This window comes from Haliotis rubra, unplaced genomic scaffold (assembly GCF_003918875.1).
Source record: "Haliotis rubra isolate DU_JTF1 unplaced genomic scaffold, ASM391887v1 Scf517, whole genome shotgun sequence".
Taxonomy (NCBI): domain Eukaryota; kingdom Metazoa; phylum Mollusca; class Gastropoda; order Lepetellida; family Haliotidae; genus Haliotis; species Haliotis rubra.
The window spans coordinates 120,560-192,648 of NW_025767210.1; the positions used below are offsets into that span (position 1 = coordinate 120,560).

The following is a 72,089-nucleotide window of genomic DNA, read 5'->3' on the forward strand; positions in this document are numbered from 1 at the left end:
TTGGTCCAGTTTTCAATATGGTTTAGTGCATATTGAATTTGTTTTTGTGCTTTGTGTATATTTTTTTCATTAACACATATTTCTCCATCGTCGGCAAACTGGGGTTGTTGAATATATCATCAACCATAATATTGAAGAGGGTTGGTGAGATGATACTTGAAGGGAATTATCTCAAATTACTTGTCCCAGTTTGCTATCTCCAACACTATTACAACTGATATTATTACGATTTGCAAATCTGTCTACTCACTATGTACATCAGGAAGCTAAAAAAGCTAGTTCAACATTTAATTCATCTCAATTATTTAAAATGGGTTATTAAAAGCCTAATAACAGCACAATCTTATTCCCTTCTCATCTGTATACTCTGCGGAGCTGAATCTCGCACTGTATACTCCACCCTGTAATCTTTCCTTTTGGGTCTGTTCATTATACCAGGCAGGTAAATGTCGCATGTTGTGTTAACTAATTGTAGGGCTACTCGGCTGTAGGGTTTATGGGATGTAGGGGTTTTGGGAGACAACCGTCGAGTGCGTAGCTCGAGACGCAAATTCATCGACCAATCAACAGCGACCAGGCCGTGGTGTATTTGGACCAAGCTCGAGTGATTGGATGAAGTAACTGCTTTGTACCATGCCAACATTCTGCATTCAAATTCTGCGGGATTTTTAAATTTAAAATCATTCTGTTTGAGACTGCTGCCATGTCTAGTCGCGAGTGGGATAATACTATAGACGACATTACACTCTCACAAATAGTTGACAAAACTGAAGGTGCTAAACTCCGGGATGACATCTTTCACAAGCTGCTGATATAATGGAAACTAAATCTACCGTGTTAGAGGGACTGACCCAGTTATCAGTGTCCAAGTCGGGCGTGGTAACTGTGGTCTGGAGGGTGTTGGTAAGGGTGCGGGTCACAAGGACGTCTAGGAAGGGCAGTTTGTTGTTGGTTTCTGGTTCCATGGTGAATTTGATGAAAGAGCACACAGCATCGGTGAAAAACTCGGACATGAAATCAGCGTTATCAGAACATGTCATCAGAACTCCCTGCCATGACATCAATTGGGATGACACTGACATTTTCTCCTTCAACATCAGCAATTGGCGGAAAATGAAATTGATGGAGGCCATCTGGATCCACCGCACCAAACCTGAAATCAACAGGGATCAGGGTGTTTTTCTACCGAATGCACTGGCTTCTAATGTTATCCATTGTCACTGGTTTCTACATGTAATCCCTTGTCACCACTTTGTTAGAGAACTTCCCTGTTAACGTCTTGTTGTTCTTGTTAACTATTTTACTGTATATATATTTCAACCTGTTTCAGTCTGTCTCATACTTGCTTGACAACGATACAAGAATCTGAATCGAAACGTCGCATCATCCGAATAGAGAATTTGTTCATCCATAAAGTCTTGTCCTTATCTGATTCTCTAACTTCTAAATATGCCACTTAAAGAAGTTAAATCTACCGTGTTAGAGGGATTGACCCAGTTATCAGTGGCGAAGTAGGGCGAATGTGCAACTATTTTTATTATGGAATGCGATAACCTAGTATATCCCTTAGCTGCTTCAGTGTTACTTATGTATAAAAGTGATGGGTGAGTGAACAGTTAAGATTTAACGTCACATCGGCAATATTTCAGCCATAGCTATGAAAAAAAAAAAAGAAATTATTATAACGTATGGTATTACACCACCCATTGTTTCTCTTTATGTACTATGTGTGTATATAGGTATATTTTATCTATGCATTGTTTTATGGATTCTCGTAGGCCTGTAAAGGCCGGGCAGATGTTTTATATGTGATATTTAATTTTTAAATATGATGTAAGACATTTGCGTGACACAATAATAAAATCTCTCTCTCTCTCTCTCTCTCTCATATTCGGCATGTGTTTGTACTGTTGTACCATAATACGTGGTAGAACGAGAACATTGCCGCTTTGAAAGAATATTCACGGGGGCTTCCTGTCATCTGACAGGAAGCGTCCACGATATGGCGGCCCAGAGCACGAAGGGCCTTGTCATGATTATGACAATTATTATTATTATTTGGTTAAGGTATATCTCGAGTATGCCCCTCTATGTAATGCTGTAAGGAAGCGAGGTGGTTCAGTTTGGCCTCAGTTTTACTTGCGTGTAATGTAATCAGATATCCATTCTCTAATTTTGTTTTAAGTGTTTAATGTTCATATATATTTTAGCATAAGTTTTACCCCAAGTGTCTTAATACATGGCACTTTGCATCCAGCCTCAACATTGTTAGCACATTAGTCGGTACAGCAGCGCTCACGTGAAACATGGACTAAGGTGCCAAGGAAAAGACAGAGATGTTATGTAACTCCATTCCATAACAGCGAGATTTGTTTTCCTGTTGGTTTTGAAAGCTGGTCACGTTAAAAAACTAAACTGAACAAATCTAAACATGATTGGAATATGCAAAATATATACCAAATCTTAATCGTCACATACAATTGCAGACAAACTTGACATGAGAGGCGGTGGGGTAGCCAAGTGTGCCTACACTGACAAACCTTTACAAAACCGTTAGAATAGTCCAGGTGGCATGGCTGGGATGGACGTGTATTAGATGTTTCAAGGCCGTTTTACGGTTGTGAGAAACAAATATTTTTTTCAGGGATCCTACGAACTCCGCGTTTCTGTATCCTGTATCAGAGAGTGTGTATTGTACAGAGATATTCTTCGGGAAATCATGAACACATTCCCCGATAAGACACAGCGCCATTCAATGCCGGTGTTCTGAGCAGCCCCGAGCATGTTTCATGTTCTGCTGTTTGGAATGATCTGCGTGTCTCACTGTCTTTGTAAGTACATTTTGTTCTGGCTTATCGTATCAATTATTAGTTTGTATTTATCTTTGTCAATATTATACTTCCTTGTTGCAATGAGATGGTGCAATTTGAAGACTTTGACACGGGGTCAGGTGTGTTATATGTTAGAAACCTGTAGGTTGAAGTCCATACGTCCATTAATACAAATAGAAAGGGTATATAATTTCAGATATATTCGGCAGATTTATTGTGTCATTCAATGCCTCTCGGGACAGGAAATAAAGATATGAATACACAACAGACAGCCTTCTGTCCTCGGGGCTTTACGCGGAGGAGAGTGACGAGTGTTGTACTTAGTACACGCTTTGTGTTATATCCGGCAGATGTACTGCCACCGGTGGATAATGTCGGTACGCTCTCACATATTTTCAATGTGTAATGATAGCAGCAGCATCAGCATCAGCGGTAATGACCTGATCGACGAGCTAGATAGTATAGCTATGTTTTTTGGCTGTATTAAAAACCTCACATTGATTTACCCACGGCAACGTCATGAACCAACGATGGATAACGTCACAAACACGAAACGTAGGCCAACCGGTTAAGTCGACCGGTAACTGGGAAAGCGACTATTTAGTCGCTGAATGTATCACGAGTTGATTCCCAAGTTGAACACTAAGTTAACTGGCAATTAGACCGGGCAGGAATACCGTGTAAAACCAATGAACAAGAGAGAAACATAATATAATTAACACTTGTATTAAACGCGTAACTAAGTTTAAAAACCAGTACAAATAAGTACTAAGTTATTACCATAACAGAACAAATTTTATAAAAAAAATCTGTACAGTAATTATGATGGAAAAGACAGTAGTGATACGATACACCTCAGTGAAACAGTAGTTGATCTTCTAAAATAGTCCTAGACCGAGAATCCAGGATGAAACGTGATCTTCACGCACCTGCTGGTCATCATGTAATGCGAGGGGCCACAAGCGTGTCCCTTGTATAGTGTGTAACTGCTCAGGAGGTTTCCTACATAATCTGGGGTATATGCTGGACCATACCTCTCAGTCAGAATAGATCACTCCATTGTCCCGTACTGACGGCAACTACAGATTCTGCTAAACAATGTAATACATTTGAAACACTTTTACTCAACGAGTAACACGTAACACTGTGTGTACGTACAGTGCTAATGATTGTAATTTTACACCCATTAAAAAAACTTGACTTCCAATTTTTAAATTTTATAAAATATGTAGTTAATAGTAAACCTTCACGCAACACAAGGCAGCCAGCTAAAACATGTAATTGTAATTTGCATGTAAATATTATACCATGTACTGTTTTATCATGTGAAAAGTAAATAATGTAATTTGTATCATGTAAATATTATACCATGTACTGTTTTATCATGTGAATAGTAAATAGCGTAATTTGTATGTAAACATTATACCATGCACTGTTTTATCATGTGAATAGTAAATAAATCCTTTTTGTGTCTAACTGCTCAAAAACATGGAATCATATTTACATAATGTTACTATTATTATTACATATATATCTTATATTATTACTGAATAAGTAATTGGAATATCCGCTTTCAACAAACTTTCATTCACACCAAAGTCTGCCTATATATTTAGGAAGCATTATTTCATCACCGAGGATGCATTATTTCGTGACCTAGGATTATTTGATGGTAGAGGATGCACCAAGTCTTAACAAAGGAGTACTATTTCATGATGGAATACACATTGTTCTGGGTTACGAAGTGTCACTGTAGGAACAGATGTTTTGTATCTGTTTTTGTTCATGGATTATGATGTGATAATACACATTGCTTTGGGTTGCGAAGTATCACTATAGGAACAGAAGCTTTGTATGTGTTTTTGTTCATGGATTATGATGTGATAGAATACACATTGCTCTGGGTTGCGAAGTGTCACTGTAGGAACAGATGTTTTGTATGTGTTTTTGTTCATGGATTATGATGTGATAGAATACACATTGCTCTTGGTTGCGAAGTATCACTAGAGGAACAGATGTTTTGTATGTGTTTTGTTCTTGGATTATGATGTGATAGAATACACATTGCTCTTGGTTGCGAAGTATCACTAGAGGAACAGATGTTTTGTATGTGTTTTTGTTCATGGATTATGATGTGATACAAAACACATTGCTTTGGGTTGCGAAGTATCACTATAGGAACAGACGTTTTGTATGTGTTTTTGTTCATGGATTATGATGTGATAATACACATTGCTCTTGGTTGCGAAGTATCACTATAGGAACAGATGTTTTGTATGTGTTTTTGTTCATGGATTATGATGTGATAGAATACACATTAAAATATGCAGGGAAGCATTGATGCGTGAATCAAATCACAATTATCTGATTGCCGGAGGATTATTTTGTGATCGAAGATGAATTATTCTGTGAACATAAATGCTTGATCGACTACTCACGTACAAGACCTTCTAATGCTGTGATAGCCGAGGCATTACTTCAAGTCATACCATGCGTATTGTTGCAGGTGGACGTATAAAACTTGAACCACGCTATGCATACACTACACAGGGAAACAAGTTCATCTTCAACTGCCATGTACAGACGGGCGTCCACGGTTTGGTTATCTTCAAGGGGGAGAAGTCTCATGGTACTGTCTGCTCAGTGGGAAGTACAGAGAAACAGACCATGAGTAGCACGGACTACGAGTGTTCCCATGTAGACGAGAACACCTATCTCCTGATCATCAGAAATGTCTCTGCGACACATTTCTCATCATGGACTTGTCAGTCTGGTGGACAGAAGAGTAACACCGTCACTTTGAACGTCACATGTGAGTAGATTGTCTAATGTGTGTGCCGTAAAACATACTGAACATGGAGTTTAATTATATAGAACCATTACACATGTATTATTGTGAACAGTATGAAAGAAGTCTTCAATGCGTCTACTTTGTGAGCTGGGTTTCGTATGTGATTAAATATTTCAACTACAAACCTAAATATTTGTTTTAAAGAGTATTTTGCGAGAATATCTATAATTTCTGTGGCGCGTCATGTCAACTGTCTCCAGCATACGCCTCCAGACTATTGATGACGACAACCTAAACCTATTGCTAGTGACAACCGGAACCTATTAATATTGCTCATCTGGGCCTTTTATTATTGACTACCTTGACTCCCTTAAAACTATTACATATAACAGAAAGAACCACTAATCACGAATGTTTGTTTTTTTATATATTTCACAGTCACTTGTCAAAATGTCGAAAGTTTAAACATCAACAACATGTTGACAACAATTATACGTTAATAGTCGTAATAACAATTATATGACATTCTAAGATGCCTAGCGGTTAGTACAATCGAAAAGAAAATACATTATCAGACAATAAAGGTATAGTTTTTTTGATGACGTAACAATTGAATGACGTTATCCCGTCACTGCGCCATTCTAGTGTGCCCCCTCGTAATCGAACCATTTTACATTACGTCACAATGTAAGCGACGTCACGATGCATGTCAGTTGTCATCGCCTCGTACGGCCTCCTACAGTAAACTACACCGTTTCATCCAGTTTCTTGGTTTGCAGTTCCTTCACGCAGCTAACATCACTGTTTTACGACGGTTAAAATGTGTCATTTCGACTCACAAGTTTTCAGCGACACGGTAACGTTCGTAATGTTTACATTCCCACAATGCAATTGTGGAATGTCGCTTGACTACTCAACTTCCTCTGGATGTACTGATCTAAACTTACGCTGGTAGTAGAAATGCAACGTTCATATTGCCCCATATGGTTTACGTTAATGACAGATGTAATTAAAATAATTCAGAGAAGATATTTAATCCGAACGTAAACCGTCATCAAACTGTTATCATTTGTTTTTTTCTGGTAACGTTCGTCTTAACGTAGGGGGGGCAGACACATCAATAGAACAGCGCGCCAGTTAGCCCTGTGCGAGGATTCTTAATTTAGGTCACCGAAACCGTCGTTTGTTTTCTGCCTTAAATTAATCGTAATTATCTTTAGAAAGTATTAAATTTGGCATCTTAGAAAAAGAAATACACTTCGACCTACCACCATGTATAGTGTAATAAAACACACTTTCGCCCTGAACTATTATAACGTTAAAGCACTCGGACGCAAGCGTCCTCGTGCTTTAACTATAATAGTTCAGGGCAAAAGTGTGTTTTATTACACTATACATGGTGGTAGAGCGAAGTGTATTTCTTAAGTATATGGTATCAATAAAACTGATATAAAAGTACATGTTGTAATAACAATTATATAAATGTATATAGTGTTTATAACCATTATATGACAGTATATGGTGTTTGTAACAATTATACCAAATTATATGGTGTTATTAATAACTATTTGACAGTATATACCGTTAGTAACAAATACATATAAGTACATGTTGTAATAACAATCATATGGCTGCACGTGATGTTAATAACAATTATATGACAATATATGGTGTTAATAACAATTATATAATGTATATAGTGTATATAACCATGATATGACAGTATATGGTGTTTATAACAATTATACCAATTTATATTGTGTTATTAATAACTATATGGCAGTATATGCCGTTAGTAACAATTATATATCAGTACATGTTGTAATAACAATCATATGGCAGCATATGGTGTTAATAACAATTATATGACAATATATGGTGTTCATAACAATCATATGACGGCATAGGTGTCAATAGCAATTATATGACAATATATGGTTTTAATAACAATTATATGAGAGTATGTGGTGCTAATAACAATTATGCGACTATATGTGGTGTTAATAGCAATTGTATTAGGCATATTATTTGCACATAATATGAACTTTGTTTCAGATCCACCTACGGTTGCTATAGCTAATGTCGATTCACGGCTGGCATTTGTATATTTGCTTGGTGAGAACTACACATCTTTGAACTGTTCAGTCACAGCAGCAAACCCATTCCCGTTTAACTTTACCTGGTACCATGGAGGGAAGGTTGTTGGCAGAGATCAGATCTACACTATACCCACAGTGAAAAAGTCTAGTTCCGGGCTGTACAGATGTGTCGCTGACAATGGGATATTCTCACCTGGAGAGGACAGTGTTACAGTTGACGTGCACTGTAAGTACAATAGTATGGCAAGGTCTTAGAAGGACAGCTTTCCGTGTGTAACCCATTGTCCCATGTTAAACTGCTGCACTGTATATCGATGGTACTATATCTGAATAACATCCCTGACAGGACATTTCACCAGCCACTTCCTGTATTTCTGAGTTTGTTCGATGTTCATATCATTACTTGTCACATGCCAGTAAAAGAAAAGGTGTGATAATCCGGCGATTGAGGTTAACATTAAGGGCTCGAACAATGTCTGACAACCGATTCATTTTGAGACTGTTCTGCCAAACATATGTTACCGGGAACCAGTCATCACAGACGCTGGAAACATATGGTGTTTAAGAATTAATGCATTATGTAATGTGACTGTTAATACACTTCCAGTTCCGCCATCTGTGAAACTAACACCAGTGCTGCCTTGCTCAGGATATACTGTCATCTTTGGCAAGAGGATTGTATCTCTAAACTGTTCCGTGACAGCCGCAAACCCATTCCCGTCTAACTTTACCTGGTACCATGAAGGGAAGGTTGTTGGCAGAGATCAGATCTACACTTTACCCACAGTGTACAAGTCTAGTTCCGGGCTGTACAGATGTGTAGCTGACAATGGGATATTACCACCTGGAGAGGATAGTGATACAGTTGACGAGCACTGTAAGTATCAAATGTGATATGTTGTATAAACTGCGGACCTGTTTGTTTTATAATTTTATGTCATATACCTATGTTTTACTGTCGATCGTATGTGGTATAAGATGGACTAGAATATCTCAAAGTAATAAGAAAGCACCTTGGAGGAGTGAACGATCAATAGCGTTGACATGATAGACTCTGTAGGATAAACGGATCCTGAAACCCATCTGGGATTCGACCAGCGAATCCAGACACAGATTCACATTGAAATGCCTCAGGCCACAGGGCCACCAGTTGTCCCCAGACCAGTGTTTTAACACTTCAGAGTGATGTGAAGGGCAATATGTAAATTAGCTCAGGTGGTGCAATTGCATGTGGTTTCGATCACTGGCCGAGTCAGACCAAATTACATTATAACCCCTTACTTGTTACTGTGAGTGTCGAGTTAGGAGGCAGCATGATTTGTAGTGTATTGTACTAGTTGGCTAATAAGTGAGACAGTGTTGTAATGATATTGACATAACACTGAATTCCAACCACCCATTCCATAGATCCACCAACCGTCCAAATTGGCCACACCCAGATAATGGTCAACGAATCAGAAGATCTGACCATCAACTGTACAGCAGATGCACACCCGAAAGTGACGTCACTAGTGTGGTCAAAGGAAGGCGTAGGACCAATAATCTCTGAAAATGGGACTCTTCATCTGAAAGACATACGGAAAGGAGACAACGGGGTATATGTCTGCACCGCCACCAATTTTGTCACAACCTGTAGTGGAACACGACAGAGTAAACAATCGTCCAGAACTGTCACAGTACATGTATTATGTAAGTAACATCAATTTATATTAAGGCTTCCTGCGTCCTTTGTTCAGACTCCGTTTTCACTGAGTGTACTTCCTTGTTCCTTGTGTATGTGTTCTATTGTTCTTGACTTCCGTATCTGTTGCTTATACTTCCCGTGTCCATTCCTTCTCCTGCTTGTTCATAACTGTCATGAGACCGCATGGTTCATTGTGGAACAGTCCTATATTAGTATTACATAGTTCTGTGTGCTAGTTACTATATTTAGATTGGTGTAGAGACTGGTCTTGGACGTTCTAGAGGATCTGTAACATTCCAGTATTGTCTGAAACAGTTAGACAACCTTAGAGAAAGAATCGACTTTGTTTATAGCGAGCAAGCGTATAAACCACTGACCGATATAACAAGAGTTTAGATCGCAACCACCTGGTGTCGACTTTGGTATAACGAGCTACGGTTATGTATACTTATGGATAACCAATAAAGAACGTGTCAACGTAAGACACTTACATCTTACCCCCAGACCAACAGCTCTGTGAAGATCTTGAGCACTGTTTCTTAGCCTGGACCTATTTTGTGACCTTCACCACTGTGTCGGCTTGGTTCACAACTCATTCTTATATATGCAGATTTTCGGATGTTTGAACTTATTTCAACTGTATGGACTAGGGACACACAATAGGAACTCGTCCGATATAGCTCACAAAAATATCCCAAATGTTTTGGATGATTATGATGCTAAACAGAGAGAGGTTTGTCAGATAAATTTCCACAGAACAAGTCTCTATCCTCACAACAAACTAGACATCAAGTAAAAGCTTCAGAACTCGTCTATGGTGCTTACAGGCAAACGTTTAGATCCGCTACGGGAAAGGTTGGCTAAACTTTTGCTGAGGTTTCCATCATTTGTGTGATAGTTGGTACACTTGAACGGAGGTTGATCTGTAGACTGAAAATTCCAGCTTGGGTTATCAGCGCTTTAGTAAAGATTTTCACTATGCTTGGTTTACTTAACACTATTCTAGTAAGACTATTAAAACGTCAGATTAAAGCCTACGTGCTGTGGATTTACATTGGTACACCACTACCTGGAGGTAGAAAGCGTTCCCTTTGTAACTAATAGCTTTGTGCAAGTTTAGACGAATATATACGTTTGTTCTTGCACATTTGAAACATAAAAAGTGTTTTAGACCCCAAACAGTACATATATCAAAAGTAACTAATTCATTTTTTTACATCGGGTAAATCGATAATGTGCAGGTACTCGAATGAATGCAAATCTTAACAGTTTCATTAACTAGTTCCAAACTTCCACATGTGAAACCTGTACTTTTCGTGTATGTTGCTGCCTGGTATATCAGTGATACTCTATCTACTGTGAATGCCTCTATGTCACACGTGTTCTAAATGGCAGGATTTATGCATTTGCAATAAGCATGGCCCTGTGTCCCATGATTTGAGTGTTCAGTAAATCTAATGGCTTTATTATCCAGCCACGATCCCTCTTTACCTGGTCGCCACGGCAGGAGCAGCAGCTGGACTTGTAGTCGTAGTCGTTGGTGTCCTCGGACTATTGTATGCAAGGAGACGACATCATAGAGTGAAAGGTAATCTAAATGCCGAGTTCATGACATCTTGTCTACAGTGTGTTTACTGTTGTGTGGAGTACAGTACATCAGGTCTGTCCCGTGTTTACTAAAGGACAGAGTACAGTCCATATATGGTCTATCCCGTTTATCGATGGGCTGAGTAGGCTACATACGGCCTACCGTTTTTACGACTAGTACTATTACTACTAATAATAGTGCATTTATAAAGCTCCTAATATCCACCATAGAGATGCCCAGTGGCGCTGTGACAATATTGGGGACGGAAACAGTTCATATAACTGTAGAGGAAGGCAGCAGTGAACAGATGAGTCTTAAGCAGAGATTTAAAAGTTTCTTTCGATGACGTGTTCCTGATTTCCTTTGGAAGAGAGATCCACAATTCAGGGCTGGCAAATGAGAAGGTTCGATCAGACAGTTGGTTTGTTGTTATGCGTTGGGTTCAGGAGAGAGTCAACGGAGGATTGGAAACTTCGCTGGGGTACATACACGGAGATGAGTTGTTTGAGACTGTCGGGAAAGTTATCGTTGTAGAAGCAGTCATGAGTCAGAATGAGGATTTTGAAGGAAATTCTTGCCGAGATGGGGAGCCAGTGTAGAGACTCTAGTACTGGTGTCATATGGTCATGTCGAGGAGTGTGGGTGATACATCAGGAAGCGGAAGTTTGGATTCTTTGTAGTTTCTGGATTGATTTAGTGGAGAGGTTGGCATATAGTGAATTACAGTAGTCGAGTTAAGAAGTGACAAGTGCATCAGAAGTTTACAGGTGTCAGTATCGAGATAGTGGCAGTCTTTGCTGATAATGTAGATGTTGTAGTAGCAGGCTCTACTGATGGAGGTGATGTGTGCATCCATGGACATGTTAGAATCGAGGATGACACCAAGATTCCTGGCACTCTCTGGTGGTGGGACGTCTGTGTCGCCAATACGAAGTGAAGGTGATGGAGAAGCAGTCTTCAACTTTATAAGCTGATGTTTGGAGCCGATGAGTAGGAACTCTGTCTTCTCCTCATTCAACATCAAATAGTTGGAGATCATCAAAGATTTGATTTTCTGAATGCAGAGCTCAAGTTTATTGATAATGAGTGAAACATCATCTGATTCAAAGGCAATGTGGAGAGCTGCGTATCATCCGCATATATGTGGAAACCAATGAAATGCCTCCTGATAGTGTCACCAATGGGAAGAATGTAGACTGTGAACAGAAGTGGGCCGAGAATTGATCCTTGGGGAACACCACATAACAATGGTGACTTTGATGATTGTACATCTCCAATTTTTACAGATTGTGTGCGACCTTGCAAATATGAGGAAATCCACTTGAGCGCAGTCCCTGTTATCCCATTGCGATGTTTAAGTCGATGCAGGAGAAAGGTATGATCTATGGCATCGAAGGCGCTGGATAGATTAAGGAGCATGAACGCTGTCACCTTCTTCTGGCCCATATTGACAAGGATGTCGTAGTGGATTCTCACCAAGTCTGTCTCCGTACTATGAGCTGTCTTGTAGGCTGACTGGAACGATTCTGCGAGGTGGTTTGTCTCAAGATTCGCCTTCAGTTTGCCAGCTACCACTTTCTCTAAACAATTAGATAAAATGAAAGGTTGGAAAATTGGACGGACATTTTTCACATTGTTTTCATCAGAACCTGGTTTCTTTAGAATTGGCGTGACAATTGCATGTTTGAAAACACTTGGAACAGTACCAGTGGAGAGTGATGAATTCATAATGTCCCAGACTGCAGGCGCTAAATAGTGTAGCACGGACTTGAACAGCCAGGTAGGAATGGGATCCAGTGGTGAAGATTTAAATGGTACATTCTTCATGATATCAAGTGCGAGGTTGACAGAAACGTGTCCGAAGCTTTCGAGCACATTACCAGAGAACTTGCTCTCATCAGGAGTAGAACTAGTTTGACTGTATCCTGTATCAAGATTAGTTCTTATCCGATGTATCTTGTCCTTAAAGAATGTAGCAAATTTCCCAGCCAGAACAGTTGGAGCACTGTGCTCTGGAAGCTTGTGTCCAGAGTTACCCTTTAGAAGTTGGTTCAACAGTTTGAACAATTCTTCTGACTAAAAGACAGAGAACGTTCAGTTCACTGAATGTGGGAGTATAGTACATCCGGTCTGACCTGTGTATGTTTAAATGGTAGGAAGATTCTCCTCACTGCAACTCATTTATTCACGGGTTGGTGTATATAATGGCATTCTGCTGTGTCAGATATCGATGTATTATGTGCGCTAATGGTATCTTTTCAGATGCTGCAGCAACAGCTGTTCAAGACGATGACGACAACGCCCTGAATGACCAACTTTACACAGAACCAGGTCAGGACTACCTAGACCCAATCGCCCAGTCAACACCTGAAGATAAGTATACCACTCTGACGGATCGACCTGGTAGAGATCTGTTCTACACAGAATTGTCCCCTTTACAAGAACCCCCATCTGGCTCCAAGGCGCCTTCTGATGCCCTGCCAGCTATCGGTGACTGCTTCCCGAGCGTTGTAGACAATGGTAGTCATTATGAGACCATGTTACCGCCTATAGTTGGAGCGACTGCAGTGTGAGAGAGTAATCATGATAAGAGGCGGGGATACATGGACTAAAGAGAGTGAGGGATGACAGGTGGTTGGGATGCGTGACAATAGGAAGGAAGGGACGACCAAAGCATTGGATTCATAACCGGACCGAGGGAATCATGACAATAAGGTATTGCTGAGGGGGAGGGGTTGGGGACGCAATTCAGCCTTCTTCTTCTCCCTTCTTCACGTCACAAGTTGTTGCCTCTAACCACTGCACTTGTCCACTTGATGCACTGGGATAGGTATGAGGTCACTCAACGTTAATTATGATTGTTTGTGCTATTAAAAGTGGATTGTACAAATGAGTGACATTCTTGATGACAGTTACCTGATGTCGAACTTCAGAGAGTCTGTTGTTACTTGTGCAGCACAGCTTCCGTGAATATTTCATCGTATGACCTTTGTTCACATATGGGGGCGGTGGGGTAGCCTAGTGGTTAAAGCGTTGACTCGTCACGAGACCCGGGGTTCGATTCCCCACATGGGCACAATGTGTGAAGCCCATTTCTGGTGTCCCCCGCCGTGATATTGCTGGAATATTGCTAAAAGCGGCGTAAAACTAAACTCATTGGGTCAGTCAGTTGTTCACATATGAACGATGACGCCTTTGTTATCATATTATCTTCACTACATATGTTTTCATGTTATCAGCACTATGCATGTTATTATGTATTCAGCACTATATATGTTATCATATTATCAGCACTATCGTTGTTATCACATTATCAGTACTACTTTGCTTTTCTTATATCATTAACACTGCCTTTGTTATCTATCATCAGTGAAGTCTTTCGTCGTACTATTAGCACAGTATATGTTATCACATTATTAGTACTACCTTTGTTATCATATTATCGACACTGCCCATGTTATCATATAACCAGCCACGCCTTTGTTTTCATGTAATGAGTGCGCCCTTTGTTATGATTTCATCAGCACAGTATAATGTTATCACATTATCAGAACTACCTTTATTATCATATTATCAGCACTACGTTTGTTCTCATATAATCAGTGAAGTCTTTCGTATCATATTATCAATACAGTATACGCTATCACATCATCAGCATTACCCTATCAGAGAGGCCTTGGTTATATAATCATAACGGTATTATGTTATGTTAACAACATTTTGTTTCTCAGGATACTATCAGAGAAGCCTTGGTTATATAATCATAGTGGTATTATGTTATGTTAACAACATTGAGTTTCTTAGGATGCTATCAGGGAGGCCTTGGTTATATAATCATAACGGTATAATTATGTTAACAGCATTGAATTTATTAGGATACTATCTGAGAAGCCTTGGTTGTATAATCATAACGGTATATGATGTGTTAACAGCATTGAGTTTCTCAGGATACTATCAGAGAAGCCGTGGTTATATAATCATGATGATATATGTTACGTAACAGCATATAGTTTCTTAGGATACTATCTGAAAAGCCTTGGTGATATAATTATAACGGTATATGTTATAACAATATCAGCACTACCTTTGCATCATCTTTTCATTACGGCTCATGATACCATGATATTATCACGATATATATTATCCAATATTTAACTCGACAAACTTGTATCTTGCTCATGTATCAGGCTAAACTATGATAAACATTGAAACACTAAATTATTTCTACTTAGTAAAGCCAGTTCCATTGTTATGTAGGAAGTGACTATAATCTAAATAATGTTAATAAAAATATATGCAAAATTAAATAATGTTATGTGGTAAGTTTATAACACTGTACATGCGGATGTCCAGTGGGGCAGTAGTGTGCTGTGTCCCGGAAGGTACTACAGGATACGACAACGATATGGGTTTTTGCACTATATTATGAGCGGGGCAGTAGTGTGCTGTGTTCCGGAAGGTACTACAGGATACGACAAAGATATGGGTTTTCCCACTATATTATGAGCGGGGCAGTAGTGTGCTGTGTTCTGGAAGGTACTACAGGATACGACAAATATTTGGGTTTTCCCACTATATTATGAGCGGGGCAGTAGTGTGCTGCGTTTACAAAGATCTGGAAGGTACTACAGGGTACGTCAACGATATGGGTTTTCCAACTATATTAGGAGCGGGGCAGTAGTGTGCTGTGTTCTGGAAGGTACTACAGGGTACGGCAACGATATGGGTTTTTGCACTATATTATGAGCGGGGCAGTAGTGTGCTGTGTTCCGGAAGGTACTACAGGGCACGACAACGATATGGGTTTTTCCACTATATTATGAGCGTGGCAGTAGTGTGCTGCGTTTACAAAGATCTAGAAGGTACTACAGGGTAAGACAACGATATGGGTTTTGACACTATATTTTGAGCGGGGCAGTAGTGTGCTGTGTTCTGGAAGGTACTACAGGGTAAGACAACGATATGGGTTTCTGCACTTTATTATGAACGGGGCAGTAGTGTGCTGTGTTCTGGAAGGTACTACAGGGCACGACAACGATATGGGTTTTTCCACTATATTATGAGCGTGGCAGTACTGTGCTGCGTTTACAAAGATCTGGAAGGTACTACAGGGCACGACAACGATATGGGTTTTTCCACTATATTATGAGCGTGGCAGTACTGTGCTGCGTTTACAAAGATCTGGAAGGTACTACAGGGTAAGACAACGATATGGGTTTTTCCACTATATTATGAGCGGGGCAGTAGTGTGCTGTGTTCCGGAAGGTACTACAGGGCACGACAACGATATGAGTTTTTCCACTATATTATGAACGGGGCAGTAGTGTGCTGCGTTTACAAAGATCTGGAAGGTACTACAGGGTAAGACAACGATATGGGTTTTCCAACTATATTATGAGCGGGACAGTAGTGTGCTGTGTTCTGGAAGGTACTACAGGGTACGGCAACGATATGGGTTTTTGCACTATATTATGAGCGGGGCAGTAGTGTGCTGTGTTCTGGAAGGTACTACAGGGCACGACAACGATATGGAATTTTCCACTATATTATGAACGGGGCAGTAGTGTGCTGTGTTCTGGAAGGTACTACAGGGCACGACAACGATATGGGTTTTTCCACTATATTATGAGCGTGGCAGTAGTGTGCTGCGTTTACAAAGATCTAGAAGGTACTACAGGGTAAGACAACGATATGGGTTTTGACACTATATTATGAGCGGGGCAGTAGTGTGCTGTGTTCTGGAAGGTACTACAGGGTAAGACAACGATATGGGTTTCTGCACTTTATTATGAACGGGGCAGTAGTGTGCTGTGTTCTGGAAGGTACTACAGGGCACGACAACGATATGGGATTTTCCACTATATTATGAACGGGGCAGTAGTGTGCTGTGTTCCGGAAGGTACTACAGGGCACGACAACGATATGGGTTTTTCCACTATATTATGAGCGGGGCAGTAGTGTGCTGCGTTTACAAAGATCTGGAAGGTACTACAGGGTAAGACAACGATATGGGTTTTCCAACTATATTATGAGCGGGGCAGTAGTGTGCTGTGTTCTGGAAGGTACTACAGGGCACGGCAACGATATGGGTTTTCCAACTATATTAGGAGCGGGGCAGTAGTGTGCTGTGTTCTGGAAGGTACTACAGGGCACGACAACGATATGGGATTTTCCACTATATTATGAACGGGGCAGTAGTGTGCTGTGTTCCGGAAGGTACTACAGGGCACGACAACGATATGGGTTTTTCCACTATATTATGAGCGTGGCAGTAGTGTGCTGCGTTTACAAAGATCTGGAAGGTACTACAGGGTAAGACAACGATATGGGTTTTCCAACTATATTATGAGCGGGGCAGTAGTGTGCTGTGTTCTGGAAGGTACTACAGGGTACGACAACGATATGGGTTTTTGCACTATATTATGAGCGGGGCAGTAGTGTGCTGTGTTCTGGAAGGTACTACAGGGTAAGACAACGATATGGGTTTTGCACTATATTATGAACGGGGCAGTAGTGTGCTGTGTTCGGAAGGTACTACAGGGCACGACAACGATATGGGTTTTTCCACTATATTATGAGAGGGGCAGTAGTGTGCTGCGTTTACAAAGATCTGGAAGGTACTACAGGGTAAGACAACGATATGGGTTTTCCAACTATATTATGAGCGGGACAGTAGTGTGCTGTGTTCTGGAAGGTACTACAGGGTAAGACAACGATATGGGTTTTTGCACTATATTATGAGCGGGGCAGTAGTGTGCTGTGTTCTGGAAGGTACTACAGGGCACGACAACGATATGGAATTTTCCACTATATTATGAACGGGGCAGTAGTGTGCTGTGTTCCGGAAGGTACTACAGGGCACGACAACGATATGGGTTTTTCCACTATATTATGAGCGTGGCAGTACTGTGCTGCATTTACAAAGATCTGGAAGGTACTACAGGGCACGACAACGATATGGGTTTTTCCACTATATTATGAGCGTGGCAGTACTGTGCTGCGTTTACAAAGATCTGGAAGGTACTACAGGGTAAAACAACGATATGGGTTTTCCAACTATATTATGAGCGGGACAGTAGTGTGCTGTGTTCTGGAAGGTACTACAGGGCACGGCAACGATATGGGTTTTTGCACTATATTATGAGCGGGGCAGTAGTGTGCTGTGTTCTGGAAGGTACTACAGGGCACGACAACGATATGGGTTTTTCCACTATATTATGAGCGTGGCAGTACTGTGCTGCGTTTACAAAGATCTGGAAGGTACTACAGGGTAAGACAACGATATGGGTTTTTCCACTATATTATGAACGGGGCAGTAGTGTGCTGTGTTCTGGAAGGTACTACAGGGCACGACAACGATATGGGTTTTTGCACTATATTATGAGCGGGGCAGTAGTGTGTTGTGTTCCGGAAGGTACTACAGGGTACGGCAACGATATGGGTTTTTCCACTATGTTATGAGCGGGGCAGTAGTGTGCTGTGTTCTGGAAGGTACTACAGGGCACGACAACGATATGGGTTTTGACACTATATTATGAGGGGGGCAGTAGTGTGTTGTGTTCCGGAAGGTACTACAGGGTAAGACAACGATATGGGTTTTTCCACTATGTTATGAGCGGGGCAGTAGTGTGCTGTGTTCCGGAAGGTACTACAGGGCACGACAACGATATGGGATTTCCCATTATATACTGAGCTCTTTCTTAACTGGAGTCTTGTCCTTAGGTACAGGGTAGCTAACTTCTGCCTCTCATCTCACATATAATATCCAGCTACATTAGGTGAGGTGAAATTGGTTTAAACGTGGTGCTTGAGAATATTTCGCTCATATGACGACGTGTATGTGTATGTACGGCTGCTTGTACTAGCCCAGACTTAAGTTGATTTTATAGTGCTAGCCCACTGTGATACCATGCCGCAGTGAAGAATGAATACCCGACTCAGACACATTATACGGACTAACGTCTTTTGGTATGACACGGTCGGGGATCGAACCCGCGGCCTTCCGCTTTAACTTCTACACCACGGAGGCGATCTCCAGCTACATGGAGATCACCAATTATGTGGAGATCTTTTTGTTCTCTGGATACTCAGCCGAACCCTGGAAACCTCTCCATCTCCAAGGCCAATATTACATGTAAATATCTGTCTTTATTTCTATAACAACTGGTTTTGTATCATCTTTCCTATAATTTTATACTTCTGCACCATTTTGTACTGCAACTGTTATAACTTTGCTGCAATTTGTATTATATTGTGAACTTATATTAATATATACATATGTTAATTAAATCAGATTGCTCTCTTGATATTGTTGGATTGTTTGATTTGTGGATGGATTCGCGGTGACCGTTTAGTTTCAACTTGGGCATCGATACGCAACAATATAATCAACCGCTGGATAACTTCAGAAAGATGAGTAATGTCTGTAACTCTGTACAGTGTGCCTATGCTTGTGATCGTTTACGGAATGAGATCGAAATTGTTTGCATCAACGTGAAAACCGGGTGTATACACAAACTGTTCCCAGTGAGGAAACAATAGCCCGCTGCTGGAGTACATGGATGAACACAGCTGTATAACATTCAACTATCGGATCTCGCATCTCATGGCACACAATACTGTGAAGGTTGCGCTATATTTTAGAATGCAACTGTTTCCTCTGTTGCAGTTGTATTGCAACACTCGCAACTTGCAACACTCGCAGCTTGCAACACTCGCAGCTTGCAACACTCGCAGCTTGCAACACTCGCAACTTGCAACACTCGCAACATGCAACACTCGCAACTTGCAACACAGCTTGCAACACTCGCAGCTTGCAACACTCGCAGCTTGCAACACTCGCAACTTGCAACACTCGCAACTTGCAACACTCGCAACTTGCAACACTCGCAACATGCAACACTCGCAGCTTGCAACACTCGCAACTTGCAACACTTGCCTCTTTCCGCTGCTGTTGTATGCAACTGCTCCGACCTCTTACTTTCTTCTGTTGCTATTACACAAATGCAATGATTGTCTTATCTGACTTTTCTCTGGTTACTAATTGCAAGTAATGAAATACATGCATCACAAGACTTTACACTTGTATGGCCACTTGTCAACGACTGTTTTCGTCCAGCTGGGGACAAACGCCAATATGTTAATAATCTTGCAACCGCCGACCATGTTATCATCCCAACTCATGTTTGACACGGTCAGATGTGTACTCCTACACATGGCCAAACGTTCATTAACGTCAAATGTAATCCGACGCTCTGCCCATTAGCGACTCAGCAACAACCATTTGACGTGCGCCTCACAACAAGCTCGGACGCTGACATGAAGTATATACTGCAGTTGGTGATATGGTTGAGCCCCTTTACTGTCTGTAAGTATAGTTTATTATAAACGAAGCTTTTTAGGGTTATAAATTGATTGCAAGCTGATTAATCACGAAAGATATTTTCTAAATATTGTGTGTATGTAACTGGTTGACAGGAAAAACAGTATTTACCCTAGAATGAAAAAGTGAAATCTTTTCTGACCTGTTCAGATTATCATGTCCGTTTTGTCAGAGGAAACATGAATATTTGTTGAACGTTACGGAGGGATCCCAGTGGAGACACAATCTGCCGTTCCACATGAGTGAGTGAATTAACATTTAAGTCACTTTGCATTTCAGTCATATCGTAACTAACCGTAAAGATATCTATTAACAAAGGCCAGTTTAGATAAAATAAATACATGTTAATGAAAGAGTAAATTCACCTGATATCACCGAGTTTCTATTGACACTGGTACGTAACCAAAAAAAAACATTTAGTACTCTAACAGCAATACAATATGAAAAAACGGGCTATAGATCGCCAACAACTGAAAGGAGGCCATCATACTAGAGACCATGGGGACGTACAGTGCTTTTACTGCCTGCATGGGCTCTAGCTGAATCTTCCACATGAAGCAATGTAAATATCTGTTTTAGGACTTCTCATTTTTGCCGTTAATTAATTGAACTATTTGCTCTGAGTATTTTACTATATTTGACCTTGATTCTGCAGTTTTTCAATATCTAATATTTTATCATAAACATATTTGGATTTGAATTACGGACTTGTGTGTTAACATTGACATTTACCTGACATGTAAACCACTTGAATTGGCCAGGTGATGTTGAAGTTGAATGGGGTTTTATTGCACTGGTTAAGCAACTAGCGTGCGTGTGGCTATTTTTACTGGTCCGCACTAAATAAGTGTCAGTTTTAATGTGACTGACAGCAAAAATATTGACACAGTGCACTAAGTTTGTTGAGGTCCTCTTACGATCATGGGTAAGAACATGTGTGAGGCCCCGTTAAGGTCATGGATGATTTCCTGTGTGACGTCCTGATAAGGTCATGGATACGATCATGGGTGAGGTGCTGATATGGATATAGATAAGATCCCGTGTGAGGTCCTGATAAGATCGTGGACAGAATGTTGGATGAGGTCCTGATAAGGTCAAGGATAAGTTTCTAGGTGAGGTAATGGATAAGATCCTGTGTGAAATCCTGATAAGGTCAGTGATGGGATCTTGGGCTAGGTCCTGATAAGGTCATGGATATGATCCTGTGTGATCCTGTTAAGAACATGGATAAGATCCTAGATGACATCCTCACAAGGTCATGCATAGGATGATGGGAGCGGTCCAGATAATGACATGGATAAGATCCTGCGTGAGATCCTGCTAGGGCCATGGGTAAAATCAGCGTGAAGTAATGATTGTGTCATGGGTAATACCCTGTGCGAAGTCATATTAAGATAATGCATACGATCCAGTGTGAGATCCTGATAAGGTAATGGATAAGTTCCTGGGTGAAGTAATGATGATATCATGGATAATACCCTGTGCGAAGTCATATTAAGATAATGCATAGGATCCAGTGTGAGATCCTGATAAGGTAATGGATAAGATCCTGGGTGAAATCCTGATGAGATTATGGACGGGATACTGGGTGAGATCCTGCTAAACTGAGGTCATGTTAGGGCCATGGATAAGATCGTAGGTGGGGTCATGTTAGGACCATGGATAAGATCGTAGGTGGGGTCATGTAAGGGCCATGGATAAGATCGAAGGTGAGGTCATGTTAGGGCCATGGATAAGATCGTAGGTGTGTCATGTTAGGGCCATGGATATGATCCAGGGTGGGCGAAACCGCATTATCAGTGGTTCAAGGGAGGTTACTCTCTCTCACTACTTTGTTCAGGCGAATGTGGGCCCACATTCGAAACTAGAGTACGTTGAAAACAAACAAATTATATCTCACAAATAGATACTCAACAATTCAGGATATGTGTGACATATTGATTCAGAATGCATGAAATAATTCCAATAAAGTGAAACTATAGTAGCAGACACTAGGCCGTGTCCCGGGAAACTAGGCCGGGGACTCATTAATATTTACGAGTGTATTCCTTTTGTGGAAAGGTTCTCACGATATCTGTGACGCCATTGGTTGAGATTTTGACCTTTGAAGCCAAGCCAAAGGTTATAAGGGTACGGAAACAGATTCCAGCAAAATCTTGTGTTCGCCTTGCAGATGACGTCACTAAGGCAAACGTGATGTTGATAAACCGACTGAAAAGTCACCATGGCATTGAGAATGATTGGTATTGTAAGGGCAGGGTCTACGCAGAAACATGCAAAGGGAAGAAGTTTAAAATCTACCCTTTGATGACATTGATGCCACCATTAATAAAAAAATAGACTGAGCATCATTCATTCTATCTAATGAACCAATGAAATGACAACACATGTGATTTTACGAACGTCTCATTGTCTTCTGATTGCCCCGACAGTAAACCATCATGTGTGGTGTACCAGTCATTGACATATAATACACATTGAGAAATATCTACCACAAATACAGACTCTATAAGTTCGTAATGGTTTTGTGTATTCCTTTGACAAATACAAGGCTTGAATGTTGAAGCCTTTTGTAAAAACTTGAAATTGAAGTAGATTAACAGCCTGACACAAAAAGATGGCTTATGACAACACTCTGAATTGGCACGATGTTCGATGGTAAACCTAGAAAAGATCGACATCCTGAATTTCCCAAAGCATCAATTAAAAAAAGCTTATTAAAGACATTAAGAATGATTTTGCATCATATTGCAAATATTGACGAATTCAGATATCTCCCCTTCATGAGTTTCGTTCTTTATAAACATTGTAAAATATACATTAAATGGTATCAGTGTGGAATTAGATATATTCGGGACCAAATTAGAAGATAAAGCTACTCTGTTTTCAATTTTGCGGTCCTTTATCGTTGATTTATGACCGCTAAATTGAACATTAAGCGGTCTTAAATCAACGATAAAGGACCGCAAAATTGAAAACAGAGTAGCTTTATCTTCATTCTAGCACGACAGATAAAAGCGGCGTAAAACTAAACTCAGTCAGTCAGTCAAGTGAATTATTCACCCTCCTTCTGTATCACAATCGACTCGCCCCATTCGCTTACTTGTGTACCAAACTTCATCATTCTCACACACATTCTTACGAGGCTGCTGAAAGAGGGCTTCATTTTCTGGATTTAACTTGGACATGTATCTTCGAAAGGATACAACAGGACAGAGGGGAGTTCCTGTCGCGTATATACGTGGCTTTGTGTACTCGGAATCGCCGACGCCCCCAGGATGATTTTTCGTGGATTCGCTATGTGTCATGGATATGAATTCACAGACAACATCGTCTGTTTCGACAACAAAGGAATGAACAGACAACTCCCCCTGGTTCTCACAGCCCCTTCGTCCAAACCCTAGGGTCAAATCAAACCACACTTTGTTTTGAAGGTCTACAGGGTTTTCCCAATTTTGTTTGTTTCTAATTTGAGCTAAATCACCATCTGAAATGGCATTGTGATGTGCTGGATTATCAAAACCCAACTGCTTTATTTTTTTTAACATTGCTGTAAAAGCGACGTTGGCCGAGTGAAATTCTTTGTCTTGAAGAATGTTCATGTTCATGATAAATGGTGGCTGTCTAAGGTGTCTGTGGATCGCTGCTCGGATCCCCACATACGATGACATGGCATAATAATTCCCGTCGGAAGTTCGGACTTCAGCGTAGAATCGCTTCAGCAGAGCGTTCATTTCATCAACTGGAAGTGTCTCAAACTCGGGAGAGAGTTCGTGAAATTGTAGCCACTCTGGAAATATATTTTAATTAAAAATATTATTTTATGTGCGCTTCAATGTTTTAATATCAATTTTTTAAAAGGTAAGTAACAACTTTATTTAACATGTTCAAGATGATTTACATCACCCTCGTTTATCATAGGATATGTTAGGCCAAATCTTGATAAATTTGTTCGATTTAAAAAGATTGTCTTTGCTCTTACGTTTCAAGAGTTTTACTCCTCACGCAGTTGTTTGAAGGGTGGTGTTGCTTCTCGAATCCAAAACAATATGTTCCAGATCATTGTCGGTCACTGTTTTGAAACGCTTGGTAGCAGGTTCATTTTTGATATCTAAAACAGTAAAATGGTAAATTTGAGTGAAATATTTACTTATTAATAAATTAAACTGCCGTTAAATTTCGTAATAATTGATTATTCATGCAAGGGAACATTTCGTACAATACAAGAGATAAATTGAGGAATATTTTTAGTCCATTTTTTTCTTTCCTTTTTCAATTTAAAAAATGTGAAACGAATTATCGCTACCTGTAGAATTGTCCAGCTTCGAAGTTTCTTCATTTGCGTTAGGCTCCAGAAATTCTTCGTCGAACCATTCGCTTTTCAGTTCAAAAACATCAAAGATGCTGCCGAGGTAGAAGTCTTTGATGTCAGACATGTTTGTTTACAACAATAGGGTCAACGAGTTCGTTGTATTCATACGCGGTGAATCGGTCACTTTAATTAGCGGTCCTTAAACTGTCATTTAAGTACGGTTTTGATGAGCTCTCAGCCAATCAGAATCGAGTATCACACATTGTCGTGCTAGAATGATTGATTTAGCACACTTAAAATAATTCAATGTCTTGAAATACGACTTCAGATTTAATGATAATTTCATTTCTTATTTCAGACTGATAAGTTTCATACCCAACACATTGATTAAACGATCAAAAGAAAGATAATCCGGTTTACAGAACAAATTCAGATATTAATTGCAAGATTCCCATGGACATTATCTCATCACTTAATTGTAAATGTATCTATATACTAATTCGTAATGGTGAGGGTACTTGTTCTCTTCAAGATCCTAAACTCACGGGCGAAAGAAACGTCACCAAAATGATTTTTTTATCTTTTATCGTACACTAAGTGATTATTCATATCTGTAGTTCACACTTTCATCATTCAGAATATTGTAAATCCTTAGTATAGTTTTCCAAATATGATTGTTAAATTTCCAAAATCTGAGTTTGTTGCTTTGTGACATGCTAAAAAAGCGAGGTGACGTTTCTTTCGCCCGTGAGTTTACTTCTAAATGGAACTCAAAGATGGATGCACACATTACACACTGAAAATTACCTGTCCCAATGTTTTAATACAATACGAAATTGTGTGGAGGACAGCAAGACACGGAATGTCCAACATAAACTCATCCATCGTATGATATCATCAAAATCATTGCTTTACAAATAGGATTGATAGAGGATAACCTTTGTACATTTTGCCAATCAGAAAGTGAAACACTATAACATTTTTTTCCTGTCGAAAAGTTCAAATTATGATGAAGGAGTTCACATTTTGGTGTGAAAGAAGAATCTATTTAAAAGTAGACTTAAATAGGAATAATTTCCTTCTTGGCGATTTAAGCATGAATATCCCTGAAAACCACCTTTTTATAATAACCAAGCGTTATATTCAAACTTGTCATTACAATAAGACTTGCCCCATATTACCGCTAATAATATAATCACAACATAGAAAAAATCATTTCTGGAGACAAGACCAAATTTGCAGAAAAATGGGCCCCGCTAGTAATATAGATGGACGCAAACAAATGTTTGATCCTATCTCTTATCTCCTCTCCATTTTCTTACTTTCCTATATCCCTTTTTCTTTTTCTTTGTACTGTATTCATACAACCATTAATCTTGTCGTCTGCCATTTATTCTGAAGCTTGAATGTATGTTTTATCTGTGTTATTCATCTGTATGAATATTGTATTTTTTGCTATTGTAATAAAAAAATAAGAAACACAGGAGATCATTTTACCTTTGATAAGGGTCATATGACAATTGCTTTACTACTTCTGCCGAATTTGTACTACGGCAGGTCCACGACAATATGATAGCTTCGAAGTTATGGAACATGGGAGAGTTTCGAGAATGCTGCGTGTATTTAACCTACTGTAAGAGTCGTATATGTAATGCTGCGTTCTGGGTAAGTCGAATTGGCCCTGTCTTCAAGGACAAGGGCAGATTTTGCAATTTTGGTGGGCTTACATCTAAGGATAACTTTCTCCTGACCAATTATCTGTGTGGCGTTCATGAAAAGTATGATCAATTTGGGGCTTGTTTTTGTGTGTGTTATTCATGATTGAGTCACATGTTTGTCTCAGGATGTGTAAATGAACTGAGTTGTGTTGCTGACGATTTGGCTGCCAAGGAAGGAAGGATAAAACAATTAGTTTGGTGATAAAAACAGAAACAATCATACATTACTCATATTGCCATGCTTATCCGCACCAAAATTGTGCACAATCTCGCTGTGCATTGGAACTATAATTCAACTCAAGAATCTTTACAAGATGTGACATTTGAAGATAAGGCATTTCAACGTATCTTTGGGGATACCTACACGATGTATTACTTTGGAATCATTTCCAATGGATTATTTAAAATTCTACTAATTAGACTTACCTTTGTTGGAAGATTGTTGTGGTGGGTAGAGTCACTATTGTGCGCTGGTGTTCATTCTAAATCATACAGTTGATGGTTGGCTTTTGGGGCTTTTAAGTATTTCACTGGACATTCCAAGTATTGAAACATTGCCACAACATGGAGTGTGATTTGATTCAGATTGGTGCAATATGCAATGACACTTAAAAGATCGTTGATTTCATGAAAGAAGGAGAGAGAAAATACGACATCGGTTCCAGTCAGGGTATTTATAAACACTTTTGGATGTTTGGTCTGATTGACAGCCAAAGTAAACAGGTTCTTCTGTTTAATGTACATGACAGAACAACAGACACCCTGTTGCCAATAATCAATGCCCATGTAGGAGTTGGCACCAAAATTATTATGGATTTTAATCGTACATTTGTCTACAAAATGCGGGGTATAAACATGACACTGTTAAACACAAGGATGGTTATGTGAACCCCAAAACAACGACCTATACCAATTCCATTGACGGATTTGGGGGCAATGCTAAATCAAGCTCAAGTCAATGATGGTCTCCAAAAAGGACAGATAGCTGCTCATCTTGATGAGATTGTGTTTATATGGAATAACAAAGATGGCTCTATGTTTACAATCATGCTTCGTCTTATTGCCAAATACTTTACTCTGTAAATCAATTTGTATGACAATTTTGAAATATTTCCATCAAATTCACGTGCCTATGACGAGCATACGTCTTGTTAAATTGTTCATGTTGTCACTCTTCCAAGTGTTCATGATGCTCTTATCATTTTAAACATATGATGCTGAAAGTATGTTGTATAATGAAGTTCCTGTCAACAGTTTGATGAAACTACCTGTGATAGTGCTACAAAGATATTCGATCAGCTTCTATGCAGGTGATTCAATTTTTTTGTGTCAGATTCAGTGTGAAATATGATGAAAGTTTCCATCATTATCATGAAACGCATTAATAATGATAATAATGAGTGTAGTTTTGTTCTTTTCAAACTGTTATGCTTGATTCTTCCATAACTTCACGAAGTTGTATGCCCAAGCTTGTGTTACACACCTATCACTGATGAGGTATCCGATAGGCCTTGCTAAAATAGTTCTGATGCGTCTGTAATAGAAATTACAGCTAGAAGTGAGTATTGTGGTCACAGGTGATATTGTGATTGATTTTAAACAACAATACAAATGTTCATTGTTACATCGCTACTGATGTCTTATGTTTAGAGACAGTAGCTAGAGGCCACACTCATGTGTGATTGAAACAACCTGTTCAGTATTTCTTTTTTTGAATGAATGAATAAAACTTGTTATCTTAATCTTCAGAATGAGTTAGCCGTGAGAGTGATTCGTTTTTGCAATATTTGAATGGTACGAAGAGTAGATTTTCTTAGTTTTTAAAATGTGGGCCAACCTAAAAAATCTCTAAAGAAAAGTACATAAGTAGACCCATATTCCTGTCCATAGACCTACAGTTGCGTGGTGAGCTCGATTCATAGCCATAGTTATCAGACCTCTTTGGGATTTGTAGTTTCATTGTGTTTATAAAAAAGTGGGCCTACCCACAAAATTCTTGATAGAGATAAAAATAAGTGCGCCCACATTTCTGTTTTCACGTCGATGCATAGTTTTGTCGTCAAACCGATGTAGTACTCCTTGATATCCACCTATTAAATAAGGACAATGAAATGGCCTATCTTTCCTGGCTCAGTTATCGGTTACTTCAACATCAGCGGGTGCTCTTGTGATTCTATAACTCGAGTAAGATTGTACCTCCACCAACAAAATGTGGGCCCAAATCCGAGTCGGTCCTGTAAGCAGCTAGTAAGTGATCCAGAATTAGGTAATATTGACAAACACGCATAAAAACCGGGAAGCTCAATAATGATGTTCGTATTGAAGGAAATGGTTCTCTAAATAGACTAACCTGAGTATTTTTAATGATGAATCGAGTGACGGACGATATCGTAACATCGCTTTGTCAGCGCGATGTGTTTCTCAGATACGAGACTACACGTCATAGCTCTAAGCTATATTTAGAGTTAGCTCCCTTCGAAATTCGAACCACCGACAATGCTGTTTCACCCCATGGATAAGATCCTGTGTGAGGTCCTAATAAGGTCCTGGTTAATATCCCGAATGAGGTCCTGGGTGACATTCTGATAAGGTCCTGGAATACAATTCTGGATGAGGTCCTGTAAAGGTCATGGATGGGATCGTGGAGAGGTCCGGATAAGATTGCGGATGAGATCCTGGGTGACATTCTCATAAGGTCATGGATGGGAACCTAGGGTGAGATCGTAATGAGATCATGGATAAGATCCTCGTTGAGATCTTGTTAATGTCACGAATAAGATCCTGGGTGAGGTAACGATAAGGTTAAGGATAATATTTTGGGTGGGCTTGTTATAATATTATGGGTGAGATCCTGCTTCGGCAATTTATAAAATCCTGGGTGATATTCTCATGAGGTCACGAGTGTGATCCTGGGTGAGATGATGGATACGATCCTGCGTGAGGTCCTGATAAGGTCATGATTAAAATCCCGGATGAGGTCTTTGTATGGGTCTTAGATGAGGACCTGGTTAACGTCCTGGACGACGTCCAGCCTGAGGTCCGAATGCTGGCTGAGATCCGAGATAAGGTCCTGGATGATGTTCTGGGTGTGCTCCGTGATGAAATCAGAGGAAAGGTGTTCCGTGCGGTCCTTGATGTGAGATATGAGGTTAGTTTCTGGATCATGAGTATGGAGACATCATCATCCTGATGTCAGATACCAGTTACATCACTTTCATGTGTTGACATTAACGTTTCAGGTGCCCAGGAGCTTGTAATAGACCCACCAGTAGATGAAATACAGGACAACCCGAAATCGTTCTCTATGTACTGCAGAGTTCCTGGACTTCCAGACAGCACTAAACATCTAGAATGGCTGGACAGGAACGACAATATTATGGAAGGCTCCAACGTCCGAAGGTACAGGATTGTGTATTGTTTCACTACATTCTTCAGTTCGGTGTATTTGTTGTTTCACGTCCTAGTCGATATTGTCCTCCTATATGACTGCGACCAGTAATTAATCAGATCTGGACATGAAGAACCCAGTGATTGATCCTGTAAGTTAGGGAACGACAGTTTGAATTAGTTGACCTTAGACTTAAGACAGGAAACTAGCTATGTGTTTCGTCTGAACATCATTGGCGAAAATACGATAGTGACCATGTACCACACAGGCCCGCCACGTGACCACCGACAAATCAACACACGGTCTGTTTCCACAAATAAAGCCGAAGCCAATGAACAGTCCGTAACAAACCAACCCTACTTTTCACATTGCTTCATAATGTAGGGTTTGACACAGTTTCGTTTCAATGACTGACACTTGCATAATGAATGAGTTCACCACGGCGGGTAATAAATTCATATCTCATTATTAAACATATCCTCGTGCTCGATTCCACGACACAAAGATATGAGGACATCAAGTGACGCATGAACAAACTTTGGCGCTGAACCTTTGCCCAACAATGAGTGAGTGAGTGCGTTAAAATTTAAACATCGGCCAGATATATATAGTGGCTAAAACAGGTAACACGTCAACAATGGATTATTAACTATTTCGGGACAATACAATGTTTGAAAAACAACGGCTATAGATCGCCAACAATTGAAGCTAGATCACCATACAAAGGACCATGGAGACTTACAGTATTTTTGCACCCTGCATGGACCCTAGTTGGATTTACACCATCCCTTCAGCCGCTGGCGATTGTAGTCAATTTTAGCTAAACATATAAAAGACACAGATTCTGTGATTAAAAGTTCGTAGTATGAAACATACTTTGATTGAACTGAACTTACTTACCCTCTCAGGGAGACAATAATTTTACGCTACTTCAACCCCGTTTGAAGGTATTGCCACTAACAGTCAACAGTTATTTATTCTTTCTAGCAAATCAAAATACATTCACTAATTACAAAATAAAATCAAACTGTATCAATTACATGAATTTCTTATAATAATGCAACAATTAAATGAAAACTGCCATTATCAAAAAGGTTCTTAATAGATAAAGCTTTTAAATATTTATCTCTTGTGAGGGAAAAATCAATACAGTCAAGCAAGACATGCTTGACCTTGATTCTTTCACCACAAGGGATGCGAAATGGAGGATCCTCACCTTCACGCAAGTATTCATGTGTTTATCTTGAATGGACAATACGACAATGTTGTATAGTGGCCTTCTCAAATCTGGACTGACAACCCAAGTAAGTATAATCAATATAAAGTGTTATTTCATGTAATTCATTAATGCCTACTTGGGTGTTTCACTTCTCCTGCATCAGACCACAGATGTAAGATCTAATAACATCTTTATAATCTGAGTATGGGATAAGAAGTGCCGTCAGATTTGATGAGTACTGCCATCAGCCATCTTGTAACCATTGATTTCAACATGTTTGCAAGATCATTATAGAATTCATTAATTTCAATTAAATGTGGATGCTGAGAAGGCAATTTTTGAAAAGCCTGAAGGCAAGAAAGAGAGTCTGAATTGATCATGTATTATTCATATTTATGGTGATTTTTAATATTTTTAAGTGCTATGAATGTGGCGTTAGCTGTGAAAATAGAGCTATGATCCGGTAAGATATTGTTCTAGATCCGATGACAGTGGCACAAGCAGATGTGCCACCATCATAAATAAAGATTTGTATGTATTATAATCATTTCTTAATTGATTAAAATCCTGTCTATATTGTAATTCATTTGTTTCTGACTTTTGAATGTGGTCAATGTAAGGTCGACTTGGGGCATTACTAAATGCCAAGGAGGAGAAGAAAGCCGACGGATAGGAGACTCCAGCTCAATGCCAACAGCAGTAATGAATGATTTGATTCATATCCCAAAAAGTGGAACAAGTGAAGATTTTTTTATTATACAAATCCTCATAAAGTAGATTGAAACACAATTGTAAGCAGGATTTGGCTCATTAATATATAGTTTTGTGACATACTACAAAGATAATTGGCACAGCGAAGCTGGCACATCGGCCTCGACAGAAATATTGTCAATGGGAAAAGTTCGGAGAGATCCAAGACATAGTCTCAGACCTTGATGGTGGACAGACACTTAAAGGCTGCTTTTGCAGGCTCCACCATAAACAATGGAGCCAAAATCCAGTTTGGATCATACACGTGCTCGAAACAGTTGGAGGAGGGTTTTCTGATCCCCTTCCCACTTTGAGTTGCAAACAACTTTCAAAATGTCTAATGCCTTAAGGCATTTACTTTTCAAATATTGCATATGTGTCCGAAAGGTCAAATATTGACCGAAAATCAGACCCAGGAACTTGGCCTCTTTTACAATTTCAATAAGTGTACTGTCTTAACTTAATTGCGGGACCCTGCGAGGTTTATATTTTATGCGAGGCGAAAGTGGATACGAATTGTGTTTAATTTTGAAAATTTGAATCCGTTTTCTAAACACCATTTATTAACACAATTGCAACTGAGTTTCAATAGTATGCATGTTTATGCAACGACAAGAAATATTAAAATCATCCACAAATAACAATCCATCTATTGAATCGTTTAAGCCCTTTGATAAACTATTAATCTGTGCACTAAATAGTCTGTCAGACAACATACTGCCTTGTGGGACACGCTGATCCTGAATATAATGGCCAGACAGGTTGGAACCCACGCGGGCTTAAAATTGCATGTCATTTAAAAACTTCGATAGAAATTGAGGCAAACGGCCTCGCAATCCATAATCGTGTAAATCACTTAAAATACCATGTGGTGTCGTATGCTTTTCCAAATCGAAAAAGATCGACAATGCATGTTGTTTTTTAATTATGGCATTTTTTTCCAAAAGCTTCCGAACGCACCAAACGATCAATGGTACGACGGTTTGAACGGCAACCACATTGTATATCAATTAGAAAATTATAGGTTTCCAAGAACCAAACGAGACGATTATTGATCATGCGATCCATGGTTTTGCAAACGTGCCCTATAAAGAAATGAATAAGAAACAGCCCACGCTTTGAACAAAATTGTAACCACGGTCTCCATGCAAAATGTGAAAACAAAAGTAAAATAACATAAAACAATATCTAATAGATGAGGGAGGCTACCATGAGCTGTGAAATGTTTGAGATGATTTAGTCGGATTCAGTCGTTCGGCCCGTAACGGTCGATTGGAATACTCCGTGTGAACCATTCCGAGGTTGCATGATTACATAATACATTCGGAATGACACTTCCCTAATCTTGTCGCATGAAAGGCCGTTCTCACGAGAGTAGTGATGGACCGTCCTCATGCTTGTCAAGCGATAGCGTGAACGAAGATCTAATTTTGATCGGACCGAATCTTTCGAAGCCTACATTGATCAACTGCTAGCAAAAACAAAACCCGTCTTCACACGGATTAGAACGTTTCTACCAGTACCAGTGAAGATGAGCTCCGATCTAAACAGGCAGCCCTGAGACAGACACTAGATTGTCTTACACATGGACGTTCTGATGAAATAGCTTTGGAATGTACGTGAGAGGCTGAAGTTTCAATGCGCCAGCTGTTGTGTACTGGTCACAATGGTGTGAGGATGTTCTAACGGTCCTGGTGCTCGCCCTGGAGGAACAGCGGACATCTGGAACTTTACTATTTGTTTGACTCCTCAACTTCTCTGGTTGGCATTACAACCAATCTCAAGACTACTGTATCTGCATCAAGGGTCGTTTTCATTAGTATGGTTTCAAACGCAAGCAACGGAATGACTCACCTGAAGTGGCCTCAATCCACATGAAATTGTGTGCATGGATTAACATGTATAATTTTCACAACGGTGAAGTATCTTTGCATCTCACAGGCACCTGCAGCTACAGTTTGAAAGTCCAGGCATTCTTCCAGTCAAACACTCATTACCCAAACTTAGCCAAAAGTTGTCACCTAATTTACTAATAATTTGAGTTTTTTGTTTTGGGTATATTTAAGTTATCTATACGTTGTCTCTTGTTGGACGTTTTTATACATATTCCTGTTTACAGTTGAATGAGAATAGAACCGAAACCAGTTTGCCTTAATGTGGCTCAAATGATGGCGAATCTATCTTGTCCTGTCTTTGTTTGTAGCCTTGAAACATCCAGGTATGGTGCCACCTTATATTTGTTCTTTCAAAACTGGAAGGACAAAGACGCTGGAACTTACACCTGCAGAGGTGACATCTTGGGCAGGAATATGAGTAAATCCGTACAACTCTATTTCAATGGTAAGACATTTACATTAATTCTTATTGGTAAATATCGTTAAACCTGCCTCCCTCCCTATTCACACCACTCCACCCTCACAACCCCAAAATATTGTGTGTGTATATGTATGTATGTATGTATGTATGTGTGCGTGCGTGCGTGCGTGCGTGCGTATGAATGTATGTATGTATGTATGTATGTATGTATGTATGTATGTATGTATGTATGTATGTATGTATGTATGTATTTATATATGCATGTATGTGTGTGTGTATATATATATTTATATACATATGTATCGATGATCTGTTTAAAAGATATGTGCATTCCACCACTTTCCCTGCCTGAGTCAGCTCTTCCTTCGTGTCGAGTAATATTCAGACAGCTTCAGCCTTAGGGGTATTCATTCTAGAACGTCTGAGATACATTCGGGAGTGATCCTTTTACCAAGGTTTCAAAGAGCGCCATACGATTCTTACTCAAACGTTGTGCGTTCTGGATTCTTCTCTCAACAAATCGTTAGTACAGTATTGTAGACACGTGGAAGACACATAAATTCCACGAATCACTGATGCTCAATGCAATGGCCTGTCTTGACCACCATATGTTCCAGTGATTTCGCAGGTGAAAACCTGACGTAGCGTTACCTGTATTGTGGCGGTACCACCGATGCGACAGGATAACATAACGCAAGCACCTTTCGTCGTGACTACCTGACAGTGACTCAGAAACACATGCTTATGATCTGAATAGTTCTATATTTGTTTGGATTACAAAAATGCTTTCAGCTGGTTTTTTTTGCAATTGTGATACAGTCAGACCTCGTTAATCCGAACACTTCCTATTTTCATCAAATACGTTCGGATAGTGAAACGTACGGACTATTGAAACGAACCCTTATGTACGCCACTACAGTAGAGTTACTTCCCTTTGACATACCGAGCCAAGTATCAAATGCATCAAATGACTTTATTACAGTTTGTATACATAACAACTTGGATATTCATATAACAAGCAATCAATCAATGCATACAATAATGTCTGGATATAGTATAACATTCAAAACTTGGAAACTCACTCGGGTTAAAGAAATCGCCAATGACAGTCTGCTTGGATAGTGGCTTGAAAGATGTACGCATGCTGACCTTTGTCTCTTAGTTCTAATCATCTCAAACACTCTATACACACTATATAGCCATGTCATAAGCTTCCCTTACTTCTTGCCGTTAACTGTGCAGTAACTTCAATATCCTGTCCCTTTTGTTTTTTTAGTTGAAACTGTGTATGGTTTGTTGATCGTCAGACTCGAATATAGTTGTTGGAGTTTATGTTTGAACCACTCCTTCAGATGCCCAAGATATTATCATCAGCCCGTCTGAAGATGAATCGCGAGTCGAAGGCTCAGGTAGCCATGTGCTAAACTGTGAAGCCTTGGGACTTTCCAGCGGCCAAACTGCCGGGTTAGAATGGCTGGACAACAACATGAGACCCATTGGACCTCTCAATGAAAGTGATCCGAAAACCAACAGGTACTGATTGCTGTGGAATAATTCTTAATATACTGCAGTATACATATTACAGCCCCTGCGTACATACAGACCTATACCAATACCAAGCTCTAAATTATAAACTGTGCAAGGTTAGTTCGTTATAGTGGGGGTGAGTGAGTGGTAGCAATTTTACAGCAATATCCTGGAATGGGGGGCTGGACGCACAGGGAATGGGCTTCACACGTGCCCATGTAGGGATTCGGAGCCGGGTCTTCGGCGTGACGAACAGACGCTTTAACCACCACGCTTCCCTGTTCAGTATTCCGTAGTTATCCAGTGACAGGCCTTGTATCTCCAGGATACGTTCACCTTTTAGGCAGAATACTGTCACCTACAAAGTTGTATAAAGATATGCCCCTGGTATCTATAGCAGGCATGAAGCAATCGACTCAGTGTACCTGTGACTGTTGAGTTTGGTCATTTGTATTTTGTCTCTAGAGTTGCTGCGTAATGGTTAACGTTATCATCTAGATGCATCACAGCACGTGCATCAAATCAAGTGCATCACTGCACGCACCCTCCGGCTGAACAAAACTGACTTGTTGCAAATAGAGGTGCAGAAGTGGGGAGGGTTTAATCCGATTGTCTCTGTGTAGTAATATGACACACTAAGGCTAAGATGAAAAATTATTGCCATGTAGTGTTCACACATGTAATTCAAAGATATTGTACGACACCTTGGATGTTGTACTATTGTTGTACCAAAATGGCGCCAAACACAGGGTGTTAAGGAACTACCTGGAAAGACGGGAGGATGTTGGTCTGGCACGGTTAATGGGGCAGAACCGCTCATCCACGAGCTGGGTTCTGAAATATGTGTCTACATAACGGAATAATGTAACATATGTTATATTTGGGATTACTCTTTGTTAGTAAAGTACAGATTCTGGTACTTTGGGTTGAGTCCCAACCAGGATTCGAACCCAGACCTCCAGAGTCAGGCACCTAACCGCCAGCACACAAAGTCAGCCGCCTAACCCGCTCAGCCACCGAGTAATCCCAAGTGAAATCCCAAATATAACATATGTTACATTTGACCACTTTCTAAGTGGCATTGTGTATTCATAACAGAGTGGCTTTATGCCAGTCTCAAGTACTCAGTAAAAGGGAAACCTCCATGGAATCATGGACATATTTTACAATCTGGAAAAGTATTGTCTAGAGTAATGCTTTTAGTACTTTAGTATACCCCATCTAGCCAGTGTCGTGTAATCCTGAAGGTATTTCTAAGCATCAAACTCAAACCAGCCACGAACATTTGAAATGTTTTCTAAGAACATATCTGCACCTACTGCCGTTTCAGGGTCTATACCGTACATCGTGGCCAGAGACGCCTGTTGAAGTTTGATCAAGTGAAACTTGAAGACCACGGCAAATACACATGTAGAGTTTCACTTGGAGGTGAATCAAAACAAAAATCGGTTCGTCTTAATGTTTATGGTAAGTCAATAACTAGCAAGTCAGACGTAGACAACTTTGTGCCCTGGGTGAGTGCGATTTGGTTTACGCCGCACTCAGCAATATTCCAGCTATATGGCAGATTCGAACCCTGAAGCTATGTACCACTTTTATACTGCAGCTATGTACATCAATATACTACTTCTATGTACATCAATATACTACTGCTATGTACATCAATATACTACTGATATGTACATCAATATACTACTGGTATGTACATCAATATACTACTGGTATGTACATCAATATACTACTGGTATGTACATCAATATACTACTTGTATGTACATCAATATACTACTGGTATGTACATTAATATACTACTGCTATGTACATCAATATACTACTGGTATGTACATCAATATACTACTGGTATGTACATCAATATACTACTGGTATGTACATCAATATACTACTGCTATGTACATCAATATACTACTGGTATATACATCAATATACTACTGGTATGTACATCAAAATACTACTTGTATGAAAATCAATATACTACTTCTATGTACATCAATATACTACCGGTATGTACATCAATATACTACTTGTATGAACATCAATATACTACTGCTATGTACATCAATATACTACTGGTATGTACATTAATATACTACTACTATGAACATCAATATACTACTGGTATGTACATCAATATACTAATGCTATGTACATCAATATACTACTTGTATGAAAATCAATATACTACTAGTATGTACATCAATATACTACTGGTATGTAAATCAATAAATTACTGCCATGTACATCAATATACTACTGCTAAGTACATCAATATACTACTGGTGTGTACATTAATATACTACTGCTATGTACATCAATATACTACTGGTATGTACATCAATATACTACTGGTATGTACATCAATATACTACTGGTATGTACATCAATATACTACTGGTATGTACATCAATATACTACTTGTATGAAAATCAATATACTACTAGTATGTACATCAATATACTACTGGTATGTACATCAATAAATTACTGCTATGTACATCAATATACTACTGCTATGTACATCAATATACTACTAGTATGTACATCAATTTACTACTGGTGTGTACATCAATAAACTACTGCTATGTACATCAATATACTACTGCGATGTACATCGATATACTACTGGTATGTTCAGCACTATACTACTGGTATGTACATAAATATACTACTGCTATGTACATCAATATACTACTGGTATGTTCAGCACTATACCACTGGTATGTACATCAATATACTAATGCTATGTACATCAATATACTACTGCTATGTACATCAATATACCACTGCTATGTACATCAATATACTAATGCTATGTACATCGATATACTACTGCTATATACATCAATATACTACTGGTATGTTCATCACTATACTACTGGTATGTACATAAATATACTACTGCTATGTACATCAATATACTACTGCTATGTACATTAATATACTACTGCTATGTACATCAATATACCACTGCTATGTACATCAATATACTAATGCTATGTACATCGATATACTACTGCTATATACATCAATATAGCACAGCTATGTACATCAATATACTACTACTGCTATGTACATCAATATACTACTGGTATGTACATCAATATACTACTTGTATGTACATCAATATACTACTGCGATGTACATCAATATACTACTGCTATGTACATCAATATACTACTGCTATGTACATCAATATACTACTGGTATGTACATCAATATACTACTGGTATGTACATCAATATACTACTGCGATGTACATCAATATACTACTGGTATGTACATCAATATACTACTGTTATGTACAGCATGATACAACAACAACACGTTTTGAAACTCATAGAGTACTTTGTATGCCCTGTTACAATTTTATTGTTTTCCTCATTCATATGCTAATTCTTACGCACAATTCAGTTGTTCAGTGAGTGTGTTAATATTTAAGATCACATTGGCAATGCCTCAGCCATATCGTGACGAAAACAATTTATACTATAAAGATGAAAACATTTCGAAAATTAAAACCTGTCAATGATGGACAGTAAAAATACTAAAGTATCACAGATAGGAATATATAACTAGGACATAAAACTAAAACGATAATACAACATAAAACACGGGCTATAGATCGCCAACAACTGAAGGTAGATCACCATACTAGGGTCCATTGGGGCTTACAGGGTCTTTGCTACCTTCATGGACCCTAGTTAGATTTACACCATCCCATCAGCCGCGATTGTAAGAAACTTTAGCTATACATTAAAATAACAAAAATACTACGCTTGAAGAAAATGGTAAGTTTAAATTTATTTTTAAAGTTTTGTGGCTCTCGGGAAGCCAGTTTGTGCCTTAACATTCCTATTGTTTCAGGGGTTGTAACCGTTCCACAAGAAGACGTTATGATGCTGGAGTTGAAGACAGGTACAGCTATCCATTGCCAAGTGACCGAAACATCAGGAGGCCGAAATGTGACTGTAGATTGGCTGTACCCAAATCTTGCCAGCGTATCTGGTTATAGCAAATGTTGTCCTCGATTAAACAGGTAGAACTGTTTCCCATCATGCAAATGTGCGCATTCTATTTATATTATAACGTCATCTCAACGCTGTCTCAGTATTAAGAATGGTTAGACAGATTTGCGTGTGATCCTCTATTAAAGTGAGCTAGGTAGTGTTCTGTACCTTGTAAACCCAATATATCAAGAAACAGGGTATGGTTAACATTTGACTGACGTCCCTGATTGAACTGCCGTTTAAAAGACTTCAGTTACCAGTTTGATATTACAGAGAATTCGCACACCAGACCCCCATGGGCAGCACGCTGTTCTTTGACGAGTTGCGAAAAGGCGACAAAGGAAAGTATTATTGTCGGGTCAAAATCGACGGAAAGACAGTGTACAAAGGAATTCAAATCCGCTTTCACGGTAAATATTCATGGCAGATAAGCTAATTTGTGATAAAATAAATAAATACAATAAAATTCTGTTACGTGTAACACAGGATTGTAGTTTGACGGACAGCCGGTAGTATTTGATAGAGTCGCATTGTAGCTTCTGCCTTGTCGACACTGGTTAATTGAATTAACAGCGGTCAACAGCTTGACATTGACGTGCACGATGCACATTTACTAGTGGATTGATAAAAGCACGTTTGATAAGTTATATCATGACATAGCATCTTCATTTGGAAGGAGACTCAAAAGTCATCCATGTCTTTGGTGAAACGGTCCGTCCTTCATAATGACGAGCCAGGATTCGAGCACATGTTCACATGTTATTTGAAAGGCACATCATGCCATATAAAGAGTATGGCCGCACATTTCCGGTACTGCTTACCATACGACTTTACTATGTTGCATGAATTATGTGTTTATTTCCAATCGTTCCACTAATCGGTTCGTAAAACCAATTAACGAAAAGCAATGTGATGTTATTAAAATTGTATTCTAACTTCTAACTACGTTCAGAAATTAGTACAAATCATTATAGATGTATTACAGTGGCAGTACAAAATAGACTAACAGTGAAACTTCAAAGATACAAGCTGTGATTGTGTCATTGAAGACAGTGATAGTAATGTTCTTATTGCAACAGTGGTGAAGTTTCCAAAATTTGTCCAAGGCTAAGGATCCAGGGTAAGAATGATCTCAACACCACTGCTGGTCCTCTGGTGATTTGATACGTAATGTGAGATACGAGTTAGCTCACCTTATATATCCGAGCAAAGGACACCAGAAGATTCTCCGACTCCCTGGGTTAGACTATAGTGGAAAGGTCTGCAGGGTTGTTGTACCTTCCAGAATTCCGACTACTTGTAGCATGAGGCTAAATATAGCACACCTCTGACCATCCACATATACAATGTATATCTCTTGGAACATTGTTACAACATAAATAACACTGCTAAATAACACATGTGTCATGTGTCCAGAATGTTCCTGTCGCGATAGACTTCGTGCAAACCTACGTCTCACAGACTTTGAAGACTTGGTTCAAATCGTGAAATAGATGGTTTATGTTTCTCGATTTGTCCCTACCGTACCCGTGACCTTAACTGTCATATTCCATAACGCTATGACATGGCTGAAATACTGCTCAAATCTTTCACGCCTGTTATGCAACTAGTCTGTTCACAAATTCAGTTTCATTAACATTTGTCTGACATGAGTGCTGGTTTATTTCAGTCCCCCCAGAAATCGTTATCACCCCAGCAGAAAGGCGAATAAGGCGGAAGAAGGGCACCTCGGGATCGGTGTATTGCAAAGCCACGGGACTTTCAGACAAACAGCTGAAAGATGCCAAGCTCGAGTGGCTAGACAAACATGACGATATCATTGGACCGTACATGAAAGATGATCCCATACGCAACAGGTATATTGGTAATACTGTGCACCTGCTGCTGTCTCTGTGCAGTGATGTCATCTCGTGGAGTGCATGTTTATGTAGAATATGGATTTACTTAATTCAAGTCATTGAGGCTTGGCAGTAGAACGGACACCAGATTTGCGCAGTGCTACTTGAGGTGATATTCTGTATTTGTTGCTTATGCAAGGACCTTTGTGAAAACAGTTCCAAGGGTATATTGTATTGCCCCCTTTACGACGTCATTGAACGAAGAGCTGCCAATATGACGAAACACTGGCTATATCATAGTCGGTGTCAGGCACATGAGATAAGAACACCTGTAATACATGTTTTTTAATTTTCTGTGCCTATTTTATCTGTGTGCAGGGTCTACACAGTGGTATTGCCGGGTGCAACGCGTCTTCAGCTTGACCGGCTGACCAGTGGAGAGCAGGGGACATACACCTGCAGAAGTACAGTCGGTGGCAACATCATGATCAAAGACATTGAGCTCAATATCTACGGTAAATGACAAAAAGGCATCTGAGTGAGTGAGTGAGTGAGAGAGTGAGTGAGTCAGTGAGTCAGTGCGTGAGTGAGTGACTGAGTGAGTGAGTTAATGAATGCATAACATAACTTAACAGTTGTCCTAACAATAAGATTGTTTTCCAAATCGGGTACTGGCCACTCCAAGTAGATCATCAAAGAAGTATGAGTCTGTTTCCGAGATGACAGAAGGTGTGGACAAATGGTTATTCAATCAATGACACTGTCACGTTTCACTATAATCCAATTTAGATATTTGGCCACACTGCCCCATTCTAAATGAACAATTGCCTCACGTGATGTTACAAATGCGGGGCGAGGGGTAGCTTAGTGGTTAGAGAGTTTGCTCGTCTGTGCTCAAAGCCTTTTTCTTGCGTACCCTGACGTGCTGTTGCTGGAATATTGCTGACAGTGGCGTTAAACCAACGAAAAAAATGTAAATGTGAGTACGTACGTGTGTGTTCTGCATATTTGCATATATGCGTTTGTTAGCAATATGTCTGCAATAACTTCGTGATTTAGTCACACTGGACTGATGGTGCAAGTTACTGGGTACGTTAATTGGCTTCAGCGTAACCTCAGCGAGCCGTCCTGTCTACCTTTGTCTGCATGTTCTGTGCAGGTAAGCCAGACACACCCACGAATCTTCAAGCCGCAACTGTCGACACCAGATCCATTACAATCACCTGGGATAAAGGGTACAACGGAGACTCCAAGCAACGTTTCAACATAGAATACAGACAACGTGACGGACAATGGAACACCTTTCCCACCATGCCACGTGACCACCACGCCCTTGAACTGACACTGGGTGGTCTCAAGCCTGCAACAGTCCACGAGATTAGGATAAATGCTGTGAATAAATATGGTTCGAGTCGCTACGCGTCAGTCAATGTGACAACGTTTTGACAGGTAATGACTGTTTGTAATTATTCATGTGCAAATTACTTCTGGACTTGAAGGAAGTGGGAGTCAATGGTGATTTATGTTTAATAAAGTTTTCACAGAAAATAACAGAAGCTTCTCGGTTCTTTAAAAACGTTTCAAAATCAAATAATTATTTCTATGTGACTATGTTTTCGTACTAATCCTGATGTCAGAACTACACCGGTTCTCCTACATTCTGATGGCCCACAACCCCGACTGCCAGACCAAGGCAGGGTTCTCCTACATTCTGATGGCCCACCAACTCCGACTACAGACCAATGGTTCCCCACTACATTCCCCGACTGACCAGACCAAGGCAGGGTTCCCCTACATTCTAATGGCCCACAACCCCGACTGCCAGACCAAGACAGGGTTCCCCTACATTCTAATGGCCCACAACCCCGACTGCCAGACCAAGGCAGGGTTCCCCTACATTCTAATGGCCCACAACCCCGACTGCCAGACCAAGGCAGGGTTCCCCTACATTCTAATGGCCCACAACCCCGACTGCCAGACCAAGGCAGGGTTCCCCTACATTCTAATGGCCCACAACCCCGACTGCCAGACCAAGGCAGGGTTCCCCTACATTCTAATGGCCCACAACCCCGACTGCCAGACCAAGGCAGGGTTCTCCTACATTCTAATGGCCCATCAACCCCGACTACCAGACCAAGGCAGGGACCATGGCCCACAACCCAGGGTTCTGACTGCCAGACCAGGACAGGGTTCTCCTACATTCTAATGGCCCACCAACCTCGACTGCCAGAACAACGCAGGGATAACCTCACATTACAATGATGCTCCAACACCTGATGTGATAACTGCTTACATTCTGATGACATCAGTATGTTCATCAACGTGTTCACCAACGTGTTCATTCATTGAACGTGTTCATCAACGTGTTTATCGTATTCTTATCGAATTAGTATCATTATCTTCTTTGTTCCAAGTGGGGAGGTAACTTTACGGGTAAAGTGTTCGCCGTCATGAACAAGAGAACAGTTCGAATCCCAGATAGGGTATAGGCAGAGTATAGCATCCCAGTCCTGGTATGATTTGAATACTACTACAAGAAGCGGCGTTAACTGACGCACTATTGATATTTCCACAAACGTAATAAAGTCACATGAAAGTTAGATTACGGAATAACTATTCCTTAAGTTCAAAATGTGGAGCACCTTTAGAATACAGCACCACAACTTCTAGTGAGGACGTTCTCTACTGTAGGTTACATGTCACTGAGACAGGCAACCAGTTTGTGAGAATCCGTGGGACGCGAACCCGCGACCTTCGGATTGTTAGCCCGACAGCTAACCGACTGAGCTACGCCCACACTGTTCAAATTTATCGAGTCATTCATGTGACGTCACGGAAATCACCGGAAACATACGAAGTCTACGGTGCCTCGTGACTTAATACCACGGACATTGTCCAAGTTGTTCGGAAATGTCGGGTAACCATGGAAACTCATGACGTCATTCTTTTTTTGCCGGGAAACCTAAGCGTCGTTTCGCTCCTGACATTCAATGGGCAAACAGCGTAATTTACGATGGCAGGATCTTGGGAGGATTCGTTCGAAGATTTTGTGATGGAAAAGAAAGTGTGGCGCACGGGAGCAAGGAAGGAGAACGTGGTTCATAGGAGTAAGGATAAGAGGGCCAGGAATAAGGATGTGGTAGAGTGAGTGAGTGAGTTTAGTTTTACGCCGCACTCAGCAATATTCCAGCTATATGGCGGCGGTCTGTAAATAATCGAGTCTGGACCAGACAATCCAATGATCAACAGCATGAGCATCGATCTGCGCAATTGGGAACCGATGACATGTGTCAACCAAATCAGCAAGCCTGACCACCCGATCCCGTTAGTCACCTTTTACGACAAGCATAGTCGCCTTTTATGACAAGAATGGGTTGCTGAAGACCTATTCTACCCCGGATCTTCACGGGTCGGATGTGGTAGACACTGGGGAGGCGGATGGCAGTTTTCCTTTATTTTCAAGTTGTACGGATGCTCTTTGTGTAAGTTCATATGGGAGAGATATGGGGAGGGCTTCCAGGGTCATCACGTATGATTGGTTGCTCTTTAATGTATGTGTGACAATTTCGTGCTACTTTGGCTTGGTGCATGAATCGTGGGTTACTCGGTAACCATGTCACCTGTGATGTATGCAAGAGGTCGATGTATCTTGCAGAGGAAACTGGGATTCATCGGAGTAGTGACGGCATTCGTTGGGCTTGTCGTAGAACGATCGGTCGAGTTAGACATCAGTGTTACAAATCAATTCGAACTAAAAGCTGGTTCTCTGATGCTCGCATCAATATGGCTGAATGTTTGAACTTGATTTTTCATTGGTGTCGGAACCGCTCTCAGCTTGAGTGTCAGACTGAAGACGGATTTTCTTCAGCAACGACTTCTGACTGGTACAACTTTTGTCGTGAGGTGTGTGATAAGTCGGTCTATGGGAGAATGGAAACAAGTAAGTGGACCAGGTATTATTGTTGAGATTGATGAATCAAAGTTTGTCAAACGAAAGTATCATAAAGGTCATCATGTTGAGGGCAAGTGGGTGTTCGGAGGTGTTGAGAGTTTGGCCCGACATAAGACTTGTATGGTACCAGTAGCACGCCATGATGCTGACACTTTGATTCCGTTCATTAAGCAATGGATTTTACCCGGTGGAATTACCATTTCTGACTGTTGGAAATCATACAGTTCTCTCAATTCTGATCCGGATTACAAAATATGACACCTCAGCACCCCGTAATGCAAATTATTATGAGCGTAATAGTCAAAAAGAAAAATATGTTAAACTGGTGCTTGCAAATAATTGCGCATCCGCCGGTAAACAATTACTGGAAACTCTCCATATTGTTGGGCTTATTCAATGACATAGCCAATAGAGATGAAACATCACTGAGCGGAGCTTATACGCACTCTAGACAACCTTGTTGCTATGTAGGCGTCATAGGTTTCGAGAACCTCCTTTGGTGTAAGTCACACTAAATTACGTAAATAGGTAGTATGACGTATTTTTAAAGTTTTTGGTGCTGTATTTTAAAGGTAGGTCCAAAATGTCTGTAGATTGAATGGGTGGCAATGTATTGCGTCACGAAGTTGTCATATTGCCGAGTTTCTGATGCAGCGTTGTTGTTGAGTCAGTTGGGAATGAAATGGGGCGACGTTTGTAACGTCATACGATCCCTGCAACAACGCTGCAGCAGAAACACGGCCATTTAACCACACTCTTCTTCTGGTTCAAATCCAAAAAATCATTTACCGGATTACCTATAAAAGGTGAGATGTCACAATGATCTTTGCCTCTGAGTATATAATTTATGGCAGCAGCAAATAAATAAAAGACTACGCATCATATAGGGAAGCGCACGTAATATCTCCACATCACCATCGCCAGGACTTTGCACTCACGAATGTATAGGCTATTTCAGTCGAATATCCTGAATAAAGCACGTGTTCCGTTCTTGAATCAATCCAGGAAAAAATGTTCACATGAGGGGAAAGGACGGCAGTGTTCGATGGGCGTTTGCTCCCTCCGTGCTTTCCATGTAGATATGTTTGAGGTGAGATCGTAGAAGGCATCGAATTGCCTTCGTCTCGCCTTCATATACTCAACCAAACTAGAAACTTGACACACTTTAATTGTAATAATTGTGAGGGGGTCATTGTTTTTAGTTTCATACACACTACAATAATATCAAGGCTGTGTAAGCATGATCTAAGGGACCTACGTAAACATTCCAGTAACTATGCGTGAAACACAACAACCTGAATACATCAGCGATCGCACGTGCATTGGGATGCAACCACACAGACATTACGAAAAAGAAGAACGTATCAAAATTGCAAGTTGAAAAAATAGTGCGAATGTGCCATTACTGACAAATTAGCAACATTGGCGTGCCTCTGGTGGGCGTAATACTGGACTTTCCTTTGTAGCAGTTGTAGGAATCCTGCAGGCCGCGCTCCTCAAAGCGATCGTGGTGCTACGACGTAAGTCAGTGTTAAAGTATGGGAGTTACGATCATCTTAACGCTGCGATCGCTTAGTGGAACGGGGCCCTGGGCCGTATTTGTCAAATAATACACAGTGTGTGCGGCAGACCGGCACCATTGCGGATCGCCCAGACAGTTGTTCAGAGGTACACTGTCAGCACGAACATCAGGAAACGAGTGTACGCGGCAGGTACCCGAGCCAGACAATCGTACAGATGTCCTATCCTGACATCAATTTCTTAGTGTTTCACGTTTACGATGGGTCCGCAAATATACCAGATCCCACTGGAACAGATTGTATTCAGGGCACAGGTGTGGCACAGGAGGGGCACGTCATAGTCAGTGTCGTGTTCATGAGGTGTACTGAGTTGGAAGGAACATTGGTTTGGGGGACATTTTGCACCAACAGGCGATTTCAACTGTTTGTTGTCCAGGGAAATATTACTGCCATTCAGTATCAGGACCACGATTTGACCCAACTCCTTCTGTGGAGGTAACCAAGGGACAACGGTTAGTTCATCTCAATGAGAACAGAATAAGTCAGTGAGTTTATATCTAACGTCACATCGGCAAGTTTCAGCCATATCGTGACGACAATGAGAACAGAGGCTTGATGTGTTGCGCTGTAAAACTGTCGCTCGAGAGGTCGCTGTGTAGGCAACTTGAGTGTGAGTGAGTGAAGGAGGTTTAGAACAGTAAGACAGTGAGGACATATGAGGACAGGTGGAAGGCTCAGACTTTAGCACAATTGTAAAATCCGCGATGACGAGTATAGTCTGGTGCCCATGGCCATGGGCAGACAGGGATTCGGGTTGGAGGTCAGAAGTGCCTGGCACGCCGAGTGATTGGTTGATTTGTTCAACGCCGTACACGACAATATTCCAGTTATATGGCGGCGGTCTGTAAATAACCGAGGCTGGATCAGAGAATCCAGTGATCAGCATCATGAGCATCGATCTACACAATTGGGATACGATGACATGACTAAATCAGCGTGCCTGACTACCCTATCCCGTTAGTCGCCTTTTTCTACAAGCATGGGTTACTGAAGATCTATTCTAACAATACCACACCACAATGCCACACAACAATACTACACAACAATACTACACAATACCACACAACAATACTACACACAGCAATACTACACAACAATACTACACACAACAATACTACACTACAATACTACACAACAATACTACACTACAATACTACACAACAATACTACACAATACCACACAACAATACTACACACAACAATACTACACAACAATACTACACAACAATACTACACTACAATACTACACAATACCACACAACAATACTACACAACAATACTACACAACAATACTACACAACAATACTACACAACAATACTACACAACAATACTACACTACAATACTACACAACAATACTACACAACAATACCACACAACAATACCACACAACAATACCACACAACAATGCTACACAACAATACTACACAACAATACTACGCCACGATGTCACAATTCAATAGCAGAACTAACAATGGTCAGCACGTCTTATTACGAATGGGGTAGAATAACTCTCAGGTTCATTGCGTGTATTACAAGCCAAGGGCATGGTGGTTTCCCATCACGTTAAAAGGAAGAAAAACATGCTGTAATGTCAACACATGAGAATTCACATGTACAATCCCTTGTGTGGCCTGATGTAACTTTAACGTGCACCTGTACTGTCATCAGGAACTCTTCAGTGAAGAGATCTCTTATCCATTTATGTGCACCACCTGAGACGTGTGGGCGCGTGTCTTTGCTGATGGCGTAGACGTGTGGACGTCGTCGAACTGCTGTTGCAGATACACGTGTTACCAGGCATTGTACGGGTTGTAAGCAGTGTGCGAAATAGCCACTGGCCGAATGGCCCGTGAAAAGTAAATATTCAGCCGGCCCAGTAAATCTCCACAGTCACTGCCCCGACTGGCTAATGTACTTTCATGGGGTCTTTTTGTAAATATATCACGCTCTCCGACTTGTTGAGTGAGTGAGTGAGTGAGTGAGTGAGTGAGTGAGTGAGTGAGTGAGGAGTGAGTGATGAGTGAGAGTGAGTGAGTGAGTGAGTGAGTGAGTGAGTGAGTAGTATATACAATGGGGGTTCTGGACCAGTTCAAACCAAAGCCTCTGCAAAGCCTTATTTCACAGATAAGGCTTTGGCCGGACCCTTAGCTCTTGCTACCATTACCCCTACTATGAAAAAATTTGGGACGATAGCGGGACCTCCTAGCCGCACCGGGGACATGGCTGGGGTGTGTTGGTATCCTGGGGCACCGCTATGCTGTGTTGACTGGAGGTAACACTGTGCCGTACGGTACGATCAATAATTCCGCTCTTACAAACCCCCTACCTGGCCCATCCCTCAAGTAGTACAAGTTAGGCTCGTCTGCTTTGATGTCCACTTTATCTATGTTGTAAGTTTTGACTGACCATATAGGATCGGTGGCTCGCTTACGGCTATCACCCTCGTGTTCCCCAGGCTGGTATAGATACCTAACTAGGGCCCTATCTGGTATCTGTTTCTCTTTTCCACGCAATGGAGCAGCCGACTCTGCAACTATTGATTTTAGTTTGATAGCGTCTGCCGGTTTCTTATCAGTGAGCCGGGTGACTTCATGGTTGATTGCCGACACCACCTTGGGTAACCTCACGACCCATTCAGTTGATCGTTTTCCCGGGGCTGCCATCTCCCTAGCATACTGATGTCCGAATAAGCGCTCAGCCAAAGTCCTATTAAATCTCTCAACTATGGCTTGGCTGCGATGGGCTCCGGCCGTGCCACGCCTGACCTTTGTATCGTGTTTGGCTAGCAGTTGTGACACGGCGCCCATGAACTCCCGCCCGGGGTCAACTTGCAGCTCTGTTGGCCACGTCAGCGGACTGCGTTTGTATATGCGCTCGAATCCTCTGGCTACCTGGGCAGAATCTTTCGTGGTCAAGGGCTTGGCTTCCTTGTAGCGACTGGCTACGTCCACTACGGTTAAGGCATACTTGTACCTCTTGTCGTGGGGTAGGAACAGTAGGTCTGCCTGGTGAACGCTATTAGGTATGTTAATACCGAACCTCCTTCTAGGCACGAAGCGTGGTGCCGGTAATAGATCTGCCACAGGGCTTGTTTTTCGCCACGCTTTGGCTTTCCTCCGGGGTACTTCGCGCCATTTTAGCCAGCTTATCTACAGCGCTAGCTCTTTCCAGTACTCCACGTGGGCTATAGTAAATAGCCTCAAACTTTCTCTGGTTCCGTGACATGTCACCTACATACACCTATGTTCTTGGTTCAATTTTCTCATGCCCGTACGCGTACGTGTTGATCCCATCAATAGCTATCCAACGTTTAGTGTCCATAGGCGACAGGGACGTCTTGTTTATTGTCAGTCCGTATATCCTATGGCCATCACTTCTAAGTGTGTTCATTTTATGCCTAAATGTACGGGTCTTGAACAGGGCTTCCTTGAATCTGGCCTGTTTGATGTGTTGTTTAACCACGTACTTCTTAACACCCTTAGCCTTCCGGATCTCACCATTGTCGGCCTTCAGTATGGAATATATCTTAGGTCTCAAACCTATGTACTCGGCTATGGGCGTGCCGGCACACTCGTCCTTCAACTTACCCAGGACCTTTTTATTTACCGTACTGTGTATGGCATGGGCCTTGGGGTAGTCGCTAGTGTCATACAAATCGAGGTGTTTTTTCATGTCCTCGTACACGTCCTCGGTTCGAATCTCCATCAGCAGGGAATCCGTGTCAGTGTACAGCACTTCACACCTGTCGTCGTACTGTTTCTTAAGCTCGTTGTAGTAAAAGTCGTACATCAGGTGTTTGGATAAATCGAGGATGCTCATCCCCACGTAAACAGGCCGGTTGAATTTTATGTGGCTTTTCTTCATGTGTAGGGCAACTAGGTCATCGGTGAATATCTTGCTACGGTTGAATGCCGGACTGGCTATCAGTCTCCTGAGCTTGTCTTCCTCATTCGACCGAACCAGCTTCACAGTCACGCGTTTCCTCAGGTTCTCCATAGTCTTACCAAACACCGAGTTGTTCATGAGTTTGTAGAGGTTTTTCTCAAAGTCACTGGTGGCAAGCTTTCGGAGGTCTGTGTTCATTCTGATGTATGGTTCCATCCAGGGGCTCTGGTTGAACACGAGCACCCTGTGTATTTTGGTCAGCCTCATACCCAACGACAGGTACAGCTGTAGGCTGCGATAGTGAACGATGTACTTGGTCTTATTCATTAAGTTGGGCACGAGTTTTTCAACGTCTGCCACCCGCCCACCTAACAAGTTATGTTGGTACTCAGACATCCAGTCTGGGTTAACCCTCATACTTTCGGGGCCAGGGGTAGCTGTTGTGTGATGTGTAATGCCTTACAGGGTATTCCAAGTCAACCTCGAGGATATAACCTTTGTTCGAATCTGGTGCGATGCTCATAACATCAATGGGTGACGCCCATTCGAATCCCCTGTGGGTAGATACTGGCTCATGGCCCAGCCGCATACAGGTTATTGGCCGAGGTAGAGAATGTGATTGGTTGGCTTGCTAGGGTCGTAGCCCTTCACGTATTGATTATTTGCTTTCGCGTATCGTTTGGTTGCCATGGAGATCCTGCCTCGCAAGCCTTTCTCAATGAATAGGTGCATGTCATAATCTGTGAGTAATTCCAACTTAACTCCGGTCTTTTTAAGCAAGGCATCCCATGACAGACCTGGGCTGGTGTAATACCATGCGGGGTCGAGTTTATACTGCTTGAAACACGTCCGCCTAAACGCCTCAAACACGTCGGCTAACAGCAGTACATCTGTCCTCAAGTACAGGTCGTGATAGTCACCCAGATTCTCACAACCCAGTTTTCCCCATACATTAATAGCATGCGAGTAATCGTCTTGGGATATTTCCGAGTCAGTCAGATTGCTGTAGAATTCTCTGATGGGGGGTAGTCTGGTCTCGGCGAACTTGGCCCAACTATCCATGTACTCATAGGGGTATACACCCTTCCTCATAAGCAGGGGTCTAGTCTCGGCGTCTGTGTATCGATCGGTAATAGGGAAGGTATCGTTGGCCTTGACCAGACTGTCTAGTGACGACAATAAGAATTGTACTGAATCTATGAACCTAAGGCCGTTTAAGCTGAAGGAGATGTATCTCTCCATGTTGTTGGGGATACACGTTATATTACCATCGATTTTCGCGATGGCCTGCATGATTAAGTGAGAGTCGTACCCTCTCAACTTGTGAAAGACCACGGGGATGTTTATTGTCTTAGGGGTGATTCTAAGCTTGAGGTTACACGCGCTGTGAGCGGCACCTCTATACTTACCGGTTACGTGGCAGTGATCTCTCACCGAATCACCGTTAAGTGGTGAGTCACACACGTGGCAGTTAGTGCTACAGGCGTGAGCTAGCCTGTCGGCTTGGGTCATACGCATGGGAGCGACCCTATACAGTGCATTCCTAATAATTTTTTCTTCCTCCTGCAAACACTTTAGAAACCTTTCAGCCGCGTCAGGGCCCCTGTACACTACCGGAGCTTTCGTTTTCCCATCACAACGGACGACCACGTATCCAACCCCACAGGCTTCATGCTCCTGTGTTTTGAGTGTGGTTGGGGTACCCCCAACAACCCCGCCTGTGGGAGTATCCCCAGGGCCGGCGGCAGCCTCAACAGGTTTGACCAAGGCTTCAAAGTCGGCGTATATGATATAAGGCACAGACATTTGGTTCTTGTGGTTACCGAATTTTAGGATATTGTCACCTTCCTTAGGCATGTCGACTCGTATAGCCGTCTGCCCCACACCTTGGCAATCCTCCCGGTGGGATTCTAATAAATCAGCTCGTGTGAAGCCATGTAGGCACCGTTAAGCAGAAGTGGGTCTTTTCTCTGTGTGCCGATTGGTCATACAACAGCCTGCTAAAGTGTTTTATCCATGTGTAGTGGTACTTGTCACCTCGCTGGATCATGAATATATTGATAACGCAGTGGGGTTCCCCCAACGGGCTGACTCTGTGCACTATTGTTGTGTTACCTTCGTGCCCAAAGACATTTATAGCTAGATTATTCTGTTTTTCTATTTTAGTTATCTGGGATATGGGGGTGGGTTCATCTATACCATCCCAGTTGAGCCCATCGTCTTGGGGATAGCTAGAAAGCCTGTCTGAATGAGTGTCAGCTGGAAACAAGGCTGACCTGATAGCTACCCTCAGGCAATCGCCTCCTCTATTCTTGACGTTGACCATGGCATGTTTTTTTTCCTATAGTAGGGAGGCAAGTCTAGGTATGACCCGCCTCTGAATGGCACGTAGTTAGCTATGTCTAGATAGACATTATCGATTTTATCTACAGTCCACCCAGACCCCAAGTGTGTGGCGTTCTAGGTATTCTCGTATCTGTTGAAAACTGGTATCGCATTGATGCGTCTATGGTCTCTATATGGGTCACGACCTCTTGCCTACCTCGAAGTAAGGCTGAACGTACTCAGTGACCCTCCTCCCCTGCTTATCGGCGACATTTTAACTGTGATCTGAAATTTGATACTTCCTAGACTGTTTAGTTCCTGGTTTATTTTATCAACTATCAGAGGCTTCATATCTATAATATCTATGTTCCTATCAACATGCATGCGCCAGCCTCTCTTAAATATTACCTACAGCGCCAGTCAGTGCGCACGAACTGTAGGTCAATAGCTCTATTCTGACGTAATAGTTCTACAAGCTGTGGTTTCCTCATACGGGAATACCCACCTAACCCCAAATCACGTACCTCGGCTTTTAATTGTTTTACAGTGGGAGGTTTTGCTACGGGGGCATGTGATAACAATGCGATTAACCCGGCTCTCCCCTCATAACCCGTGAGCCCAAGCTGTTTTGCCTGGACTTTTAATTGTTTTACCGTGGGAGGGGCTTCTAAACGTAGTAATCTCAACAAGGCTGGCTTCCTCATTCGAGAATACCCGATTACGCCTCTCTGCCTGGCGATTTGCTTGAGTTCACTAACCGTAGTCATAATTGCGTACACACCTAAGAAGATCAATCTCTAATTGGGCCACAGTAAAATGAGGTAACGGATAAAAAATATAGTGAGGCGCTCATAAAATAACTAGATGGGCCGCTTCAATCCAGTACTTACACTGTTGGATATAGTGTTCCTTGAAGTTGTACATGTATTCCTGTATACTTGTAAAACAATTTATCTGGTATTGAGTCGTGATATCCCCTCACATGTGAAGGGCGAGTATACTTAACATCCTCCTTAATCCATGCCACTTCCAATATGACCTGAAATCTGAAGCGTCCCCATAAGTTCAGTTCATCTTTGAGTATGTTTTTAACCAGAGATTCGAGGCCAATTTCCACAAACATAGCTATACCTAAGTGTGCACAGGCTCTAATTGGGGTCTATCTTGAGAAGTCGCCTTCACGTTCTTTTATGTAGGCCTCTTTATTCTCGTAGATGAGGTGATGTCTGACTAAGCCCGTGAGCTTTACATAGACAGTAGTGCCCTTTAACCCTATACCACACACAGAACACAGCGTAGTTAGGGCTTCCCATGTGGAACCAACAGTACCCCCTTAGTCCTGCATCTCCTATCACAGGCTTCTTTCTTCCCCATAAGTATGTATTCGTGATCGGTATGGAGCAGGTCTCATGTTTAGTATACTTATATGAGTACTTAGTCTAATTGTTTCGCAACCAACGCAGTCGCTGCTATACCCAGCGCAATGAAGCCCAGTTCACGGTCCATTTGCCCCTTGGATGGTGTGTAGTACTGAGCGAGTGTGGGCTTATTGAGTGGTTGCAACCGTTTACCAGTTAGTAAGTAGTATTCTCTCGCTGCCTCGTCGACATCGTGGAATGTTTGAACGGCATGGTTTTCACGCCTGAGTTGTTCGTTAATGTAATCGATCCTCTGGAGGCGTTTTTACGCATTCGGATTGTGCGGCCTGTAATTTCTCAATAGCGAGATTATGCCGCTTTCTTTCTTCCTGTATTTCAGCCGCGAGTGACTCTCGTAGTTTCGAGAAGAGGAAATTACTCCCGGAAAATGCTAGGGCATTTACTAACGCCCCACCAACCATCATGGCAATCGTAGCCATCCTATATTTACTTCATAATATTTTCAGGTAGTATCCCTTGTTTTACTAGGATGTCTTTTGTAGCCATCGCCATACCAAGGTTCATTATGAGCATACCCATATCCTGCAGGTTGAAATCTAGCTTGATAGTCGGTTGTTTAAGCACCATTTTGGTCAACCGAGCGTATCCTACAGCTAGACTGGTGACCACGGTGGCGTGGTATGCGTCGTTGACGAACGTTTTCCCCTCAGACATTATGTATATGATATAAAAATATTAAATTATAACATGATATGCGGGTTGACCTCTAATTGTGGGGGAGGGTTTCCCTCACTGTGTGGGTTTCCCTCCCCGGGATTCCTGTGTCGTGTATATAACCACGAGATAACCACGGCAGCAGTTACGCCTACAGCCAACAAGAGTCGGGTCGGGTGAGTCACCGTGATAATTTTATGTTGGTTACACCACCGTTTTTTACCGGCAGCTACTCTCTTAGGATTCTTCTGCCTGGTTACTGTCTCCCCCAACCTTGGGTTCACCTCCCTGGGGGGTGGGATCACCTCTGAAGGGGTCGCCTCCCTGGGGGTCTCCTCCCCTGGAGGTTTCCTCCAGGTGTGGTGTCTCCTGTGCAGCATCCATCTATACTATTATTATTATTTTTCCTCTCAAATTGGCAATGCTTTGCCGTGATAATCGCCGCCGTAACCGGGACTAACAACATACCGTATTTGTGGTACAGCTCGCAGCTAATAGAGCTCAAGGCATGTTCAATAAAAGGGTCTTTCTCAAGGTAATCCCACAAGTAAAGTCGGCGTTCCTGGGGAATGGGAAGGAAGTATGACGCAATACCAGTGTATATCTGGGTCATAGCCGATCCTATTGTCTTTGTCATCTCTGCTCCGAGCCCGGACTCGTATCTAGCGTACAGTTTATCGATTTCTTCAGCTGACATTTTGTGAATTTTATTGGGAGTGTAGTCTCCAAAGTAATGTTTGGCTTTGCCGCCAACAGCCAACGCCACCAGTTTCTCTCGCTTATCAGCGTCCACTGGCACCAACAATTGTTCGAGCAGTTCATCACACTCCATCTTATAATGTAACAAGTAAGATTTAGTTTTAACTATATAATACCCGATGCAGGCAAAACACAGAGAAATGAAGGTTAAGTTGCACACGAGCGAACACACTTCAAATACCATAGCTATAACTAAACACTAAGCATTTATACTAAGCATTGCTAAGCATTTGCTAAGCTTTTGCTAAGCTTTGCTAAGCTTTGCTAAGCATTTGCTGCTTTGTTAAGCATTGCTTAGCTAAACACCCTATAGGCCACGGGTTGGTCGGTCTTGAGCACGAGCTTAGCGTGTTTAGTTTCAGCGAGCTGTTTCTTCACCCGTTCCCGTTCTAATTTGCTCATCACATCGTTCTCTCTCAAACACTCCTCGAACGAATCTCTGTCCTTGCAGTGAAATAAGGCCACCCATCGCGTCTGCTCCCTGAGGTCTTTCAACACCGAGTTGAACTTCTGCGTTAGCACCCAGACGCTGTGATTTGCATGCCGGCCGGAGAAGGCCAGGTACGATAGCATATCTCTCTTTTTTGTTATCTCGCGATTAGCGCTGCAGTCATCCAGTATGAACAGCGTCGACTCCCCTTTAAATTTCATATGGTAAGCTTTCAACCAGTCCTGCAGACGTGGTCCCGGATCGACTCAGTGTACGTCCGGGTCCGTCATCGCCCAAGGTCTTTCCGTGTACGTTTTATTCATGCTCAGAGTAGGGCACATGATAACGATGTTATCAAACACATCCTTGTAGTAACCCTCCAACATATCCAGCACGAAAACGGTCTTCCCACAACCAGTCTGCCCGCACACTATAGCGCAGTGTGGGTCGCGGGGTAAATCAATAGATGGCTTGCACGAATCTCCCATTGTCTATATTAAGTTGTGCGTCCATAATAACGTACAGATATAATTTCAACTTGCCAGCGGGTTGAGCCTTCTTGGTAATCTGGATGGTTATCCCCTCGCTGCCGTTATCTATGCGGCGACCGCTACCATGCAGTTTATTGTCATCCGTGGATCGCATGTCCAACCATAGGGCGTACTTGGTGGTCAGGTATTCACCGATCTTCACGGAGGATAGGTCCAGGTCTTTGGTTATGTGGTGTTGTTTGGCTGGTAGCTTATTTATCTCATCCCACTGCTGGTATGGCCTCATACCATGACTGAACAGCTGGTTGGGCACGCCCTCTATGGTCACTTCCACCTTTTCAATCTCGGGGTTGAAAAACTTCTCGCTGTCCCTCCGAACGCTCGTAATCCTCCACTGGGACGACCAGGATGCCTTTCATCGATCGGCGCCGCCGCACGTTCAGGTTGATATTCCACACAGTGTTGCTCTTATCTCGCACGACTGATCTATGCCTCAGTATGCGGTCGTATACAGGATGGCCATCTTCCCAGAGTACTGGCTTCAACCTGCCTGGCCAGCTCGGGCTAGTGACCATGTCGAACTCCAGAGAGATGTTATCTATGGTAACTGGCCTCATCGCCGTTCGGGCGACGCACTACTTTGCTGTAGTCGATTAAGCGTTAGCTTCGTGATTCAAGCCTATCACCCAGCGGCCTGGTAAAAGCGGTAGCGTGCCCGTGAGCAACTCGAAGTCGAGCGGCACGCAGAACCGGTTCCCGTACGCTTGAGCAATGGCCTTTTCACCGTCCGATAGCTTGTCTAGCTGGTCTGCCGTGAAGCCATATCCAATGCGCAACCGGGTCGATTTGCTGATACCCTGGTACACGTCATTGACACGCTCTCCCTCGCTTTTCCAGATATCCCCATAGCAGTGAAACACGCCGCTGTCGTCGATGCTCAGCACCTCATTACCGCTGATCTTGATGGTGGTTTTCTTGATGATGGCTCGACCCACGTTCCACACTAGCTCACGTTTGTCGTTGGTGGAGGTCAGCGTGAGGTTGAACGCAAGTCGAACCGTGCCTGGTACAATGAGGTCATTCTCGCCAAGGCTTGGAAATCTAACCAGCAGAGTTTGATTCTGGTCTATCTTGCTGGGATTGTTGGTGATGGTCACCGACTGGCGCACGGCTCTGACGCCTAGAGGCTCTCTTGATCTTCTGAAAGGATCTAGTTTTCTACCGTACATTGTTATATAAATGAAATATATAAGTTTTAATACTAAATAATGGCCGAGTACATACCTATGGATGATATGTGGGATGATAGTGCCCAGGCATTCGAGGATGACACCACATTCACTACCCCCTTAAGTACTGAACTTAGACAGCCTGCTGTCGACGATTATTACAACGCAGTTGAAAATAGAGACAACATCAAGCCGTTGGGAAGGGACTATGCCAAGTTTACCGTCGATAAGAAGGGCACGCTGCGATTGAAGGGGGTCGATATCATAAAAAAAGACGGGAAGCCGTATGCTTTGTCAACACTCACCAGTCGCCCTGGTGGGGGTCAGCTGATCCGTGATGAACTAGGCTTCATAGATTATGGTGGCGCACAACCTAAGCTTCCCCCGAAGGCCGTCCAAGATCTGCAAGCAGCCAGGCCCAAAGGCGATGAAGGTGATATGACCCAACATGCTAAAGAAACGTCAGACAGTATCGAAAAACTATTGACCACGTACCATGACAAACCCTTGCCGGGTCTCGAATTTCCCCTGAGGGAACTGCAAGGTCTAGACGAAGCCTTGAAACATGTACGCGGAGAACTCGTGAACAACATGGGGAAACTGAACGAAGTCGACGAGCACATCGCTCGCGAGAAAATAAAACTCAGCGGCTTTGATGGTGATATGAAGCGTCATTGTCGAGGAGAGAATAAAAACTTGGAAGACGAGAGACGGACTCGGTTGGAATCCGCTTCCTCTAACGGGAAGCCCTCCGATCACAGATCAGTAAGTACGGGAAACCATCGTCGGAGTCCTAAATGAAGACACCACGCTAGCTGACAGGATTAGGATCCTGTTCCGAGAGCAAGGCATCACCATCGCCAGCATTCTGACTGCATTGGGCTTCATCATATCAACCCTGGTGGTGTCATTGACATGGGGTAGCCCAACGCCTGCACCAACACCAACACCCACAGGTGGTGCCAAAGAGTGGATAAAAAAACACCTGAAATCCCTAGGGGAAGCCCTGGCTAAACTGGCTGGTAAGGCCGCCGAAGCCCTACCCGGCATCCTAGGTAGCATCGTCTCGTGGTTGCTGGGTGCTTTGTCTAAAACTGCCAGGTGGCTTAGTCAAAACCTGTGCAGCCATCGTCGCAGTGGCGGGTTTGGCGTACGTAGCGGCTAAGGAATTTTTGACCAAATAAGCCCCAAAGCTACCCCGCCAACCACCAGGGCTGTTTTACGGTCGATGTGTTGCTGCTGTGGGGGTGAACCCACAGGGGGTGTTGGTTGAGCCCTAGGCTCCGGGGGTGGCGCCACTATACCCGTTTCACCGGTTGTGGGTGGTGGGACGTGGGGGACGTTGACATCAGGGTTGACGCCCAACTTTTGGCCCGCCGTGGCTACAACTATTTTGTTGTTGTAGCCCACCTCCTTTTTACCCTCAGTTGCATATCGCTCGGAGCCATGTACAGCCCCACATCGAAGACGTAGTCGACTTTCGACCTGGCATATTCCAACACGTCTTGGTAGCATTTGATGGCACTCGGGAGATCAACTGGAGCATTGATAGCATCCTCAACGTTGGCAGCGAACTGTTTCTGAGCGTCGTAAGCAGTCCCCTTACCGATAATACTGGAACGCGTTTGCGTCTGCGCACCCAACACCGCCCACACGTACGTTCGAATCGAGTCGTTTAAGCGTTCAGTGCCGCACGAAAGTAAACCCTTCGGCGTGTCCAACATAAACTTTTTCCAGTCATCCGCTGCCCTCCTGATCAAACCTCCAGACTCTGTACTCCTTGTTGGCATTGAAAGCCATGTAGCGGTCATCCACTCGTTGGTTGTGAAGAGATGATACGACTTGTATCCCCAATCTTTCACCAGCGGTTTGCTGGCTTCCACAAGGGGCATTTGGTGAACGATGGGGATACCCAACCGTGGTTCGGCCCCGCAAACGCCAATCCGTCTTCGGGTTTAGTTCGAATTCGTTGCAAATACGTTCGTAGGCCCGTCTATCGTACTTGTTGTTTAATGGGTTCCATGCGTCGTCCAGTGGGAGCGGGACGCTGATTTCTTTAAGGATACGCCTGACCTGGTAGTACACGTGGAACTTGAACACAGACTGACTCAGCGGGCCACGCCGAGTGTCGGTCAATGTCACACCACACCCCGTTGTAGCGCACCACACAGCGAAGTTGAGTTGATTCTGCCAGAACTGCATCGGGTTGTTGAACCAAGCATGAACTACCTTAGCGTTAGTCACCGAAAATTTATACAGGCTGAACACATCTAAAAGCTGGGCGTTAAAATACATCCCATCAGCAACCGCGATCTTCATGGGGGAGAAATCTTATCCAGTTTAGGGTAAAACACTCCAGGGAAGTACATTTTAAAACTATTATATAATGAGCATATATACTCTTACATGTACATAACACTTCCAGGAATAATGAGCGGTGAGGCCATTCAGCTGACGCACGCGATCGATATTACGTCGGGTCAACTCGAAGTCGCACTCTGCGATATTACCTACCTACCGCAATGGACTAACATCAACACCAGCAACAATAAGCTGTTCGTTAGTGGAGCTCGCAGCCAGATAACTGATGGCTACTACAGCGTGTGCTCGCTAAGCGACGAGGTCTTCAAACCCCTGGGAGCCGAACTCAAGATGAACGACTCAAACGGTACAGTGGTGTTAATCAACAACGGAAGAAACTCCTTGAGACTCGGCCGGCCATTGGCGAGGACACTCGGTATACCACCTGATGAGATAAAACCAACAACAACCGTCACAGGCACGAAGTTACCCGACCTAGTACCGTACCGAGAGCTGTACATTCATCTCGGTCAGGTGAGCACAACGTACAACATTCAAGAGGGTCACCCTTCCACTATACTGAGAGCCGTACCGGTGAAAACAGAGAAATACAACGACGGTAGAACTGAGTCGTTTTCACCGCGGCAGTATAAGAGGTTGACTCAGGGCAACATACCTGAGCTGATAATATCGGTGTTAGATATAAATCATAATCCCGTCAATATAGGATACCTCAGCTTAACGCTTCACATAAAATGACCAGCGCACAAGGGCTACCAAGCATGAACTACCTTAGCGTTAGTCACCGAAAATTTATACAGGCTGAACACATCTAAAAGCTGGGCGTTAAAATACATCCCATCAGCAACCGCGATCTTCATGGGGGAGAAATCTTATCCAGTTTAGGGTAAAACACTCCAGGGAAGTACATTTTAAAACTATTATATAATGAGCATATATACTCTAACATGTACATAACACTTCCAGGAATAATGAGCGGTGAGGCCATTCAGCTGACGCACGCGATCGATATTACGTCGGGTCAACTCGAAGTCGCACTCTGCGATATTACCTACCTACCGCAATGGACTAACATCAACACCAGCAACAATAAGCTGTTCGTCAGTGGAGCTCGCAGCCAGATAACTGATGGCTACTACAGCGTGTGCTCGCTAAGCGACGAGGTCTTCAAACCCCTGGGAGCCGAACTCAAGATGAACGACTCAAACGGTACAGTGGTGTTAATCAACAACGGAAGAAACTCCTTGAGACTCGGCCGGCCATTGGCGAGGACACTCGGTATACCACCTGATGAGATAAAACCAACAACAACCGTCACAGGCACGAAGTTACCCGACCTAGTACCGTACCGAGAGCTGTACATTCATCTCGGTCAGGTGAGCACAACGTACAACATTCAAGGGGGTCACCCTTCCACTATACTGAGAGCCGTACCGGTGAAAACAGAGAAATACAACGACGGTAGAACTGAGTCGTTTTCACCGCGGCAGTATAAGAGGTTGACTCAGGGCAACATACCTGAGCTGATAATATCGGTGTAAGATATAAATCATAATCCCGTCAATATAGGATACCTCAGCTTAACGCTTCACATAAAATGACCAGCGCACAAGGGCCCGGGGTGAAAAATTGCGTCAATGTGGGGATCTCCGACCTCGGGGACACACGCGGATTCGACGCTCCCGGAGTAGATGGTAAATTGTACGCCTTACAACTGAAAAACAACATTTACAAACGCGTTGAAGTCCCCTCCGGTGGAGCCCTAGGTGATATAGTAGATACCACAAGAGCGGTAGTCAACACTAAGTACACCCTAGTCACCACCGGGGATGATAAATGGATAATATACCCATCGTTCGGTGGCAAACTGTTCGACTTAGACGATGTTGAGAGCACTACCGTCGCCCGAAACAAGCCATATACGCTCGTCTTCACCGAAGATGACAAGTGGGTGTTGTTACCAGATAAAGACGACTGGTTTCTCAATATTAGGCTCGGCTCCCCCTACGTGTTCACGGATAACAAAGACAACCACCTAAACAAAGTCGTTAACAACGGAACCCTGCTCGTGGCTTACGCCCGACTCAGAGACGTAAGCGTAGCCATCAGCCCAGTCGCCAGTATGGCAGCCCACATGCTATCGAAAGTAAACCGAATACAAAACGTGACATTGCAGTTGGTGTCTGAATTTGAAGGTGTGGTCAGGATACTGGAGAGTCTACCGGCGAACTCAACACTGATCATCAAAGTCTACCTAGGGAAACCATCGGGGAATGATGTCGAGATCGTGAAGGGGGTCAAACTCGGGTGGGTGAAACGACACCAGTATCACGTTTGCACAGTTTACGTCGCGGATGGGTGTCGGCTCCAACACCAGTCTGCTGGGGTGTCACCGTGATCGTGGAAAACACGATATCACTAACCAAGATCTTCCTACCTGACAACATACACTTCATGGGGGTGAAGTTCACCCCTGAACTATTATCAGAAAACCAGTTGGAAACTATATCGTAGTAGTATTATAGCAATGACCAGTCATCGCCCCAACACTACGCTTAACGACCTAGGGGATACGGAGGATTCGATCAGCCTGGTGAGGAAGACACCTTATACATCCTGCACTTGAAAGACAATGTGTATAGGCGGGTGTCGTTATCAGATTTTAAAGAACCCAAATGGTTAGTCAACTTAACCCTCACCTCCCCTTATATCTCATTAAAGGAACACAGTTACATCTCTGAAATTAAGAACAGCGGTATCTTGCCCGCGTGTTTCGTTCCGGGGCCTTATACAAGGATGATACTAAGCCCGGTTTTACCCAATAGGTTACAGTCATTCCACGGGGGTGAGTTAAGGTATGACTGCTACGGGCACATAGGGATTCCGTCTATGGTACCAGGCTCCACACTTATCATAGAAGTCTATCTCGATAGAGTTAATAGTAATAAGGAATTACAACAACTTTTACCTGGGGTCAGAGTACTCTGGTTTCCCCAGACCAATAGAACACGTTACCGTATCATCATACAACTGGACCCCTCAACGGGTTCCATAACCCACTCACTAACCCCCGACGAGGGGGCTATTGTGTCTGCAGAGTTACCTATTAAATTCTCACCTATTTTCCTACATGAGGATTTATTCCTTATAAGCCTCAAGTACGTTGATCGACTGTTAACTGAAACCCAATTAAAATATCTTTTGTAATATATATTATAGGATGGGGCTGTACCCAGTCGTAGAGGAAGTAGCGAAGACCCTGGAAACCGTAGACGGGTTCCGTTCGAGGCAGTTATGTGATGTAAAACGCCAACTAGAACAAGACCGCGACACGCGGAAAGCACTATGTAAAAAGTACCATAGAGCTTTCAATATCGTAGACGGGGCTGATACTGCCCTTATGGCAACCAGCATGGGGCTAGGGGCGGCAGGTGTTGGGTTGTTAGCTACCATCGTGGCTACCCCCGTAGTGCTAGGCATTGAAATAACAGCTGGGGTGGCAGGGGTGTTAGGGTTGGTGCTTAAGTTTGCATCCCGCAGACTGCATCTTAAGGCATTGAAACACGACGAGATCAGAGTTCTGGCCGAAGCAAAGCTGAACACAGTAAGTGAGCGTATTTCCACTGCACTCACTGACAGTAAGATCTCAGAGGAGGAGTTTTAGTTCAATCCTCTCTGAACTCACAAAATATAACAAAATGAAACAAGAGATTCGATCCAAGTCTCGTAAGTCTACTATCAGCGAGGACGAGAAAAAAAAGTACATAGAACAAGGGGTGAAAAAAGCCCGGCAAGCCTTTATTACAAACACCAAAGAGATCATAGGCGATTCACATTAAACTGTTTCATCGAGGTAAACATGGCATAGCGGCACAATAGTGCCATAGCGGCACGTTAGGCGCAGCCCAGTATTGGATGGTGCAATCCCAGGATACCAACATACTTCAACCATGTCCCCGGTGCGGCTAGGAGGTCCCGCTATCGTCCCAAACTTTTTCATAGTAGGGGTAATGGTAGCAAGAGCTAAGGGTCCGGCCAAAGCCTTATCTGTGAAATAAGGCTTTGCAGAGGCTTTGGTTGGAACTGGTCCAGAACCCCCATTGTATATACTACTGAGTGAGTGAGTGAGTGAGTGAGTGAGTGAGTGAGTGAGTGAGTGAGTGAGTGAGTGAGTGAGTGAGTGAGTGAGTGAGTGAGTGAGTGAGTGAGTGAGTGAGTGAGTGAGTGAGTGAGTGAGTGAGTGAGTGAGTGAGTGAGTAAATATTTAACGTCACATCGTCAATATCTCAGCCATATCGTGACGAAAACAATTTATTCAATATAAAGAGAAAAACGTTTTGAAAGATTAATACCTGTCAACGATGGACAGTAAAAATACTAGATAAATCACAGATATGAGTAAAACTAGCGAGCAAAGCTAAAACATTTCAATTAAAGAGGACAATACAGTATAAAACACGGGCTATAGATCGCCAACAACTGAAGGTAGATCACCATACTAGGAACCATGGGGACTTACATTACTTTTGCTACCTGCATGGACCCTAGCTGGATTTACAGCATCCTTTCACCCACTGGCGATTGTAGGAAAATTAGCCGACAGTTAAAATAACAAAAATACTACGTTTAAAAATGTGGTAAGTTTATATTTTACTTTGGAAGTTTTGGGGCTTACGTACCCTCTCAGAGGACAATAATTTTACAGTACTTTAACCCCTTTCGACGGTACTTGTTAAGTTATCTTACACTTTCAATGAGTGCACCTTTATGGCCTGATAAAAATATTCACCATATTAGCAGCTTAATAATGAAATCCGTGTCATGCCGACAATATCTTATTCTCATCTATTTTTGTGATCTTTTGCTTAGGTTCTACATTCAAATTTCGGGCTAGTGACATATTTTGTAACCTAGTAAACTTCAGGCAAAGCTTGCCCGACTGGCTAGCAAAATTTGGAAACTACTTCGCACACTGGTTGAAAGGGTTAGTGAACGGAGCCTGTGCCGGAAGTGAGTGGCTTTATCCACCAGTTGTGTCGTAGCGTCGTTACTGGTGTTCGGCCACTGCGGCGACGGTTTATAACTTGATTTTTTATTCATGCGTGCCAATGTATTTCTGTGGGCACGAGAAAGGACATGCTGCTAGATACTAGACGGAAACATATCTACACCTCTCCATCTGTCATTTCCCTATAGGCTTGGCATGGACGATGACTGGAGGTGTCTTTCTTTCCTCTACTCTTCGTAAAACTGCATTAATTGGAAATCTACTTGCTGGCATTGTAAGGTGAAATATGCTGGTCACGTTCATCAAATATGTCCTCGATTATTGTATGTTTCGTGTAATTCGAACAACAACTGCTTAGTTGCCTTCAACCATTTAACACATTCTTTCTTTGGATCATTGACATAAATACCAATGCACAATAACATTTTTGCTATAAGATCTATATGTAATGAAAACACTTCATTATAGTCTTCGCCGTAATTTGAATCAAAATTAACTTTTGTCTTTTCCTGTTGTTTCTCATATCTCTGAAATCCAGGGACATAATTGGCCGGTGAAGAATTTTTTGCAAGAGTTTCGCCGATTTTAATTGAATGTCAGATTTATTTGCAATGTAAGATTTGTTAGTTATTAATTTGTCACCATGGTGAACAGCAGATTTTGAACCTTTGCCTTCTATTCTCTGAACCATGTTCCATACCTTAGATATGGGCGTGCGTGAAATAATTTTTGAGACAGTTTCTCCAGGATTAAGATGTGTTTTGCTTATGCGCACGTCCTGTCTTGGCACTAGTAAGTTTAACATTGTTCAAGTAATGAAGAGTAGCATGTATGCGAAAATATTTTTCTGCTTTCATCCCACGTTTTCTTGTTTGCATTCGTCATTACACCATGGTTTACGAATATGAGGAGTTGCAGAGGACTCAGGAATTGTTGGTCAGCACTTTCATTGAGTTGTGTTGAAACCAGCTGCATGGGATCTTGTGCACTATTGAAGTGGTCAGGTGCTAAATTTTCAACCCATAATTGGTCACACAAAGGCCAGTTTGCCTTCATAAACTTCCACCCTGATGAAGGTGGATCATCATCTGGTTTTATAGCTTTCAGGACAGTAGGGAAGTTATTGCTTTCACAAAGGTCATCATGTACAGACCATTGAAATTCATTGTAAATGTTTGAGGGCTGTATCAAGTGTAGAACATGTTCCAGTGGCTGGTTGCAAATAGGTGCTTGTATCATCACTATAACACATAAATTATTATCTGGAATAAAATCTTCAATAACTGTCCTTTTATTGTTATCCTCCGCAACGCTTTTACTTTAGCTTCCAAATCGTTGATACATTTTGTATTGAATGAAATACATAACTGAAAGAGCATCAACGCTTGAACACTGGACTGTTAACACTCTGACTTTTCTGGACTGTAGTTAAGTTAACAATTTGAGGACAAACCTGTAAGTTAAGTGCCTGTAAGTTTTCAGAATGTTAAAACATCAACCCTATAGTTTTGGACTATTAACACATATTTTCTGGACTTTACTTTAGCTCCAAAATCTTTGACAAATTTTGCATCAAATGAAATACTTTAATGAAAGAACACTAATCCTTTAATACTGGACTGTTAACACACATTGACTGCACTGTAGTTAAACTCCTTATTTGTGGACAAATATTCTAAGTAAATTAAATGCCTGTAAGCTGTCAGAATGTCAAAACATTAACCTTTTAGTATTGGACTATTAACACATATTTTCTGGACCAAACAAACTTTGAAAAAAAAGTTGCTAGATCTAGAGTTGATTTAGTCCAGATACGTGGCAAAGAAAGACAAGACGATTAAACTATTCAGAAATGCACATGCAATATTCAAATACCAGATTGGTCATTTTGAACCGTGCCTTATGATTCCATATATATTATCCATGTTTTACAAATCAAAGATGTATTTCAGACTGGAGGAGTACCAGTCCTTATTCCAACAGACACAAAGTGGATGCTGAATTTCTCATCTGACAGCAACATAAGGAAAAACCGTTCTATCAAGAGAGAAAACAATCAGGTCTTTGCCAACACAGGTAATATCATTACTCTGGCAAGTTATTATGTTTATGTCTCGTAAGCGTGAGGAAGATAGATTGTTCCTGTTATCCTGTGATGAAGGAGTTACCTCCATATCTAAAGGATCAAGTGATTGTACTCAGACACCTCCGAAGAAGTAGCACTGGGTTTTTGTTGTTTTGCTATGTTGGTTCAGACTGATTGACTGTCTAATCCACAATTACATACGTTTGAGTTTGTCTCAGTCTCTAAACTTGGTCTTGTACTGGGCCCAGTAATGGATTGGGTGTTGACGGACTGTTCTGACCTGATTCATGTATATTCAGTCTAGCAGTTGAAGCAGGGCGGGACACTGCAGGTGAATATGTCATGTTTGGCAGGTGTCGATTGGCTGGTAATCAAATTTTGTTTTATTTCAGCGAAAGAAGTATTGCTTTCAGATTTAAGTTTAATGATTGTGGCTTGCATTTGATACTGAGGGCACAGTTAGGAAGAAGCCATGTGTTTGGGACCACAATTTCTACAATTAAACTCATTTTCACAATCTATGCCATCATGACTGCCACCACGACGGTGACAAGCCACTGAGTCTGTGAACCATGGCCAACTAACTGACATTTATAACATCGGAGCGGATTAAGGATGTACATCTCCGATATTAAAATAACCAGCCTTGATATATTGCGGAAGTTTTTGACAGGGCAAAAGTAAACAGATACGTCTTCGTTTTCCTGATGATCACATCCCTTGTGAAACGTTTACCCGACGTGACACCTTGACCCTCAAGGTCTGTTGCAATATCCTGCTCAGACATGTCGAAGAGGTAGTGAGCTCTATCCCGGACAATGCCAGGGCAACAGTTCAATGTCGTGTATACAAACACAGCAACCTGAGCATTGGCAAATTTAGTAACTGACAATAGATTCAAGGATTGCACATTCCACAACAAGGGAACCATTACGCAGACGAGAAACATTCTTTCCTTCATCACAAATTCCTTGAATTGCTTCAGATATTGCAAATGGGTTTAGGTTAATAGGGTCATGGCCAGGAGTCTCAATTACTACGAATCGAGCCCAATCTGTTTCATGTATTATCATTTTCCAGGCGTCTCTTTTTTCATTTCGAATTAAACATTTCGAATTCTCTATTTTCCGGTACTCAAAGGCCACAGGCCTGTAGTACATTTACAGAACAATATTTACATGCTCATGTAATATACATGAAGAAGAGAAAATAATCAACTGTAGGTTACATTGTGTTCTGAGTTATAATCTGTTCTAAACAACATGGCAAAGTAAGCAAACATAGACAAGTTCTGAACTATTGTATGTTTTTTGTTATTTAGCAATGCTGAGAATTTATGAGGTTTGGATGGACAAAATAATATTTCTAAATATACGACTTTCCCAGATAATTATAAGCAGGGCAAATTGAAACATAATGCTATTTATCTTCTATTTGGTGAAGATCACATAGTTTGCAAGTTCTATTTAGTTTTTTGACATTTTTGATTCTTCCACTTTCGATTGATAAGTCATGTGAAGAACATCTCAATTTGCTTAACGCCATCCTATACTTTTTCACATTTAGACATGAAAGTTTTTGATAAACGTTCCCCCTTTTTAATAAATAGTACTTAAGTTTTGTTTCTATTTACATTTAGTTTGTATTTATCACAATAACTCTCAACTTCTTGTATAAGTCTTTGTAAAACAGCATCAGTGCTTGAGAATAGCACGATATCGTCTGCAAAAAGCAAGAGAAAAAAATGTACTATATGTCAGGGTGTAACTGTATTCCAATTGCTTTCAGTTTGGGTTGCTAATTCATTAATAAAAAATGAGAATAAAAATGGGCTAAGTATATAGCCTTGTCTTTCCTCGAGTTGTAGCTCAAAAGAATCTGAGAACTCATTGTTATTCTTAACACAAGCTTTAACATTTTCATACATATTATGAATCATTTTTTTCACTTTTGGACTTAGACCATGGTTATTAAAAATAGACCATAGCTTTTTTCCGTTAACTGAATCAAATGCTTTTTCGAAATCAACGAAAAGTGTATAGAGTTTACCACCTTTGATGTTGAGGTATATCTGTATAATACTTTGTAATATAAACAAATTGTCGGGAGTCGTATATCCATGTCTAAATCCAGCCTGAGATTCATTTATTTTATTCAATGCCTCTCCCCAATTTACTTTGTGACATGGTGAATAAATAGTATTCAGCATCCCCGATCCCCACCCTCCACGGTTTGTCAACAAGGACAGTGTTTAATTACACTGGATATCCAGATACACCAGGGATGATATGAATTGGATAGCTGGGCAAACAGGTTGTCCAATTTGGTCGCCTCTTACGATCAGCAATTGGGTGCTGTGGACACATTCTACCCTGGGTTCACACACGGGAAGAACTAATAGCGTTACCCAGCACCCACCATGAGGAGGTTGCTCTTCGCTGATGCCTCTTGTTAAGTAGATGCCCCACAACAGGATGAAGATCTATAACCAATCAGAGAGGGACTTGAATGACATATTTAGTAATAATAAATGCATATTTATACATGTATTAAATTGGTGTGTTTGGGAAATGAGTTCATGATGACACACATCCTGACTGAAATACACCTCTAAATAACCATGACAGTGAGTGAGTGAATTTAGATTTACGCCGCACTCAGCAATAATCAAGATATATAGCGGCGGTCTGTAAATAATCGAGTCGGGACCAGACAATCCAGTGATCAACAGCATGAGCTTCGATCTACGCAAAAGGGAAATGATGACATGTGTCAACCAAATCAGAGAGCCTGACCACCCGATCATGTTAGTCTTACGACAAGCATGCCCCCCCCCCCCAAAAAAAAAAAGCAAAAAAAAAAAAGCTAAAAAAGAAGCTGGTTCTTCACTGGGTTACAGAACAGTCAAGTCAAGTCAAGTCAGCCTTCCTCCGGTTATGACACCAACCATACTGGAGATGGGACTTGCCGCAGGGGAAGCCACAGAACCCGACCAAGGTGAGGTGAAATTGGGTTTAACGTCGTTCTTGAGAATATTTCACTCAAATGACGACGTGCATGCGTGTGTATGTGTATGTGCGGCTGCTTGTACTAGCCCAGACTTAAGCTTCAGAGGATAGGTCCACGGTAAGGTCTACGGATTTTCCCGCTGTTAAGACGTCTGCGTACTGTATCAGTACTGATTGGTCTTCCGGGTGTTCCCACTGCCTGGCGTGCTGTCTCGGATGCATGCATGGAGGGATTTTGTACATGTTGTCGCACAACATGGCGGTCTTGTCGTCTTGTGGTCACCCTTGGTCTGCCAGTACGGGGGCGATTATTTGTGGTGTTGGTGGCCCGGAAACGTTGCTGCAGCCTGTAGATGGTCCGAACGTTGACCTGGAAGTCATTGGCAACGGCTTGTGCAGTGTGGCCAGCTTCAAGTCTTCCTAGCGCCTGGTTCCTCTGAGCTGTCGTGAATCGCGGCATCCTGCTAACATTGTAATGTGAATGTTTCAACCAGGTTTGGGGGTGCATTTTATACGGCTGGTCCTTGTGAATAGCACGTGCAGCATGAGTTGCATGAAAAACATGGAGAACACCGTACCATCTCCGAGATCAGGTTGCGTTTTTGAGACCATTTCCTGCGTTCCATTCTGAGTTTGGGAAGGAATGTCTTTGCTCAGGTAAAGTTGGAGATGTTGTCAAAACAATACAATCAAAACATGAAATGAGTTTACAGTTATTCGTTTCTGCGAGGGAAAATTCCAAACTGACGTTTCTTTTGCTGTTTAGTATAATTTATGTCCCATTTGACAGCAATGTGATTGACAAGATTCAAGAAAAGCCTGCTAAGTATGCAGACCTCACCCTTGAAATGTCTCAATTGCATCCCAAGTACACTGTCTTCAGACTCCCCATTGGTCTCGGTGCCCTTGGTTTGGCTCTTGGTGCAGATCAGGAGAGTGCCTGGGTTCTCCACCGGGAGCACAGCCCTTCTGACACTCTGGGTAATGCAGAAGGTTCCAGTGTTGGGGAGCCTTCATATTCTCCGGATAGTTCTTGGTGGGTTCGACTAGTCAGCGTTTTCTGGGAGAAGTCCCATTCACTGTCTGGGCTGCTTGTAGAGGGGGCAAGGGCTCTGAGTTGCTGATGAGCCTTCCCAGCCTGACTGTACCAGGACCAGCCGAACCCTCTCTGCTGCATACTATCTTTAATCTGTAAAACAGAACATTTATAACGCGTCTTTTCCAGGCTAGATATCCTTCTCAAAGAGCACAATCTGATCATTATTACCCTGGATAACCCAAGCTGCCTGTTAGGCGCTAGAAGATTCATAGTCTCACGACCTATTTCACCAGGTATCCACAGAGGTGCTTTTGAACAAACTCACTGACCTAAGGTGAGACCACATGTATCACAAGTGCTTCGTTGTGGGGCAGGACTGAATCTCTCAGAAGTCAAGTTTCCACACACGGTCAC

General features: G+C 42.0%; 2 protein-coding genes across 4 annotated transcripts; both read left to right on the forward strand.

Moving 5' to 3' along the window:
- The first annotated feature begins 2,733 nt into the window (after nucleotides 1-2,733).
- On the forward strand, nucleotides 2,734-17,316 carry LOC124292434 (hemicentin-1-like). Of its 3 annotated transcripts, none has more exons than XM_046729514.1 (11): nucleotides 2,734-2,831; nucleotides 5,338-5,643; nucleotides 7,678-7,947; nucleotides 8,329-8,598; nucleotides 9,129-9,410; nucleotides 10,880-10,993; nucleotides 13,256-15,529; nucleotides 16,182-16,575; nucleotides 16,662-16,738; nucleotides 16,979-17,055; nucleotides 17,296-17,316. In XM_046729514.1, the coding sequence occupies exons 1-7, from the start codon at nucleotides 2,783-2,785 to the stop codon at nucleotides 13,564-13,566; spliced, it is 1,602 nt and encodes a 533-aa protein (XP_046585470.1). In that variant the 5' UTR covers nucleotides 2,734-2,782; the 3' UTR covers nucleotides 13,567-15,529; nucleotides 16,182-16,575; nucleotides 16,662-16,738; nucleotides 16,979-17,055; nucleotides 17,296-17,316. The 3 variants fall into 3 exon arrangements, with proteins under 3 accessions (XP_046585470.1, XP_046585471.1, XP_046585472.1); XM_046729515.1 differs by lacking the exon at nucleotides 16,662-16,738 and having other exon boundaries at nucleotides 16,182-16,344; nucleotides 16,422-16,498; XM_046729516.1 differs by lacking the exons at nucleotides 16,182-16,575; nucleotides 16,662-16,738; nucleotides 16,979-17,055; nucleotides 17,296-17,316 and adding an exon at nucleotides 15,693-15,859 and having other exon boundaries at nucleotides 13,256-15,452.
- Nucleotides 17,317-20,284: 2,968 nt separating this feature from the next.
- On the forward strand, nucleotides 20,285-43,025 carry LOC124292424 (hemicentin-1-like). Its single transcript, XM_046729504.1, has 10 exons — nucleotides 20,285-20,360; nucleotides 29,645-29,804; nucleotides 33,966-34,102; nucleotides 35,431-35,611; nucleotides 36,936-37,072; nucleotides 39,486-39,657; nucleotides 39,902-40,038; nucleotides 41,298-41,484; nucleotides 41,845-41,981; nucleotides 42,626-43,025. Exons 1-10 carry the CDS (start codon nucleotides 20,312-20,314, stop codon nucleotides 42,910-42,912), a joined length of 1,584 nt encoding a protein of 527 aa, XP_046585460.1. The 5' UTR covers nucleotides 20,285-20,311; the 3' UTR covers nucleotides 42,913-43,025.
- The last annotated feature ends 29,064 nt before the right edge of the window (nucleotides 43,026-72,089 follow it).

Excerpts from the sequence above, each read along its gene's own strand:
- LOC124292434 (XM_046729514.1), top strand. The coding sequence starts at position 2,783 with ATGTTTCATGTTCTGCTGTTTGGAATGATCTGCGTGTCTCACTGTCTT. Across the intron at positions 7,948-8,328 it reads TGTTACAGTTGACGTGCACT|TTCCGCCATCTGTGAAACTA; the intron begins GTAAGTACAATA and ends ATACACTTCCAG. Across the intron at positions 10,994-13,255 it reads ACGACATCATAGAGTGAAAG|ATGCTGCAGCAACAGCTGTT; the intron begins GTAATCTAAATG and ends GTATCTTTTCAG.
- LOC124292424 (XM_046729504.1), top strand. The coding sequence starts at position 20,312 with ATGAAGTATATACTGCAGTTGGTGATATGGTTGAGCCCCTTTACTGTC. Across the intron at positions 35,612-36,935 it reads AGTGATCCGAAAACCAACAG|GGTCTATACCGTACATCGTG; the intron begins GTACTGATTGCT and ends CTGCCGTTTCAG. Across the intron at positions 41,485-41,844 it reads GATGATCCCATACGCAACAG|GGTCTACACAGTGGTATTGC; the intron begins GTATATTGGTAA and ends ATCTGTGTGCAG.